We start from the raw sequence: 70,292 nt of genomic DNA, 5'->3' as shown, positions 1-70,292 counted from the left end.
GAATCAGAGGCGGGGAATCAGAGGCGTGGAATCAGAGACGGGGAATCAGAGGCGGGGAATCAGAAGTGGGGAATCAGAGGTGGGAAATCAGAGGCTGGGAATCAGAGGCGGGGAATCAGAGGCGGGGAATCAGAGGCAGGGTATCAGAGGCGGGCAATCAGATGCAGGGAATCAGAGGCAGGGAATCAGAGGCAGGGAATCAGAGGCAGGGAACCTGAGGCAGGGAATCTGTGGCAGGGAATCTGATGCGGGTTATCAGAAGGGGGAAATGAGATGTGGGAAACGAGATGCAGAGAAAGAGGCACGGAAATAGAGGCAGGGAAAGACAGGCAGGGAATCAGAGGCTGGGAATCAGAGGCGGGGAATCAGAGGCGGGACATCAGAGGCGGCGAATCTGAGGCGTGGAATCAGAGGTGGGGAAAGAGATGTGGGGAAACGTAGGCCAGGAAAGTTGCGCGGAAAGGGAGGCGGTGAATCAGAGGCGGGGAATCAGAGGCGGGGAATCAGAGGCGGGGAATCAGAGGCGTGGAATCAGAGGTGGGGAAAGAGATGTGGGGAATCAGGCGGGTAAACAGAAGCGGGTAAACATAGCTGCATAAATAGAGGCAGCGAAAGAGATGGGCGAAACATAGTGGTTGGAACGTGTGTTGAAAATTAGGTACACAGAACAGATCAAACAGAGTTGTTGAAATTGAGGGAGGGAAAGAGAGGCACAGAAAGAGTGGAGGGGAAAGATTGCAGGCAAAATAGAGGCGTAGAGACAGAGGTGGCGAATCAGTGGCGGGGAATCAGAGGCGGGGAATCAGAGGCAGGGAATCAGATGAAGGGAATCTGATGCAGGGAATCTGAGGCAGGGAATCTGAGGCAGGGAATCGGAGGCAGGGAATCTGATGCGGGTTATCAGAAGGGGGAAATGAGATGTTGGAAACGAGATGCAGAGAAAGAGGCACGGAAATAGAGGCAGGGAAAGAGAGGCAGGGTATCAGAGGCAGGTAATCAGAGGCGTGGAATCAGAGGTGGGGAATCAGAGGCGGTGAATCAGAGGTGGGGAATCAGAGGCGGGGAATCAGAGGCGGGGAATCAGAAGTGGGGAATCAGAGGTGGGGAATCAGAGGCGGGGAATCAGAGGCGGGGAATCAGAGGCGGGCAATCAGATGCAGGGAATCAGAGGCAGGGAATCAGACGCAGGGAATCAAATGAAGGGAATCTGATGCAGGGAATCTGAGGCAGGGAATCTGAGGCAGGGAATCTGTGGTGGGGAATCAGAGGCGGGAAAACAGGCGGGTAAACAGAGGCGGGTAAACATAGGCGGGGAATCAGAGGCGTGGAATCAGAGGCGGGAAATCAGAGGCGGGGAAAGATATGTGGGGAAAAGTAGGCCAGGAGTGTTGAGCGGAAAGGGAGGCAGTGAATCAGAGGTGGGGAATCAGAGGCGGGGAATCAGAGGCGGGGAATCAGAGGCGGGGAATCAGAGGCGGGGAATCAGAAGTGGGGAATCAGAGGTGGGGAATCAGAGGCGGGGAATCAGAGGCGGAGAATCAGAGGCGGGGAATCTGAGGCAGGGAATCTGAGGTGGGGAATCAGAGGCGGGGAAACAGGTGGGTAAACAGAGGTGGGTAAACATAGGCGGGGAATCAGAGGCGCGGAATCAGAGGCGGGGAGTCAGAGGCGGGGAATCAGATGCGGGGAATCAGAGGCGGGGTATCAGAGGAGGGGAATCAGAGGCGTGGAATCAGAGGCGGGGAATCAGAGGCGGGGAATCAGAGGCGGCGAATCAGAGGCGGGGAATCAGAGGCGGGGAATCAGAGGCGGAGAATCAGAGGCGGGCAATCAGATGCAGGAAATCAGAGGCAGGGAATCAGAGGCAGGGAATCAGAGGCAGGGAATCTGAGGCAGGGAATCAGAGGTGGGGAATCAGAGGCGGGGAATCAGAGGCAGGGAATCAGATGAAGGGAATCTGATGCAGGGAATCTGAGGCAGGGAATCTGAGGCAGGGAATCTGTGGCAGGGAATCTGATGCGGGTTATCAGAAGGGGGAAATGAGATGTGGGAAACGAGATGCAGAGAAAGAGGCACGGAAATAGAGGCAGGGAAAGACAGGCAGGGAATCAGAGGCGGGGAATCAGAGGTGGGGAATCAGAGGCTGGGAATCAGAGGCGGGGAATCAGAGGGGGGAATCAGAGGTGGGGAATCAGAGGCAGGGAATCAGAGGCAGGGAATCAGAGGCGGGAAATCAGAGGCGGCGAATCTGAGGCGTGGAATCAGAGGTGGGGAAAGAGATGTGGGGAAACGTAGGCCAGGAAAGTTGCGCGGAAAGGGAGGCGGTGAATCAGAGGCGGGGAATCAGAGGCGGGGAATCAGAGGCGGGGAATCAGAGGCGTGGAATCAGAGGTGGGGAAAGAGATGTGGGGAATCAGGTGGGTAAACAGAAGCGGATAAACATAGCTGCATAAATAGAGGCAGCGAAAGAGATGGGCAAAACATAGTGGTTGGAACTTGTGTGTTGAAAATTAGGTACACAGAACAGATCAAACAGAGTTGTTGAAATTGAGGGAGGGAAAGAGAGGCACAGAAAGAGTGGAGGGGAAAGAGTGCAGGCAAAATAGAGGCGTAGAGACAGAGGTGGCGAATCAGTGGCGGGGAATCAGAGGCGGGGAATCAGAGGCAGGGAATCAGATGAAGGGAAACTGATGCAGGGAATCTGAGGCAGGGAATCTGAGGCAGGGAATCGGAGGCAGGGAATCTGATGCGGGTTATCAGAAGGGGGAAATGAGATGTTGGAAACGAGATGCAGAGAAAGAGGCACGGAAATAGAGGCAGGGAAAGAGAGGCAGGGTATCAGAGGCAGGTAATCAGAGGCGTGGAATCAGAGGTGGGGAATCAGAGGCGGTAAATCAGAGGCGGGGAATCAGAGGCGGGGAATCAGAGGCGGGGAATCAGAAGTGGGGAATCAGAGGTGGGGAATCAGAGGCGGGGAATCAGAGGCGGGGAATCAGAGGCGGGCAATCAGATGCAGGGAATCAGAGGCAGGGAATCAGACGCAGGGAATCAAATGAAGGGAATCTGATGCAGGGAATCTGAGGCAGGGAATCTGAGGCAGGGAATCTGTGGTGGGGAATCAGAGGAGGGAAAACAGGCGGGTAAACAGAGGCGGGTAAACATAGGTGGGGAATCAGAGGCGTGGAATCAGAGGCGGGAAATCAGAGGCGGGGAAAGATATGTGGGGAAAAGTAGGCCAGGAAAGTTGAGCGAAAGGGAGGCAATGCATCTGAGGCAGCGAATCTGAGGCAGGGAATCTGTGGCAGGGAATCTGATGCGGGGAATCTGAGGCGGGGAATCAGAAGTGGGGAATCAGAGGTGGGGAATCAGAGGCGGGGATTCAGAGGCAGAGAATCAGAGGCGGGGAATCTGAGGCAGGGAATCTGAGGTGCGGAATCAGAGGCGGGGAAACAGGTGGGTAAACAGAGGTGGGTAAACATAGGCTGGGAATCAGAGGCGCGGAATCAGAGGCGCGGAATCAGAGGCAGGGAATCAGAGGCGGGGAATCAGAGGCGGGGAATCAGATGCGGGGAATCAGAGGTGGGGAATCAGAGGCGGGGTATCAGAGGAGGGGAATCAGAGGCGGGGAATCAGAGGCGGGGAATCAGAGGCGGGGAATCAGAGGCGTGGAATCAGAGGCGGGGAATCAGAGGCGGGGAATCAGAAGTGGGGAATCAGAGGTGGGGAATCAGAGGCGGGGAATCAGAATCAGCGAATCAGAGGCGGGGCAATCAGAGGTGGGGAATCAGAGGCGGGGAATCAGAGGCGGGGAATCAGAGGCGGTGAATCAGAGGCGGGGAATCAGACGCGGGGAATCAGAGGCGGGGAATCAGAAGTGGGGAATCAGAGGTGGGGAATCAGAGGCGGGGAATCAGAGGCAGGTAATCGGAGGCGGGCAATCAGATGCAGGGAATCAGAGGCAGGGAATCAGAGGCACGGAATCTGAGGCAGGGAATCTGAGGCAGGGAATCTGAGGTGGGCAATCAGAGGCGGGAAAACAGGCGGGTAAACAGAGGCGGGTAAACATAGGCGGGGAATCAGAGGTGGGGAATCAGAGGCGAGGAATCAGAGGCGGGGAATCAGAGGCGGGGAATCAGAGTCGGGGAATCAGAGGCGGGAAATCTGAGGCAGGGAATCAGATGCAGGGAATCAGAGGCGGGGAATCAGAGGCGGGGTATCAGAGGCGGGGAATCAGAGGCGCTGAATCAGAGGCGGGGAATCAGAGGCGTGGAATCAGAGACGGGGAATCAGAGGTGGGGAATCAGAAGTGGGGAATCAGAGGTGGGAAATCAGAGGCGGGGAATCAGAAGCGGGGAATCAGAAGCGGGATATCAGAGGCAGGGTATCAGAGGCGGGCAATCAGATGCAGGGAATCAGAGGCAGGGAATCAGAGGCAGGGAATCAGAGGCAGGGAACCTGAGGTGGCGAATATGAGGTGGTGAATCAGAGGCGGGGAAACAGGCGGGTAAACAGAGGCGGGGAATCAGATGCAGGGAATCAGCTGCGGGGAATCAGAGGCAGGGAATCAGATGAAGGGAATCTCATGCAGGGAATCTGAGGCAGGGTATCTGAGGCAGGGAATCTGTGGCAGGGAATCTGATGCGGGTTATCAGGAGGGGGAAATGAGATGTGGGAAACGAGATGCAGAGAAAGAGGCACGGATATAGAGGCAGGGAAAGAGAGGCAGGGTATCAGAGGCGGGTAATCAGAGGCGTGGAATCAGAGGCGGGTAATCAGAGACACAGAAAGAGAGGCGTGGAATCAGAGGTGCGGAATCAGAGCCGGTGAATCTGAGCCGGGAAATCAGAAGCAGAGCAACAGAGGTGGTGAAACATGGGTGCGCAATCGGACACGGGGAATCAGAGGTGGGGATTCAGAGGCCGGGAATCAGAGGCAGGGAATCAGAGGCAGGTTATCAGAGGCAGGGAATCAGAGGTGGGGAATCAGAGGCGGGGAATCAAGAGGCGGGGAATCAGAGGCGGGGAATCAGAGGCGGGGAATCAGAGGCGGAGAATCAGAGGCAGGCAATCAGATGCAGGAAATCAGAGGCAGGGAATCAGAGGCAGGGAATCAGAGGCAGGGAATCTGAGGCAGGGAATCAGAGGTGGGGAATCAGAGGCGTGGAATCAGAGGCAGGGAATCATATGAAGGGAATCTGATGCAGGGAATCTGAGGCAGGGAATCTGATGCGGGTTATCAGAAGGGGGAAATGAGATGTGGGAAACGAGATGCAGAGAAAGAGGCACGGAAATAGAGGTAGGGAAAGAGAGGCAGGGAATCAGAGGCGGGGAATCAGAGGTGGGGAATCAGAGGCTGGGAATCAGAGGCGGGGAATCAGAGGGGGGAATCAGAGGTGGGGAATCAGAGGCAGGGAATCAGAGGCAGGGAATCAGAGGCAGGAAATCAGAGGTGGCAAATCTGAGGCGTGGAATCAGAGGTGGGGAAAGAGATGTGGGGAAACGTAGGCCAGGAAAGTTGCGCGGAAAGGGAGGCGGTGAATCAGAGGCGGGGAATCAGAGGCGGGGAATCAGAGGCGGGGAATCAGAGGCGGGGAATCAGAGGCGTGGAATCAGAGGTGGGGAAAGAGATGTGGGGAAACAGGCGGGTAAACAGAAGCGGGTAAACATAGCTGCATAAATAGAGGCAGCGAAAGAGATGGGCGAAACATAGTGGTTGGAACTTGTGTGTTGAAAATTAGGTACACAGAACAGATCAAACAGAGTTGTTGAAATTGAGGGAGGGAAAGAGAGGCACAGAAAGAGTGGAGGGGAAAGAGTGCAGGCAAAATAGAGGCGTAGAGACAGAGGTGGGGAATCAGAGGCGGGGAATCAGAGGCGGGGAATCAGAGGCAGGGAATCAGATGAAGGGAATCTGATGCAGGGAATCTGAGGCAGGGAATCTGAGGCAGGGAATCGGAGGCAGGGAATCTGAGGCAGGGAATCAGTAAAAAGTTATCAGAGGCAGGGTATCAGAGGCGGAGAATCAGAGGTGGGGAATCAGAAGTGGGGAATCAGAGGTGGGGAATCAGAGGCGTGGAATCAGAGGCGGGATATCAGAGGTGGGGAATCAGAAGTGGGGAATCAGAGGTGGGGAATCAGAGGCGGGGAATCAGAGGCGTGGAATCAGAGGCGGGCAATCAGAAGTGGGGAATCAGAGGCGGGGAATCAGAGGCGGGGAATCAGAGGCGGGGAATCAGAAGTGGGGAATCAGAGGTGGGGAATCAGAGGCGGGTAATCAGAGGCGGGGAATCTGAGGCGGGCAATCAGATGCAGGGAATCAGAGGCAGGGAATCAGACGCAGGGAATCAAATGAAGGGAATCTGATGCAGGGAATCTGAGGCAGGGAATCTGAGGCAGGGAATCTGTGGTGGGGAATCAGAGGCGGGAAAACAGGCGGGTAAACAGAGGCGGGTAAACATAGGCGGGGAATCAGAGGCGTGGAATCAGAGGCGGGAAATCAGAGGCGGGGAAAGATATGTGGGGAAAAGTAGGCCAGGAAAGTTTAGCGGAAAGGGAGGCAGTGAATCAGAGGTGGGGAATCAGAGGCGGGGAATCAGAGGCGGGGAATCAGAGGAGGGGAATCAGAGGCGGGGAATCAGAAGTGGGGAATCAGAGGTGGGGAATCAGAGGCGGGGAATCAGAGGCGGAGAATCAGAGGCGGGGAATCTGAGGCAGGGAATCTGAGGTGGGGAATCAGAGGCGGGGAAACAGGTGGGTAAACACAGGTGGGTAAACATAGGCGGGGAATCAAAGGCGCGGAATCAGAGGCGGGGAATCAGAGGCAGGGAATCAGAGGCGGGGAATCAGAGGCGGGGAATCAGATGCGGGGAATCAGAGGTGGGGAATCAGAGGCGGGGTATCAGAGGAAGGGAATCATATGAAGGGAATCTGATGCAGGGAATCTGAGGCAGGGAATCTGAGGCAGGGAATCTGTGGCAGGGAATCTGATGCGGGTTATCAGAAGGGGGAAATGAGATGTGGGAAACGAGATGCAGAGAAAGAGGCACGGAAATAGAGGTAGGGAAAGAGAGGCAGGGAATCAGAGGCGGGGAATCAGAGGTGGGGAATCAGAGGCTGGGAATCAGAGGCGGGGAATCAGAGGGGGGAATCAGAGGTGGGGAATCAGAGGCAGGGAATCAGAGGCTGGGAATCAGAGGCAGGAAATCAGAGGCGGCAAATCTGAGGCGTGGAATCAGAGGTGGGGAAAGAGATGTGGGGAAACGTAGGCCAGGAAAGTTGCGCGGAAAGGGAGGCGGTGAATCAGAGGCGGGGAATCAGAGGCGGGGAATCAGAGGCGGGGAATCAGAGGCGTGGAATCAGAGGTGGGGAAAGAGATGTGGGGAAACAGGCGGGTAAACAGAAGCGGGTAAACATAGCTGCATAAATAGAGGCAGCGAAAGAGATGGGCGAAACATAGTGGTTGGAACTTGTGTGTTGAAAATTAGGTATACAGAACAGATCAAACAGAGTTGTTGAAATTGAGGGAGGGAAAGAGAGGCACAGAAAGAGTGGAGGGGAAAGAGTGCAGGCAAAATAGAGGCGTAGAGACAGAGGTGGGGAATCAGAGGCGGGGAATCAGAGGCGGGGAATCAGAGGCAGGGAATCAGATGAAGGGAATCTGATGCAGGGAATCTGAGGCAGGGAATCTGAGGCAGGGAATCGGAGGCAGGGAATCTGAGGCAGGGAATCAGTAAAAAGTTATCAGAGGCAGGGTATCAGAGGCGGAGAATCAGAGGTGGGGAATCAGAAGTGGGGAATCAGAGGTGGGGAATCAGAGGCGTGGAATCAGAGGCGGGGAATCAGAGGTGGGGAATCAGAAGTGGGGAATCAGAGGTGGGGAATCAGAGGCGGGGAATCAGAGGCGTGGAATCAGAGGCGGGCAATCAGAAGTGGGGAATCAGAGGCGGGGAATCAGAGGCGGGGAATCAGAGGCGGGGAATCAGAAGTGGGGAATCAGAGGTGGGGAATCAGAGGCGGGTAATCAGAGGCGGGGAATCTGAGGCGGGCAATCAGATGCAGGGAATCAGAGGCAGGGAATCAGACGCAGGGAATCAAATGAAGGGAATCTGATGCAGGGAATCTGAGGCAGGGAATCTGAGGCAGGGAATCTGTGGTGGGGAATCAGAGGCGGGAAAACAGGCGGGTAAACAGAGGCGGGTAAACATAGGCGGGGAATCAGAGGCGTGGAATCAGAGGCGGGAAATCAGAGGCGGGGAAAGATATGTGGGGAAAAGTAGGCCAGGAAAGTTGAGCGGAAAGGGAGGCAGTGAATCAGAGGTGGGGAATCAGAGGCGGGGAATCAGAGGCGGGGAATCAGAGGAGGGGAATCAGAGGCGGGGAATCAGAAGTGGGGAATCAGAGGTGGGGAATCAGAGGCGGGGAATCAGAGGCGGAGAATCAGAGGCGGGGAATCTGAGGCAGGGAATCTGAGGTGGGGAATCAGAGGCGGGGAAACAGGTGGGTAAACAGAGGTGGGTAAACATAGGCGGGGAATCAAAGGCGCGGAATCAGAGGCGGGGAATCAGAGGCAGGGAATCAGAGGCGGGGAATCAGAGGCGGGGAATCAGATGCGGGGAATCAGAAGTGGGGAATCAGAGGCGGGGTATCAGAGGAGGGGAATCAGAGGCGTGGAATCAGAGGCGGGGAATCAGAGGAGGGGAATCAGAGGCGTGGAATCAGAGGCGGGGAATCAGAGGCGGGGAATCAGAAGTGGGGAATCAGAGGTGGGGAATCAGAGGCGGGGAATCAGAATCAGCGAATCAGAGGCGGGGCAATCAGAGGTGGGGAATCAGAGGCGGGGAATCAGAGGCGGGGAATCAGAGGCGGTGAATCAGAGGCGGGGAATCAGACGCGGGGAATCAGAGCCGGGGAATCAGAAGTGGGGAATCAGAGGTGGGGAATCAGAGGCGGGGAATCAGTGGCAGGTAATCAGTGGCGGGCAATCAGATGCAGGGAATCAGAGGCAGGGAATCAGAGGCAGGGAATCTGAGGCAGGGAATCTGAGGCAGGGAATCTGAGGTGGGCAATCAGAGGCGGGAAAACAGGCGGGTAAACGGAGGCTGGTAAACATAGGCGGGGAATCAGAGGCGGGGAATCAGAGGCGGGGAATCAGAGGCGGGGAATCAGAGGCGGGGAATCAGAGTCGGGGAATCAGAGGCGGGGAATCTGAGGCGGGGAATCAGATGCAGGGAATCAGAGGCGGGGAATCAGAGGCGGGGTATCAGAGGCGGGGAATCAGAGGCGCAGAATCAGAGGCGGGGAATCAGAGGCGTGGAATCACAGACGGGGAATCAGAGGCGGGGAATCAGAAGTGGGGAATCAGAGGTGGGAAATCAGAGGCGGGGAATCAGAGGCGGGGAATCAGAGGCGGGGAATCAGAGGCAGGGTATCAGAGGCGGGCAATCATCTGCAGGGAATCAGAGGCAGGGAATCAGAGGCAGGGAATCAGAGGCAGGGAACCTGAGGTGGCGAATATGAGGTGGTGAATCAGAGGCGGGGAAACAGGCGGGTAAACAGAGGCTGGGAATCAGATGCAGGGAATCAGAGGCGGGGAATCAGAGGCAGGGAATCAGATGAAGGGAATCTGATGCAGGGAATCTGAGGCAGGGAATCTGAGGCAGGGAATCTGTGGCAGGGAATCTGATGCGGGTTATCAGAAGGGGGAAATGAGATGTGGGAAACGAGATGCAGAGAAAGAGGCACGGAAATAGAGGCAGGGAAAGAGAGGCAGGGTATCAGAGGCGGGTAATCAGAGGCGTGGAATCAGAGGCGGGGAATCAGAGGCGGGAAATCAGAGAGGGGAATCAGAGGTGGGGAATCAGAGGCGGGGAATCAGAGGCAGGGAATCAGAGGCAGGAAATCAGAGGCGGCGAATCTGAGGCGTGGAATCAGAGGTGGGGAAAGAGATGTGGGGAAACGTAGGCCAGGAAAGTTGCTCGGAAAGGGAGGCGGTGAATCAGAGGCGGGGAATCAGAGGCGGGGAATCAGAGGCGGGGAATCAGAGGCGTGGAATCAGAGGTGGGGAAAGAGATGTGGGGAAACAGGCGGGTAAACAGAAGCGGGTAAACATAGCTGCATCAATAGATGCAGCGAAAGAGATGGGCGAAACATAGTGGTTGGAACTTTTGTGTTGAAAATTAGTTACACAGAACAGATCAAACAGAGTTTTTGAAATTGAGGGAGGGAAAGAGAGGCACGGAAAGAGTGGAGGGGAAAGAGTGCAGGCAAAATAGAGGCGTAGAGACAGAGGTGGGGAATCAGATGCGGGGAATCAGAGGCGGGGAATCAGAGGCAGGGAATCAGATGAAGGGAATCTAATGCAGGGAAACTGAGGCAGGGAATCTGAGGCAGGGAATCGGAGGCAGGGAATCTGAGGCAGGGAATCAGTAAAAAGTTATCAGAGGCAGGGTATCAGAGGCGGAGAATCAGAGGTGGGGAATCAGAAGTGGGGAATCAGAGGTGGGGAATCAGAGGCGTGGAATCAGGCGGGGAATCAGAGGTGGGGAATCAGAAGTGGGGAATCAGAGGTGGGGAATCAGAGGCGGGGAATCAGAGGCGTGGAATCAGAGGCGGGCAATCAGAAGTGGGGAATCAGAGGCGGGGAATCAGAGGCGGGGAATCAGAGGCGGTGAATCAGAGGCGGGGAATCAGAGGCGGGGAATCAGAGGCGGGGAATCAGAAGTGGGGAATCAGAGGTGGAAAATCAGAGGCGTGGAATCAGAGGCGGGCAATCAGATGCAGGGAATCAGAGGCAGGGAATCAGAGGCAGGGAACCAGACGCAGGGAATCAAATGAAGGGAATCTGATGCAGGGAATCTGAGGCAGGGAATCTGAGGCAGGGAATCTGTGGTGGGGAATCAGAGGCGGGAAAACAGGCGGTTAAACAGAGGCGGGTAAACATAGGCGGGGATTCAGAGGCGTGGAATCAGAGGCGGGAAATCAGAGGCGGGGAAATATATGTGGGGAAAAGTAGGCCAGGAAAGTTGAGCGGAAAGGGAGGCATTGAATCAGAGGTGGGGAATCAGAGGCGGGGAATCAGAGGCGGGGAATCAGAGGCGGGGAATCAGAGGCAGGGAATTAGAAGCGGGGAATCAGAGGTTGGGAATCAGAGGCGGGCAATCAGATGCAGGGAATCAGAGGCAGGGAATCAGAGGCAGGGAATCAGAGGCAGGGAATCTGAGGCAGGGAATCTGAGGTGGGGAATCAGAGGCGGGGAAACAGGTGGGTAAACAGAGGCGGGTAAACATAGGCGGGGAATCAGAGGCGCGGAATCAGAGGTGGGGAATCAGAGGCAGGGAATCAGAGGCGGGGAATCAGAGGCGGGGAATCAGATGCGGGGAATCAGAGGTGGGGAATCAGAGGCGGGGTATCAGAGGAGGGGAATCAGAGGCGGGGAATCAGAGGCGGGGAATCAGAGGCGGGGAATCAGAGGCGTGCAATCAGAGGCGGGGAATCAGAGGTGGGGAATCAGAAGTGGGGAATCAGAGGTGGGGAATCAGAGCCGGGGAATCAGAATCAGCGAATCAGAGGTGGGGCAATCAGAGGTGGGGAATCAGAGGCGGGGAATCAGAGGCGGGGAATCAGAGGAGGTGAATCAGAGGCGGGGAATCAGACGCGGGGAATCAGAGGCGGGGAATCAGAAGTGGGGAATCAGAGGTGGGGAATCAGAGGCGGGGAATCAGAGGCAGGTAATCAGAGGCGGGCAATCAGATGCAGGGAATCAGAGGCAGGGAATCAGAGGCAGGGAATCTGAGGCAGGGAATCTGAGGCAGGGAATCTGAGGTAGGCCATCAGAGGCGGGAAAACAGGCGGGTAAACAGAGGCAGGTAAACATAGGCGGGGAATCAGAGGCGGGGAATCAGAGGCGGGGAATCAGAGGCGGGGAATCAGAGTCGGGGAATCAGAGGCGGGGAATCTGAGGCGGGGAATCAGATGCAGGGAATCAGAGGCGGGGAATCAGAGGCGGGGTATCAGAGGTGGGGAATCAGAGGCGCGGAATCAGAGGCGGGGAATCAGAGGCGTGGAATCAGAGACGGGGAATCAGAGGCGGGGAATCAGAAGTGGGGAATCAGAGGTGGGAAATCAGAGGCTGGGAATCAGAGGCGGGGAATCAGAGGCGGGGAATCAGAGGCAGGGTATCAGAGGCGGGCAATCAGATGCAGGGAATCAGAGGCAGGGAATCAGAGGCAGGGAATCAGAGGCAGGGAACCTGAGATGGCGAATATAAGGTGGTGAATCAGAGGCGGGGAAACAGTCGGGTAAACAGAGGCGGGGAATCAGAGGCAGGGAATCAGCCGCGGGGAATCAGAGGCAGGGAATCAGATGAAGGGAATCTGATGCAGGGAATCTGAGGCAGGGTATCTGAGGCAGGGAATCTGTGGCAGGGAATCTGATGCGGGTTATCAGAAGGGGGAAATGAGATGTGGAAACGAGATGCAGAGAAAGAGGCACGGAAATAGAGGCAGGGAAAGAGAGGCAGGGTATCAGAGGCGGGTAATCAGAGGCGTGGAATCAGAGGCGGGGAATCAGAGACACAGAAAGAGAGGCGTGGAATCAGAGGTGCGGAATCAGAGCCGGTGAATCTGAGCCGGGAAATCAGAAGCAGAGCAACAGAGGTGGTGAAACATGGGTGCGGAATCGGACACGGGGAATCAGAGGTTGGGACTCAGAGGCCGGGAATCAGAGGCAGGGAATCAGAGGCAGGTTATCAGAGGCAGGGAATCAGAGGTGGGAAATCAGAGGCGGGGAATCAGAGGCGGCGAATCAGAGGCGGGGAATCAGAGGCGGCGAATCAGAGGCGGAGATTCAGAGGCGGGCAATCAGATGCAGGAAATCAGAGGCAGGGAATCAGAGGCAGGGAATCAGAGGTGGGGAATCAAAGGCGGGGAATCAGAGGCAGGGAATCAGATGAAGGGAATCTGATGCAGGGAATCTGAGGCAGGGAATCTGAGGCAGGGAATCTGTGGCAGGGAATCTGATGCGGGTTATCAGAAGGGGGAAATGAGATGTGGTAAACGAGATGCAGAGAAAGAAGCACGGAAATAGAGGCAGGGAAAGACAGGCAGGGAATCAGAGGCGGGGAATCAGAGGTGGGGAATCAGAGGCTGGGAATCAGAGGCGGGGAATCAGAGGGGGGAATCAGAGGTGGGGAATCAGAGGCAGGGAATCAGAGGCAGGGAATCAGAGGTGGGAAATCAGAGGCGGCGAATCTGAGGCGTGGAATCAGAGGTGGGGAAAGAGATGTGGGGAAACGTAGGCCAGGAAAGTTGCGCGGAAAGGGAGGCGGTGAATCAGAGGTGGGGAATCAGAGGCGGGGAATCAGAGGCGGGGAATCAGAGGCGTGGAATCAGAGGTGGGTAAAGAGATGTGGGGAATCAGGCGGGTAAACAGAAGCGGGTAAACATAGCTGCATAAATAGAGGCAGCGAAAGAGATGGGCGAAACATAGTCGTTGGAACGTGTGTTGAAAATTAGGTACACAGAACAGATCAAACAGAGTTGTTGAAATTGAGGGAGGGAAAGAGAGGCACAGAAAGAGTGGAGGGGAAAGAGTGCAGGCAAAATAGAGGCGTAGAGACAGAGGTGGCGAATCAGTGGCGGGGAATCAGAGGCGGGGAATCAGAGGCAGGGAATCAGATGAAGGGAATCTGATGCAGGGAATCTGAGGCAGGGAATCTGAGGCAGGGAATCGGAGGCAGGGAATCTGATGCGGGTTATCAGAAGGGGGAAATGAGATGTTGGAAACGAGATGCAGAGAAAGAGGCACGGAAATAGAGGCAGGGAAAGAGAGGCAGGGTATCAGAGGCAGGTAATCAGAGGCGTGGAATCAGAGGTGGGGAATCAGAGGCGGTGAATCAGAGGTGGGGAATCAGAGGCGGGGAATCAGAGGCGGGGAATCAGAAGTGGGGAATCAGAGGTGGGGAATCAGAGGCGGGGAATCAGAGGCAGGGAATCAGAGGCGGGCAATCAGATGCAGGGAATCAGAGGCAGGGAATCAGACGCAGGGAATCAAATGAAGGGAATCTGATGCAGGGAATCTGAGGCAGGGAATCTGAGGCAGGGAATCTGTGGTGGGGAATCAGAGGCGGGAAAACAGGCGGGTAAACAGAGGCGGGTAAACATAGGCGGGGAATCGGAGGCGTGGAATCAGAGGCGGGAAATCAGAGGCGGGGAAAGATATGTGGGGAAATGTAGGCCAGGAGTGTTGAGCGGAAAGGGAGGCAGTGAATCAGAGGTGGGGAATCAGAGGCGGGGAATCAGAGGCGGGGAATCAGAGGCGGGGAATCAGAGGCGGGGAATCAGAAGTGGGGAATCAGAGGTGGGGAATCAGAGGCGGGGAATCAGAGGCGGAGAATCAGAGGCGGGGAATCTGAGGCAGGGAATCTGAGGTGGGGAATCAGAGGCGGGGAAACAGGTGGGTAAACAGAGGTGGGTAAACATAGGCGGGGAATCAGAGGCGCGGAATCAGAGGCGGGGAGTCAGAGGCAGGGAATCAGAGGCGGGGAATCAGAGGCGGGGAATCAGATGCGGGGAATCGGAGGTGGGGAATTAGAGGCGGGGTATCAGAGGAGGGGAATCAGAGGCGTGGAATCAGAGGCGGGGAATCAGAGGTGGGGAATCAGAGGTGGCGAATCAGAGGCGGGGAATCAGAGGCGGGGAATCAGAGGCGGAGAATCAGAGGCGGGCAATCAGATGCAGGAAATCAGAGGCAGGGAATCAGAGGCAGGGAATCAGAGGCAGGGAATCTGAGGCAGGGAATCAGAGGTGGGGAATCAGAGGCGGGGAATCAGAGGCAGGGAATCAGATGAAGGGAATCTGATGCAGGGAATCTGAGGCAGGGAATCTGAGGCAGGGAATCTGTGGCAGGGAATCTGATGCGGGTTATCAGAAGGGGGAAATGAGATGTGGGAAACGAGATGCAGAGAAAGAGGCACGGAAATAGAGGCAGGGAAAGACAGGCAGGGAATCAGAGGCGGGGAATCAGAGGTGGGGAATCAGAGGCTGGGAATCAGAGGCGGGGAATCAGAGGGTGGAATCAGAGGTGGGGAATCAGAGGCAGGGAATCAGAGGCAGGGAATCAGAGGCGGGAAATCAGAGGCGGCGAATCTGAGGCGTGGAATCAGAGGTGGGGAAAGAGATGTGGGGAAACGTAGGCCAGGAAAGTTGCGCGGAAAGGGAGGCGGTGAATCAGAGGCGGGGAATCAGAGGCGGGGAATCAGAGGCGGGGAATCAGAGGCGTGGAATCAGAGGTGGGGAAAGAGATGTGGGAAATCAGGTGGGTAAACAGAAGCGGATAAACATAGCTGCATAAATAGAGGCAGCGAAAGAGATGGGCAAAACATAGTGGTTGGAACTTGTGTGTTGAAAATTAGGTACACAGAACAGATCAAACAGAGTTGTTGAAATTGAGGGAGGGAAAGAGAGGCACAGAAAGAGTGGAGGGGAAAGAGTGCAGGCAAAATAGAGGCGTAGAGACAGAGGTGGCGAATCAGTGGCGGGGAATCAGAGGCGGGGAATCAGAGGCAGGGAATCAGATGAAGGGAATCTGATGCAGGGAATCTGAGGCAGGGAATCTGAGGCAGGGAATCGGAGGCAGGGAATCTGATGCGGGTTATCAGAAGGGGGAAATGAGATGTTGGAAACGAGATGCAGAGAAAGAGGCACGGAAATAGAGGCAGGGAAAGAGAGGCAGGGTATCAGAGGCAGGTAATCAGAGGCGTGGAATCAGAGGTGGGGAATCAGAGGCGGTAAATCAGAGGCGGGGAATCAGAGGCGGGGAATCAGAGGCGGGGAATCAGAAGTGGGGAATCAGAGGTGGGGAATCAGAGGCGGGGAATCAGAGGCGGGGAATCAGAGGCGGGCAATCAGATGCAGGGAATCAGAGGCAGGGAATCAGACGCAGGGAATCAAATGAAGGGAATCTGATGCAGGGAATCTGAGGCAGGGAATCTGAGGCAGGGAATCTGTGGTGGGGAATCAGAGGAGGGAAAACAGGCGGGTAAACAGAGGCGGGTAAACATAGGCGGGGAATCAGAGGCGTGGAATCAGAGGCGGGAAATCAGAGGCGGGGAAAGATATGTGGGGAAAAGTAGGCCAGGAAAGTTGAGCGGAAAGGGAGGCAATGAATCTGAGGCAGGGAATCTGAGGCAGGGAATCTGTGGCAGGGAATCTGATGCGGGGAATCAGAGGCGGGGAATCAGAAGTGGGGAATCAGAGGTGGGGAATCAGAGGCGGGGATTCAGAGGCAGAGAATCAGAGGCGGGGAATCTGAGGCAGGGAATCTGAGGTGCGGAATCAGAGGCGGGGAAACAGGTGGGTAAACAGAGGTGGGTAAACATAGGCTGGGAATCAGAGGCGCGGAATCAGAGGCGCGGAATCAGAGGCAGGGAATCAGAGGCGGGGAATCAGAGGCGGGGAATCAGATGCGGGGAATCAGAGGTGGGGAATCAGAGGCGGGGTATCAGAGGAGGGGAATCAGAGGCGGGGAATCAGAGGCGGGGAATCAGAGGCGGGGAATCAGAGGCGTGGAATCAGAGGCGGGGAATCAGAGGCGGGGAATCAGAAGTGGGGAATCAGAGGTGGGGAATCAGAGGCGGGGAATCAGAATCAGCGAATCAGAGGCGGGGCAATCAGAGGTGGGGAATCAGAGGCGGGGAATCAGAGGCGGGGAATCAGAGGCGGTGAATCAGAGGCGGGGAATCAGACGCGGGGTATCAGAGGCGGGGAATCAGAAGTGGGGAATCAGAGGTGGGGAATCAGAGGCGGGGAATCAGAGGCAGGTAATCGGAGGCGGGCAATCAGATGCAGGGAATCAGAGGCAGGGAATCAGAGGCACGGAATCTGAGGCAGGGAATCTGAGGCAGGGAATCTGAGGTGGGCAATCAGAGGCGGGAAAACAGGCGGGTAAACAGAGGCGGGTAAACATAGGCGGGGAATCAGAGGCGGGGAATCAGAGGCGAGGAATCAGAGGCGGGGAATCAGAGGCGGGGAATCAGAGTCGGGGAATCAGAGGCGGGAAATCTGAGGCGGGGAATCAGATGCAGGGAATCAGAGGCGGGGAATCAGAGGCGGGGTATCAGAGGCGGGGAATCAGAGGCGCTGAATCAGAGGCGGGGAATCAGAGGCGTGGAATCAGAGACGGGGAATCAGAGGTGGGGAATCAGAAGTGGGGAATCAGAGGTGGGAAATCAGAGGCGGGGAATCAGAGGCGGGGAATCAGAGGCGGGGAATCAGAGGCAGGGTATCAGAGGCGGGCAATCAGATGCAGGGAATCAGAGGCAGGGAATCAGAGGCAGGGAATCAGAGGCAGGGAACCTGAGGTGGCGAATATGAGGTGGTGAATCAGAGGCGGGGAAACAGGCGGGTAAACAGAGGCGGGGAATCAGATGCAGGGAATCAGCCGCGGGGAATCAGAGGCAGGGAATCAGATGAAGGGAATCTCATGCAGGGAATCTGAGGCAGGGTATCTGAGGCAGGGAATCTGTGGCAGGGAATCTGATGCGGGTTATCAGGAGGGGGAAATGAGATGTGGGAAACGAGATGCAGAGAAAGAGGCACGGATATAGAGGCAGGGAAAGAGAGGCAGGGTATCAGAGGCGGGTAATCAGAGGCGTGGAATCAGAGGCGGGTAATCAGAGACACAGAAAGAGAGGCGTGGAATCAGAGGTGCGGAATCAGAGCCGGTGAATCTGAGCCGGGAAATCAGAAGCAGAGCAACAGAGGTGGTGAAACATGGGTGCGGAATCGGACACGGGGAATCAGAGGTGGGGATTCAGAGGCCGGGAATCAGAGGCAGGGAATCAGAGGCAGGTTATCAGAGGCAGGGAATCAGAGGTGGGGAATCAGAGGCGGGGAATCAAGAGGCGGGGAATCAGAGGCAGGGAATCAGAGGCGGGGAATCAGAGGCGGAGAATCAGAGGCGGGCAATCAGATGCAGGAAATCAGAGGCAGGGAATCAGAGGCAGGGAATCAGAGGCAGGGAATCTGAGGCAGGGAATCAGAGGTGGGGAATCAGAGGCGTGGAATCAGAGGCAGGGAATCATATGAAGGGAATCTGATGCAGGGAATCTGAGGCAGGGAATCTGAGGCAGGGAATCTGTGGCAGGGAATCTGATGCGGGTTATCAGAAGGGGGAAATGAGATGTGGGAAACGAGATGCAGAGAAAGAGGCACGGAAATAGAGGTAGGGAAAGAGAGGCAGGGAATCAGTGGCGGGGAATCAGAGGTGGGGAATCAGAGGCTGGGAATCAGAGGCGGGGAATCAGAGGGGGGAATCAGAGGTGGGGAATCAGAGGCAGGGAATCAGAGGCAGGGAATCAGAGGCAGGAAATCAGAGGCGGCAAATCTGAGGCGTGGAATCAGAGGTGGGGAAAGAGATGTGGGTAAACGTAGGCCAGGAAAGTTGCGCGGAAAGGGAGGCGGTGAACCAGAAGCGGGGAATCAGAGGCGGGGAATCAGAGGCGGGGAATCAGAGGCGGGGAATCAGAGGCGTGGAATCAGAGGTGGGGAAAGAGATGTGGGGAAACAGGCGGGTAAACAGAAGCGGGTAAACATAGCTGCATAAATAGAGGCAGCGAAAGAGATGGGCGAAACATAGTGGTTGGAACTTGTGTGTTGAAAATTAGGTACACAGAACAGATCAAACAGAGTTGTTGAAATTGAGGGAGGGAAAGAGAGGCACAGAAAGAGTGGAGGGGAAAGAGTGCAGGCAAAATAGAGGCGTAGAGACCGAGGTGGGGAATCAGAGGCGGGGAATCAGAGGCGGGGAATCAGAGGCAGGGAATCAGATGAAGGGAATCTGATGCAGGGAATCTGAGGCAGGGAATCTGAGGCAGTGAATCGGAGGCAGGGAATCTGAGGCAGGGAATCAGTAAAAAGTTATCAGAGGCAGGGTATCAGAGGCGGAGAATCAGAGGTGGGGAATCAGAAGTGGGGAATCAGAGGTGGGGAATCAGAGGCGTGGAATCAGAGGCGGGGAATCAGAGGTGGGGAATCAGAAGTGGGGAATCAGAGGTGGGGAATCAGAGGCGGGGAATCAGAGGTGTGGAATCAGAGGCGGGCAATCAGAAGTGGGGAATCAGAGGCGGGGAATCAGAGGCGGGGAATCAGAGGCGGGGAATCAGAAGTGGGGAATCAGAGGTGGGGAATCAGAGGCGGGTAATCAGAGGCGGGGAATCTGAGGCGGGCAATCAGATGCAGGGAAACAGAGGCAGGGAATCAGACGCAGGGAATCAAATGAAGGGAATCTGATGCAGGGAATCTGAGGCAGGGAATCTGAGGCAGGGAATCTGTGGTGGGGAATCAGAGGCGGGAAAACAGGCGGGTAAACAGAGGCGGGTAAACATAGGCGGGGAATCAGAGGCGTGGAATCAGAGGCGGGAAATCAGAGGCGGGGAAAGATATGTGGGGAAAAGTAGGCCAGGAAAGTTGAGCGGAAAGGGAGGCAGTGAATCAGAGGTGGGGAATCAGAGGCGGGGAATCAGAGGCGGGGAATCAGAGGAGGGGAATCAGAGGCGGGGAATCAGAAGTGGGGAATCAGAGGTGGGGAATCAGAGGCGGGGAATCAGAGGCGGAGAAACAGAGGCGGGGAATCTGAGGCAGGGAATCTGAGGTGGGGAATCAGAGGCGGGGAAACAGGTGGGTAAACACAGGTGGGTAAACATAGGCGGGGAATCAAAGGCGCGGAATCAGAGGCGGGGAATCAGAGGCAGGGAATCAGAGGCGGGGAATCAGAGGCGGGGAATCAGATGCGGGGAATCAGAGGTGGGGAATCAGAGGCGGGGTATCAGAGGAGGGGAATCAGAGGCGTGGAATCAGAGGCGGGGAATCAGAGGCGGAGAATCAGAGGCAGGCAATCAGATGCAGGAAATCAGAGGCAGGGAATCAGAGGCAGGGAATCAGAGGCAGGGAATCTGAGGCAGGGAATCAGAGGTGGGGAATCAGAGGCGGGGAATCAGAGGCAGGGAATCAGATGAAGGGAATCTGATGCAGGGAATCTGAGGCAGGGAATCTGAGGCAGGGAATCTGTGGCAGGGAATCTGATGCGGGTTATCAGAAGGGGGAAATGAGATGTGGGAAACGAGATGCAGAGAAAGAGGCACGGAAATAGAGGCAGGGAAAGACAGTCAGGGAATCAGAGGCGGGGAATCAGAGGTGGGGAATCAGAGGCTGGGAATCAGAGGCGGGGAATCAGAGGGGGGAATCAGAGGTGGGGAATCAGAGGCAGGGAATCAGAGGCAGGGAATCAGAGGCGGGAAATCAGAGGCGGCGAATCTGAGGCGTGGAATCAGAGGTGGGGAAAGAGATGTGGGGAAACGTAGGCCAGGAAAGTTGCGCGGAAAGGGAGGCGGTGAATCAGAGGCGGGGAATCAGAGGCGGGGAATCAGAGGCGGGGAATCAGAGGCGTGGAATCAGAGGTGGGGAAAGAGATGTGGGGAATCAGGTGGGTAAACAGAAGCGGATAAACATAGCTGCATAAATAGAGGCAGCGAAAGAGATGGGCAAAACATAGTGGTTGGAACTTGTGTGTTGAAAATTAGGTACACAGAACAGATCAAACAGAGTTGTTGAAATTGAGGGAGGGAAAGAGAGGCACAGAAAGAGTGGAGGGGAAAGAGTGCAGGCAAAATAGAGGCGTAGAGACAGAGGTGGCGAATCAGTGGCGGGGAATCAGAGGCGGGGAATCAGAGGCAGGGAATCAGATGAAGGGAATCTGATGCAGGGAATCTGAGGCAGGGAATCTGAGGCAGGGAATCGGAGGCAGGGAATCTGATGCGGGTTATCAGAAGGGGGAAATGAGATGTTGGAAACGAGATGCAGAGAAAGAGGCACGGAAATAGAGGCAGGGAAAGAGAGGCAGGGTATCAGAGGCAGGTAATCAGAGGCGTGGAATCAGAGGTGGGGAATCAGAGGCGGTAAATCAGAGGCGGGGAATCAGAGGCGGGGAATCAGAGGCGGGGAATCAGAAGTGGGGAATCAGAGGTGGGGAATCAGAGGCGGGGAATCAGAGGCGGGGAATCAGAGGCGGGCAATCAGATGCAGGGAATCAGAGGCAGGGAATCAGACGCAGGGAATCAAATGAAGGGAATCTGATGCAGGGAATCTGAGGCAGGGAATCTGAGGCAGTGAATCGGAGGCAGGGAATCTGAGGCAGGGAATCAGTAAAAAGTTATCAGAGGCAGGGTATCAGAGGCGGAGAATCAGAGGTGGGGAATCAGAAGTGGGGAATCAGAGGTGGGGAATCAGAGGCGTGGAATCAGAGGCGGGGAATCAGAGGTGGGGAATCAGAAGTGGGGAATCAGAGGTGGGGAATCAGAGGCGGGGAATCAGAGGTGTGGAATCAGAGGCGGGCAATCAGAAGTGGGGAATCAGAGGCGGGGAATCAGAGGCGGGGAATCAGAGGCGGGGAATCAGAAGTGGGGAATCAGAGGTGGGGAATCAGAGGCGGGTAATCAGAGGCGGGGAATCTGAGGCGGGCAATCAGATGCAGGGAATCAGAGGCAGGGAATCAGACGCAGGGAATCAAATGAAGGGAATCTGATGCAGGGAATCTGAGGCAGGGAATCTGAGGCAGGGAATCTGTGGTGGGGAATCAGAGGCGGGAAAACAGGCGGGTAAACAGAGGCGGGTAAACATAGGCGGGGAATCAGAGGCATGGAATCAGAGGCGGGAAATCAGAGGCGGGGAAAGATATGTGGGGAAAAGTAGGCCAGGAAAGTTGAGCGGAAAGGGAGGCAGTGAATCAGAGGTGGGGAATCAGAGGCGGGGAATCAGAGGCGGGGAATCAGAGGAGGGGAATCAGAGGCGGGGAATCAGAAGTGGGGAATCAGAGGTGGGGAATCAGAGGCGGGGAATCATAGGCGGAGAAACAGAGGCGGGGAATCTGAGGCAGGGAATCTGAGGTGGGGAATCAGAGGCGGGGAAACAGGTGGGTAAACACAGGTGGGTAAACATAGGCGGGGAATCAAAGGCGCGGAATCAGAGGCGGGGAATCAGAGGCAGGGAATCAGAGGCGGGGAATCAGAGGCGGGGAATCAGATGCGGGGAATCAGAGGTGGGGAATCAGAGGCGGGGTATCAGAGGAGGGGAATCAGAGGCGTGGAATCAGAGGCGGGGAATCAGAGGCGGAGAATCAGAGGCGGGCAATCAGATGCAGGAAATCAGAGGCAGGGAATCAGAGGCAGGGAATCAGAGGCAGGGAATCTGAGGCAGGGAATCAGAGGTGGGGAATCAGAGGCGGGGAATCAGAGGCAGGGAATCAGATGAAGGGAATCTGATGCAGGGAATCTGAGGCAGGGAATCTGAGGCAGGGAATCTGTGGCAGGGAATCTGATGCGGTTTATCAGAAGGGGGAAATGAGATGTGGGAAACGAGATGCAGAGAAAGAGGCACGGAAATAGAGGCAGGGAAAGACAGTCAGGGAATCAGAGGCGGGGAATCAGAGGTGGGGAATCAGAGGCTGGGAATCAGAGGCGGGGAATCAGAGGGGGGAATCAGAGGTGGGGAATCAGAGGCAGGGAATCAGAGGCAGGGAATCAGAGGCGGGAAATCAGAGGCGGCGAATCTGAGGCGTGGAATCAGAGGTGGGGAAAGAGATGTGGGGAAACGTAGGCCAGGAAAGTTGCGCGGAAAGGGAGGCGGTGAATCAGAGGCGGGGAATCAGAGGCGGGGAATCAGAGGCGGGGAATCAGAGGCGTGGAATCAGAGGTGGGGAAAGAGATGTGGGGAATCAGGTGGGTAAACAGAAGCGGATAAACATAGCTGCATAAATAGAGGCAGCGAAAGAGATGGGCAAAACATAGTGGTTGGAACTTGTGTGTTGAAAATTAGGTACACAGAACAGATCAAACAGAGTTGTTGAAATTGAGGGAGGGAAAGAGAGGCACAGAAAGAGTGGAGGGGAAAGAGTGCAGGCAAAATAGAGGCGTAGAGACAGAGGTGGCGAATCAGTGGCGGGGAATCAGAGGCGGGGAATCAGAGGCAGGGAATCAGATGAAGGGAATCTGATGCAGGGAATCTGAGGCAGGGAATCTGAGGCAGGGAATCGGAGGCAGGGAATCTGATGCGGGTTATCAGAAGGGGGAAATGAGATGTTGGAAACGAGATGCAGAGAAAGAGGCACGGAAATAGAGGCAGGGAAAGAGAGGCAGGGTATCAGAGGCAGGTAATCAGAGGCGTGGAATCAGAGGTGGGGAATCAGAGGCGGTAAATCAGAGGCGGGGAATCAGAGGCGGGGAATCAGAGGCGGGGAATCAGAAGTGGGGAATCAGAGGTGGGGAATCAGAGGCGGGGAATCAGAGGCGGGGAATCAGAGGCGGGCAATCAGATGCAGGGAATCAGAGGCAGGGAATCAGACGCAGGGAATCAAATGAAGGGAATCTGATGCAGGGAATCTGAGGCAGGGAATCTGAGGCAGGGAATCTGTGGTGGGGAATCAGAGGAGGGAAAACAGGCGGGTAAACAGAGGCGGGTAAACATAGGCGGGGAATCAGAGGCGTGGAATCAGAGGCGGGAAATCAGAGGCGGGGAAAGATATGTGGGGAAAAGTAGGCCAGGAAAGTTGAGCGGAAAGGGAGGCAATGAATCTGAGGCAGGGAATCTGAGGCAGGGAATCTGTGGCAGGGAATCTGATGCGGGGAATCAGAGGCGGGGAATCAGAAGTGGGGAATCAGAGGTGGGGAATCAGAGGCGGGGATTCAGAGGCAGAGAATCAGAGGCGGGGAATCTGAAGCAGGGAATCTGAGGTGCGGAATCAGAGGCGGGGAAACAGGTGGGTAAACAGAGGTGGGTAAACATAGGCTGGGAATCAGAGGCGCGGAATCAGAGGCGCGGAATCAGAGGCAGGGAATCAGAGGCGGGGAATCAGAGGCGGGGAATCAGATGCGGGGAATCAGAGGTGGGGAATCAGAGGCGGGGTATCAGAGGAGGGGAATCAGAGGCGGGGAATCAGAGGCGGGGAATCAGAGGCGGGGAATCAGAGGCGTGGAATCAGAGGCGGGGAATCAGAGGCAGGGAATCAGAAGTGGGGAATCAGAGGTGGGGAATCAGAGGCGGGGAATCAGAATCAGCGAATCAGAGGCGGGGCAATCAGAGGTGGGGAATCAGAGGCGGGGAATCAGAGGCGGGGAATCAGAGGCGGTGAATCAGAGGCGGGGAATCAGACGCGCGGAATCAGAGGCGGGGAATCAGAAGTGGGGAATCAGAGGTGGGGAATCAGAGGCGGGGAATCAGAGGCAGGTAATCGGAGGCGGGCAATCAGATGCAGGGAATCAGAGGCAGGGAATCAGAGGCACGGAATCTGAGGCAGGGAATCTGAGGCAGGGAATCTGAGGTGGGCAATCAGAGGCGGGAAAACAGGCGGGTAAACAGAGGCGGGTAAACATAGGCGGGGAATCAGAGGCGGGGAATCAGAGGCGAGGAATCAGAGGCGGGGAATCAGAGGCGGGAAATCTGAGGCGGGGAATCAGATGCAGGGAATCAGAGGCGGGGAATCAGAGGCGGGGTATCAGAGGCGGGGAATCAGAGGCGCTGAATCAGAGGCGGGGAATCAGAGGCGTGGAATCAGAGACGGGGAATCAGAGGTGGGGAATCAGAAGTGGGGAATCAGAGGTGGGAAATCAGAGGCGGGGAATCAGAGGCGGGGAATCAGAGGTGGGGAATCAGAGGCAGGGTATCAGAGGCGGGCAATCAGATGCAGGGAATCAGAGGCAGGGAATCAGAGGCAGGGAATCAGAGGCAGGGAACCTGAGGTGGCGAATATGAGGTGGTGAATCAGAGGCGGGGAAACAGGCGGGTAAACAGAGGCGGGGAATCAGATGCAGGGAATCAGCCGCGGGGAATCAGAGGCAGGGAATCAGATGAAGGGAATCTCATGCAGGGAATCTGAGGCAGGGTATCTGAGGCAGGGAATCTGTGGCAGGGAATCTGATGCGGGTTATCAGGAGGGGGAAATGAGATGTGGGAAACGAGATGCAGAGAAAGAGGCACGGATATAGAGGCAGGGAAAGAGAGGCAGGGTATCAGAGGTGGGTAATCAGAGGCGTGGAATCAGAGGCGGGTAATCAGAGACACAGAAAGAGAGGCGTGGAATCAGAGGTGCGGAATCAGAGCCGGTGAATCTGAGCCGGGAAATCAGAAGCAGAGCAACAGAGGTGGTGAAACATGGGTGCGGAATCGGACACGGGGAATCAGAGGTGGGGATTCAGAGGCCGGGAATCAGAGGCAGGGAATCAGAGGCAGGTTATCAGAGGCAGGGAATCAGAGGTGGGGAATCAGAGGCGGGGAATCAAGAGGCGGGGAATCAGAGGCGGGGAATCAGAGGCGGGGAATCAGAGGCGGAGAATCAGAGGCGGGCAATCAGATGCAGGAAATCAGAGGCAGGGAATCAGAGGCAGGGAATCAGAGGCAGGGAATCTGAGGCAGGGAATCTGAGGCAGGGAATCTGTGGCAGGGAATCTGATGCGGTTTATCAGAAGGGGGAAATGAGATGTGGGAAACGAGATGCAGAGAAAGAGGCACGGAAATAGAGGCAGGGAAAGACAGTCAGGGAATCAGAGGCGGGGAATCAGAGGTGGGGAATCAGAGGCTGGGAATCAGAGGCGGGGAATCAGAGGGGGGAATCAGAGGTGGGGAATCAGAGGCAGGGAATCAGAGGCAGGGAATCAGAGGCGGGAAATCAGAGGCGGCGAATCTGAGGCGTGGAATCAGAGGTGGGGAAAGAGATGTGGGGAAACGTAGGCCAGGAAAGTTGCGCGGAAAGGGAGGCGGTGAATCAGAGGCGGGGAATCAGAGGCGGGGAATCAGAGGCGGGGAATCAGAGGCGTGGAATCAGAGGTGGGGAAAGAGATGTGGGGAATCAGGTGGGTAAACAGAAGCGGATAAACATAGCTGCATAAATAGAGGCAGCGAAAGAGATGGGCAAAACATAGTGGTTGGAACTTGTGTGTTGAAAATTAGGTACACAGAACAGATCAAACAGAGTTGTTGAAATTGAGGGAGGGAAAGAGAGGCACAGAAAGAGTGGAGGGGAAAGAGTGCAGGCAAAATAGAGGCGTAGAGACAGAGGTGGCGAATCAGTGGCGGGGAATCAGAGGCGGGGAATCAGAGGCAGGGAATCAGATGAAGGGAATCTGATGCAGGGAATCTGAGGCAGGGAATCTGAGGCAGGGAATCGGAGGCAGGGAATCTGATGCGGGTTATCAGAAGGGGGAAATGAGATGTTGGAAACGAGATGCAGAGAAAGAGGCACGGAAATAGAGGCAGGGAAAGAGAGGCAGGGTATCAGAGGCAGGTAATCAGAGGCGTGGAATCAGAGGTGGGGAATCAGAGGCGGTAAATCAGAGGCGGGGAATCAGAGGCGGGGAATCAGAGGCGGGGAATCAGAAGTGGGGAATCAGAGGTGGGGAATCAGAGGCGGGGAATCAGAGGCGGGGAATCAGAGGCGGGCAATCAGATGCAGGGAATCAGAGGCAGGGAATCAGACGCAGGGAATCAAATGAAGGGAATCTGATGCAGGGAATCTGAGGCAGGGAATCTGAGGCAGGGAATCTGTGGTGGGGAATCAGAGGAGGGAAAACAGGCGGGTAAACAGAGGCGGGTAAACATAGGCGGGGAATCAGAGGCGTGGAATCAGAGGCGGGAAATCAGAGGCGGGGAAAGATATGTGGGGAAATGTAGGCCAGGAAAGTTGAGCGGAAAGGGAGGCAATGAATCTGAGGCAGGGAATCTGAGGCAGGGAATCTGTGGCAGGGAATCTGATGCGGGGAATCAGAGGCGGGGAATCAGAAGTGGGGAATCAGAGGTGGGGAATCAGAGGCGGGGATTCAGAGGCAGAGAATCAGAGGCGGGGAATCTGAAGCAGGGAATCTGAGGTGCGGAATCAGAGGCGGGGAAACAGGTGGGTAAACAGAGGTGGGTAAACATAGGCTGGGAATCAGAGGCGCGGAATCAGAGGCGCGGAATCAGAGGCAGGGAATCAGAGGCGGGGAATCAGAGGCGGGGAATCAGATGCGGGGAATCAGAGGTGGGGAATCAGAGGCGGGGTATCAGAGGAGGGGAATCAGAGGCGGGGAATCAGAGGCGGGGAATCAGAGGCGGGGAATCAGAGGCGTGGAATCAGAGGCGGGGAATCAGAGGCAGGGAATCAGAAGTGGGGAATCAGAGGTGGGGAATCAGAGGCGGGGAATCAGAATCAGCGAATCAGAGGCGGGGCAATCAGAGGTGGGGAATCAGAGGCGGGGAATCAGAGGCGGGGAATCAGAGGCGGTGAATCAGAGGCGGGGAATCAGACGCGCGGAATCAGAGGCGGGGAATCAGAAGTGGGGAATCAGAGGTGGGGAATCAGAGGCGGGGAATCAGAGGCAGGTAATCGGAGGCGGGCAATCAGATGCAGGGAATCAGAGGCAGGGAATCAGAGGCACGGAATCTGAGGCAGGGAATCTGAGGCAGGGAATCTGAGGTGGGCAATCAGAGGCGGGAAAACAGGCGGGTAAACAGAGGCGGGTAAACATAGGCGGGGAATCAGAGGCGGGGAATCAGAGGCGAGGAATCAGAGGCGGGGAATCAGAGGCGGGAAATCTGAGGCGGGGAATCAGATGCAGGGAATCAGAGGCGGGGAATCAGAGGCGGGGTATCAGAGGCGGGGAATCAGAGGCGCTGAATCAGAGGCGGGGAATCAGAGGCGTGGAATCAGAGACGGGGAATCAGAGGTGGGGAATCAGAAGTGGGGAATCAGAGGTGGGAAATCAGAGGCGGGGAATCAGAGGCGGGGAATCAGAGGTGGGGAATCAGAGGCAGGGTATCAGAGGCGGGCAATCAGATGCAGGGAATCAGAGGCAGGGAATCAGAGGCAGGGAATCAGAGGCAGGGAACCTGAGGTGGCGAATATGAGGTGGTGAATCAGAGGCGGGGAAACAGGCGGGTAAACAGAGGCGGGGAATCAGATGCAGGGAATCAGCCGCGGGGAATCAGAGGCAGGGAATCAGATGAAGGGAATCTCATGCAGGGAATCTGAGGCAGGGTATCTGAGGCAGGGAATCTGTGGCAGGGAATCTGATGCGGGTTATCAGGAGGGGGAAATGAGATGTGGGAAACGAGATGCAGAGAAAGAGGCACGGATATAGAGGCAGGGAAAGAGAGGCAGGGTATCAGAGGTGGGTAATCAGAGGCGTGGAATCAGAGGCGGGTAATCAGAGACACAGAAAGAGAGGCGTGGAATCAGAGGTGCGGAATCAGAGCCGGTGAATCTGAGCCGGGAAATCAGAAGCAGAGCAACAGAGGTGGTGAAACATGGGTGCGGAATCGGACACGGGGAATCAGAGGTGGGGATTCAGAGGCCGGGAATCAGAGGCAGGGAATCAGAGGCAGGTTATCAGAGGCAGGGAATCAGAGGTGGGGAATCAGAGGCGGGGAATCAAGAGGCGGGGAATCAGAGGCGGGGAATCAGAGGCGGGGAATCAGAGGCGGAGAATCAGAGGCGGGCAATCAGATGCAGGAAATCAGAGGCAGGGAATCAGAGGCAGGGAATCAGAGGCAGGGAATCTGAGGCAGGGAATCAGAGGTTGGGAATCAGAGGCGTGGAATCAGAGGCAGGGAATCATATGAAGGGAATCTGATGCAGGGAATCTGAGGCAGGGAATCTGAGGCAGGGAATCTGTGGCAGGGAATCTGATGCGGGTTATCAGAAGGGGGAAATGAGATGTGGGAAACGAGATGCAGAGAAAGAGGCACGGAAATAGAGGTAGGGAAAGAGAGGCAGGGAATCAGAGGCGGGGAATCAGAGGTGGGGAATCAGAGGCTGGGAATCAGAGGCGGGGAATCAGAGGGGGGAATCAGAGGTGGGGAATCAGAGGCAGGGAATCAGAGGCAGGGAATCAGAGGCAGGAAATCAGAGGCGGCAAATCTGAGGCGTGGAATCAGAGGTGGGGAAAGAGATGTGGGGAAACGTAGGCCAGGAAAGTTGCGCGGAAAGGGAGGCGGTGAACCAGAGGCGGGGAATCAGAGGCGGGGAATCAGAGGCGGGGAATCAGAGGCGGGGAATCAGAGGCGTGGAATCAGAGGTGGGGAAAGAGATGTGGGGAAACAGGCGGGTAAACAGAAGCGGGTAAACATAGCTGCATAAATAGAGGCAGCGAAAGAGATGGGCGAAACATAGTGGTTGGAACTTGTGTGTTGAAAATTAGGTACACAGAACAGATCAAACAGAGTTGTTGAAATTGAGGGAGGGAAAGAGAGGCACTGAAAGAGTGGAGGGGAAAGAGTGCAGGCAAAATAGAGGCGTAGAGACCGAGGTGGGGAATCAGAGGCGGGGAATCAGAGGCGGGGAATCAGAGGCAGGGAATCAGATGAAGGGAATCTGATGCAGGGAATCTGAGGCAGGGAATCTGAGGCAGGGAATCGGAGGCAGGGAATCTGAGGCAGGGAATCAGTAAAAAGTTATCAGAGGCAGGGTATCAGAGGCGGAGAATCAGAGGTGGGGAATCAGAAGTGGGGAATCAGAGGTGGGGAATCAGAGGCGTGGAATCAGAGGCGGGGAATCAGAGGTGGGGAATCAGAAGTGGGGAATCAGAGGTGGGGAATCAGAGGCGGGGAATCAGAGGCGTGGAATCAGAGGCGGGCAATCAGAAGTGGTGAATCAGAGGCGGGGAATCTGAGGTGGGGAATCAGAGGCGGGGAATCAGAAGTGGGGAATCAGAGGTGGGGAATCAGAGGCGGGTAATCAGAGGCGGGGAATCTGAGGCGGGCAATCAGATGCAGGGAATCAGAGGCAGGGAATCAGACGCAGGGAATCAAATGAAGGGAATCTGATGCAGGGAATCTGAGGCAGGGAATCTGAGGCAGGGAATCTGTGGTGGGGAATCAGAGGCGGGAAAACAGGCGGGTAAACAGAGGCGGGTAAACATAGGCGGGGAATCAGAGGCGTGGAATCAGAGGCGGGAAATCAGAGGCGGGGAAAGATATGTGGGGAAAAGTAGGCCAGGAAAGTTGAGCGGAAAGGGAGGCAGTGAATCAGAGGTGGGGAATCAGAGGCGGGGAATCAGAGGCGGGGAATCAGAGGAGGGGAATCAGAGGCGGGGAATCAGAAGTGGGGAATCAGAGGTGGGGAATCAGAGGCGGGGAATCAGAGGCGGAGAAACAGAGGCGGGGAATCTGAGGCAGGGAATCTGAGGTGGGGAATCAGAGGCGGGGAAACAGGTGGGTAAACACAGGTGGGTAAACATAGGCGGGGAATCAAAGGCGCGGAATCAGAGGCGGGGAATCAGAGGCAGGGAATCAGAGGCGGGGAATCAGAGGCGGGGAATCAGATGCGGGGAATCAGTGGTGGGGAATCAGAGGCGGGGTATCAGAGGAGGGGAATCAGAGGCGTGGAATCAGAGGCGGGGAATCAGAGGCGGGGAATCAGAGGCGTGGAATCAGAGGCGGGGAATCAGAGGCGGGGAATCAGAAGTGGGGAATCAGAGGTGGGGAATCAGAGGCGGGGAATCAGAATCAGCGAATCAGAGGCGGGGCAACCAGAGGTGGGGAATCAGAGGCGGGGAATCAGAGGCGGGGAATCAGAGGCGGTGAATCAGAGGCGGGGAATCAGACGCGGGGAATCAGAGGCGGGGAATCAGAGGCGGAGAATCAGAGGCGGGCAATCAGATGCAGGAAATCAGAGGCAGGGAATCAGAGGCAGGGAATCAGAGGCAGGGAATCTGAGGCAGGGAATCAGAGGTGGGGAATCAGAGGCGTGGAATCAGAGGCAGGGAATCATATGAAGGGAATCTGATGCAGGGAATCTGAGGCAGGGAATCTGAGGCAGGGAATCTGTGGCAGGGAATCTGATGCGGGTTATCAGAAGGGGGAAATGAGATGTGGGAAACGAGATGCAGAGAAAGAGGCACGGAAATAGAGGTAGGGAAAGAGAGGCAGGGAATCAGAGGCTGGGAATCAGAGGTGGGGAATCAGAGGCTGGGAATCAGAGGCGGGGAATCAGAGGGGGGAATCAGAGGTGGGGAATCAGAGGCAGGGAATCAGAGGCTGGGAATCAGAGGCAGTAAATCAGAGGCGGCAAATCTGAGGCGTGGAATCAGAGGTGGGGAAAGAGATGTGGGGAAACGTAGGCCAGGAAAGTTGCGCGGAAAGGGAGGCGGTGAATCAGAGGCGGGGAATCAGAGGCGGGGAATCAGAGGCGGGGAATCAGAGGCGTGGAATCAGAGGTGGGGAAAGAGATGTGGGGAAACAGGCGGGTAAACAGAAGCGGGTAAACATAGCTGCATAAATAGAGGCAGCGAAAGAGATGGGCGAAACATAGTGGTTGGAACTTGTGTGTTGAAAATTAGGTACACAGAACAGATCAAACAGAGTTGTTGAAATTGAGGGAGGGAAAGAGAGGCACAGAAAGAGTGGAGGGGAAAGAGTGCAGGCAAAATAGAGGCGTAGAGACCGAGGTGGGGAATCAGAGGCGGGGAATCAGAGGCGGGGAATCAGAGGCAGGGAATCAGATGAAGGGAATCTGATGCAGGGAATCTGAGGCAGGGAATCTGAGGCAGTGAATCGGAGGCAGGGAATCTGAGGCAGGGAATCAGTAAAAAGTTATCAGAGGCAGGGTATCAGAGGCGGAGAATCAGAGGTGGGGAATCAGAAGTGGGGAATCAGAGGTGGGGAATCAGAGGCGTGGAATCAGAGGCGGGGAATCAGAGGTGGGGAATCAGAAGTGGGGAATCAGAGGTGGGGAATCAGAGGCGGGGAATCAGAGGTGTGGAATCAGAGGCGGGCAATCAGAAGTGGGGAATCAGAGGCGGGGAATCAGAGGCGGGGAATCAGAGGCGGGGAATCAGAAGTGGGGAATCAGAGGTGGGGAATCAGAGGCGGGTAATCAGAGGCGGGGAATCTGAGGCGGGCAATCAGATGCAGGGAAACAGAGGCAGGGAATCAGACGCAGGGAATCAAATGAAGGGAATCTGATGCAGGGAATCTGAGGCAGGGAATCTGAGGCAGGGAATCTGTGGTGGGGAATCAGAGGCGGGAAAACAGGCGGGTAAACAGAGGCGGGTAAACATAGGCGGGGAATCAGAGGCGTGGAATCAGAGGCGGGAAATCAGAGGCGGGGAAAGATATGTGGGGAAAAGTAGGCCAGGAAAGTTGAGCGGAAAGGGAGGCAGTGAATCAGAGGTGGGGAATCAGAGGCGGGGAATCAGAGGCGGGGAATCAGAGGAGGGGAATCAGAGGCGGGGAATCAGAAGTGGGGAATCAGAGGTGGGGAATCAGAGGCGGGGAATCAGAGGCGGAGAAACAGAGGCGGGGAATCTGAGGCAGGGAATCTGAGGTGGGGAATCAGAGGCGGGGAAACAGGTGGGTAAACACAGGTGGGTAAACATAGGCGGGGAATCAAAGGCGCGGAATCAGAGGCGGGGAATCAGAGGCAGGGAATCAGAGGCGGGGAATCAGAGGCGGGGAATCAGATGCGGGGAATCAGAGGTGGGGAATCAGAGGCGGGGTATCAGAGGAGGGGAATCAGAGGCGTGGAATCAGAGGCGGGGAATCAGAGGCGGAGAATCAGAGGCGGGCAATCAGATGCAGGAAATCAGAGGCAGGGAATCAGAGGCAGGGAATCAGAGGCAGGGAATCTGAGGCAGGGAATCAGAGGTGGGGAATCAGAGGCGGGGAATCAGAGGCAGGGAATCAGATGAAGGGAATCTGATGCAGGGAATCTGAGGCAGGGAATCTGAGGCAGGGAATCTGTGGCAGGGAATCTGATGCGGGTTATCAGAAGGGGGAAATGAGATGTGGGAAACGAGATGCAGAGAAAGAGGCACGGAAATAGAGGCAGGGAAAGACAGTCAGGGAATCAGAGGCGGGGAATCAGAGGTGGGGAATCAGAGGCTGGGAATCAGAGGCGGGGAATCAGAGGGGGGAATCAGAGGTGGGGAATCAGAGGCAGGGAATCAGAGGCAGGGAATCAGAGGCGGGAAATCAGAGGCGGCGAATCTGAGGCGTGGAATCAGAGGTGGGGAAAGAGATGTGGGGAAACGTAGGCCAGGAAAGTTGCGCGGAAAGGGAGGCGGTGAATCAGAGGCGGGGAATCAGAGGCGGGGAATCAGAGGCGGGGAATCAGAGGCGTGGAATCAGAGGTGGGGAAAGAGATGTGGGGAATCAGGTGGGTAAACAGAAGCGGATAAACATAGCTGCATAAATAGAGGCAGCGAAAGAGATGGGCAAAACATAGTGGTTGGAACTTGTGTGTTGAAAATTAGGTACACAGAACAGATCAAACAGAGTTGTTGAAATTGAGGGAGGGAAAGAGAGGCACAGAAAGAGTGGAGGGGAAAGAGTGCAGGCAAAATAGAGGCGTAGAGACAGAGGTGGCGAATCAGTGGCGGGGAATCAGAGGCGGGGAATCAGAGGCAGGGAATCAGATGAAGGGAATCTGATGCAGGGAATCTGAGGCAGGGAATCTGAGGCAGGGAATCGGAGGCAGGGAATCTGATGCGGGTTATCAGAAGGGGGAAATGAGATGTTGGAAACGAGATGCAGAGAAAGAGGCACGGAAATAGAGGCAGGGAAAGAGAGGCAGGGTATCAGAGGCAGGTAATCAGAGGCGTGGAATCAGAGGTGGGGAATCAGAGGCGGTAAATCAGAGGCGGGGAATCAGAGGCGGGGAATCAGAGGCGGGGAATCAGAAGTGGGGAATCAGAGGTGGGGAATCAGAGGCGGGGAATCAGAGGCGGGGAATCAGAGGCGGGCAATCAGATGCAGGGAATCAGAGGCAGGGAATCAGACGCAGGGAATCAAATGAAGGGAATCTGATGCAGGGAATCTGAGGCAGGGAATCTGAGGCAGTGAATCGGAGGCAGGGAATCTGAGGCAGGGAATCAGTAAAAAGTTATCAGAGGCAGGGTATCAGAGGCGGAGAATCAGAGGTGGGGAATCAGAAGTGGGGAATCAGAGGTGGGGAATCAGAGGCGTGGAATCAGAGGCGGGGAATCAGAGGTGGGGAATCAGAAGTGGGGAATCAGAGGTGGGGAATCAGAGGCGGGGAATCAGAGGTGTGGAATCAGAGGCGGGCAATCAGAAGTGGGGAATCAGAGGCGGGGAATCAGAGGCGGGGAATCAGAGGCGGGGAATCAGAAGTGGGGAATCAGAGGTGGGGAATCAGAGGCGGGTAATCAGAGGCGGGGAATCTGAGGCGGGCAATCAGATGCAGGGAATCAGAGGCAGGGAATCAGACGCAGGGAATCAAATGAAGGGAATCTGATGCAGGGAATCTGAGGCAGGGAATCTGAGGCAGGGAATCTGTGGTGGGGAATCAGAGGCGGGAAAACAGGCGGGTAAACAGAGGCGGGTAAACATAGGCGGGGAATCAGAGGCATGGAATCAGAGGCGGGAAATCAGAGGCGGGGAAAGATATGTGGGGAAAAGTAGGCCAGGAAAGTTGAGCGGAAAGGGAGGCAGTGAATCAGAGGTGGGGAATCAGAGGCGGGGAATCAGAGGCGGGGAATCAGAGGAGGGGAATCAGAGGCGGGGAATCAGAAGTGGGGAATCAGAGGTGGGGAATCAGAGGCGGGGAATCAGAGGCGGAGAAACAGAGGCGGGGAATCTGAGGCAGGGAATCTGAGGTGGGGAATCAGAGGCGGGGAAACAGGTGGGTAAACACAGGTGGGTAAACATAGGCGGGGAATCAAAGGCGCGGAATCAGAGGCGGGGAATCAGAGGCAGGGAATCAGAGGCGGGGAATCAGAGGCGGGGAATCAGATGCGGGGAATCAGAGGTGGGGAATCAGAGGCGGGGTATCAGAGGAGGGGAATCAGAGGCGTGGAATCAGAGGCGGGGAATCAGAGGCGGAGAATCAGAGGCGGGCAATCAGATGCAGGAAATCAGAGGCAGGGAATCAGAGGCAGGGAATCAGAGGCAGGGAATCTGAGGCAGGGAATCAGAGGTGGGGAATCAGAGGCGGGGAATCAGAGGCAGGGAATCAGATGAAGGGAATCTGATGCAGGGAATCTGAGGCAGGGAATCTGAGGCAGGGAATCTGTGGCAGGGAATCTGATGCGGGTTATCAGAAGGGGGAAATGAGATGTGGGAAACGAGATGCAGAGAAAGAGGCACGGAAATAGAGGCAGGGAAAGACAGTCAGGGAATCAGAGGCGGGGAATCAGAGGTGGGGAATCAGAGGCTGGGAATCAGAGGCGGGGAATCAGAGGGGGGAATCAGAGGTGGGGAATCAGAGGCAGGGAATCAGAGGCAGGGAATCAGAGGCGGGAAATCAGAGGCGGCGAATCTGAGGCGTGGAATCAGAGGTGGGGAAAGAGATGTGGGGAAACGTAGGCCAGGAAAGTTGCGCGGAAAGGGAGGCGGTGAATCAGAGGCGGGGAATCAGAGGCGGGGAATCAGAGGCGGGGAATCAGAGGCGTGGAATCAGAGGTGGGGAAAGAGATGTGGGGAATCAGGTGGGTAAACAGAAGCGGATAAACATAGCTGCATAAATAGAGGCAGCGAAAGAGATGGGCAAAACATAGTGGTTGGAACTTGTGTGTTGAAAATTAGGTACACAGAACAGATCAAACAGAGTTGTTGAAATTGAGGGAGGGAAAGAGAGGCACAGAAAGAGTGGAGGGGAAAGAGTGCAGGCAAAATAGAGGCGTAGAGACAGAGGTGGCGAATCAGTGGCGGGGAATCAGAGGCGGGGAATCAGAGGCAGGGAATCAGATGAAGGGAATCTGATGCAGGGAATCTGAGGCAGGGAATCTGAGGCAGGGAATCGGAGGCAGGGAATCTGATGCGGGTTATCAGAAGGGGGAAATGAGATGTTGGAAACGAGATGCAGAGAAAGAGGCACGGAAATAGAGGCAGGGAAAGAGAGGCAGGGTATCAGAGGCAGGTAATCAGAGGCGTGGAATCAGAGGTGGGGAATCAGAGGCGGTAAATCAGAGGCGGGGAATCAGAGGCGGGGAATCAGAGGCGGGGAATCAGAAGTGGGGAATCAGAGGTGGGGAATCAGAGGCGGGGAATCAGAGGCGGGGAATCAGAGGCGGGCAATCAGATGCAGGGAATCAGAGGCAGGGAATCAGACGCAGGGAATCAAATGAAGGGAATCTGATGCAGGGAATCTGAGGCAGGGAATCTGAGGCAGGGAATCTGTGGTGGGGAATCAGAGGAGGGAAAACAGGCGGGTAAACAGAGGCGGGTAAACATAGGCGGGGAATCAGAGGCGTGGAATCAGAGGCGGGAAATCAGAGGCGGGGAAAGATATGTGGGGAAAAGTAGGCCAGGAAAGTTGAGCGGAAAGGGAGGCAATGAATCTGAGGCAGGGAATCTGAGGCAGGGAATCTGTGGCAGGGAATCTGATGCGGGGAATCAGAGGCGGGGAATCAGAAGTGGGGAATCAGAGGTGGGGAATCAGAGGCGGGGATTCAGAGGCAGAGAATCAGAGGCGGGGAATCTGAAGCAGGGAATCTGAGGTGCGGAATCAGAGGCGGGGAAACAGGTGGGTAAACAGAGGTGGGTAAACATAGGCTGGGAATCAGAGGCGCGGAATCAGAGGCGCGGAATCAGAGGCAGGGAATCAGAGGCGGGGAATCAGAGGCGGGGAATCAGATGCGGGGAATCAGAGGTGGGGAATCAGAGGCGGGGTATCAGAGGAGGGGAATCAGAGGCGGGGAATCAGAGGCGGGGAATCAGAGGCGGGGAATCAGAGGCGTGGAATCAGAGGCGGGGAATCAGAGGCAGGGAATCAGAAGTGGGGAATCAGAGGTGGGGAATCAGAGGCGGGGAATCAGAATCAGCGAATCAGAGGCGGGGCAATCAGAGGTGGGGAATCAGAGGCGGGGAATCAGAGGCGGGGAATCAGAGGCGGTGAATCAGAGGCGGGGAATCAGACGCGCGGAATCAGAGGCGGGGAATCAGAAGTGGGGAATCAGAGGTGGGGAATCAGAGGCGGGGAATCAGAGGCAGGTAATCGGAGGCGGGCAATCAGATGCAGGGAATCAGAGGCAGGGAATCAGAGGCACGGAATCTGAGGCAGGGAATCTGAGGCAGGGAATCTGAGGTGGGCAATCAGAGGCGGGAAAACAGGCGGGTAAACAGAGGCGGGTAAACATAGGCGGGGAATCAGAGGCGGGGAATCAGAGGCGAGGAATCAGAGGCGGGGAATCAGAGGCGGGAAATCTGAGGCGGGGAATCAGATGCAGGGAATCAGAGGCGGGGAATCAGAGGCGGGGTATCAGAGGCGGGGAATCAGAGGCGCTGAATCAGAGGCGGGGAATCAGAGGCGTGGAATCAGAGACGGGGAATCAGAGGTGGGGAATCAGAAGTGGGGAATCAGAGGTGGGAAATCAGAGGCGGGGAATCAGAGGCGGGGAATCAGAGGTGGGGAATCAGAGGCAGGGTATCAGAGGCGGGCAATCAGATGCAGGGAATCAGAGGCAGGGAATCAGAGGCAGGGAATCAGAGGCAGGGAACCTGAGGTGGCGAATATGAGGTGGTGAATCAGAGGCGGGGAAACAGGCGGGTAAACAGAGGCGGGGAATCAGATGCAGGGAATCAGCCGCGGGGAATCAGAGGCAGGGAATCAGATGAAGGGAATCTCATGCAGGGAATCTGAGGCAGGGTATCTGAGGCAGGGAATCTGTGGCAGGGAATCTGATGCGGGTTATCAGGAGGGGGAAATGAGATGTGGGAAACGAGATGCAGAGAAAGAGGCACGGATATAGAGGCAGGGAAAGAGAGGCAGGGTATCAGAGGTGGGTAATCAGAGGCGTGGAATCAGAGGCGGGTAATCAGAGACACAGAAAGAGAGGCGTGGAATCAGAGGTGCGGAATCAGAGCCGGTGAATCTGAGCCGGGAAATCAGAAGCAGAGCAACAGAGGTGGTGAAACATGGGTGCGGAATCGGACACGGGGAATCAGAGGTGGGGATTCAGAGGCCGGGAATCAGAGGCAGGGAATCAGAGGCAGGTTATCAGAGGCAGGGAATCAGAGGTGGGGAATCAGAGGCGGGGAATCAAGAGGCGGGGAATCAGAGGCGGGGAATCAGAGGCGGGGAATCAGAGGCGGAGAATCAGAGGCGGGCAATCAGATGCAGGAAATCAGAGGCAGGGAATCAGAGGCAGGGAATCAGAGGCAGGGAATCTGAGGCAGGGAATCAGAGGTTGGGAATCAGAGGCGTGGAATCAGAGGCAGGGAATCATATGAAGGGAATCTGATGCAGGGAATCTGAGGCAGGGAATCTGAGGCAGGGAATCTGAGGCAGGGAATCTGATGCGGGTTATCAGAAGGGGGAAATGAGATGTGGGAAACGAGATGCAGAGAAAGAGGCACGGAAATAGAGGTAGGGAAAGAGAGGCAGGGAATCAGAGGCGGGGAATCAGAGGTGGGGAATCAGAGGCTGGGAATCAGAGGCGGGGAATCAGAGGGGGGAATCAGAGGTGGGGAATCAGAGGCAGGGAATCAGAGGCAGGGAATCAGAGGCAGGAAATCAGAGGCGGCAAATCTGAGGCGTGGAATCAGAGGTGGGGAAAGAGATGTGGGGAAACGTAGGCCAGGAAAGTTGCGCGGAAAGGGAGGCGGTGAACCAGAGGCGGGGAATCAGAGGCGGGGAATCAGAGGCGGGGAATCAGAGGCGGGGAATCAGAGGCGTGGAATCAGAGGTGGGGAAAGAGATGTGGGGAAACAGGCGGGTAAACAGAAGCGGGTAAACATAGCTGCATAAATAGAGGCAGCGAAAGAGATGGGCGAAACATAGTGGTTGGAACTTGTGTGTTGAAAATTAGGTACACAGAACAGATCAAACAGAGTTGTTGAAATTGAGGGAGGGAAAGAGAGGCACTGAAAGAGTGGAGGGGAAAGAGTGCAGGCAAAATAGAGGCGTAGAGACCGAGGTGGGGAATCAGAGGCGGGGAATCAGAGGCGGGGAATCAGAGGCAGGGAATCAGATGAAGGGAATCTGATGCAGGGAATCTGAGGCAGGGAATCTGAGGCAGGGAATCGGAGGCAGGGAATCTGAGGCAGGGAATCAGTAAAAAGTTATCAGAGGCAGGGTATCAGAGGCGGAGAATCAGAGGTGGGGAATCAGAAGTGGGGAATCAGAGGTGGGGAATCAGAGGCGTGGAATCAGAGGCGGGGAATCAGAGGTGGGGAATCAGAAGTGGGGAATCAGAGGTGGGGAATCAGAGGCGGGGAATCAGAGGCGTGGAATCAGAGGCGGGCAATCAGAAGTGGTGAATCAGAGGCGGGGAATCTGAGGTGGGGAATCAGAGGCGGGGAATCAGAAGTGGGGAATCAGAGGTGGGGAATCAGAGGCGGGTAATCAGAGGCGGGGAATCTGAGGCGGGCAATCAGATGCAGGGAATCAGAGGCAGGGAATCAGACGCAGGGAATCAAATTAAGGGAATCTGATGCAGGGAATCTGAGGCAGGGAATCTGAGGCAGGGAATCTGTGGTGGGGAATCAGAGGCGGGAAAACAGGCGGGTAAACAGAGGCGGGTAAACATAGGCGGGGAATCAGAGGCGTGGAATCAGAGGCGGGAAATCAGAGGCGGGGAAAGATATGTGGGGAAAAGTAGGCCAGGAAAGTTGAGCGGAAAGGGAGGCAGTGAATCAGAGGTGGGGAATCAGAGGCGGGGAATCAGAGGAGGGGAATCAGAGGAGGGGAATCAGAGGCGGGGAATCAGAAGTGGGGAATCAGAGGTGGGGAATCAGAGGCGGGGAATCAGAGGCGGAGAAACAGAGGCGGGGAATCTGAGGCAGGGAATCTGAGGTGGGGAATCAGAGGCGGGGAAACAGGTGGGTAAACACAGGTGGGTAAACATAGGCGGGGAATCAAAGGCGCGGAATCAGAGGCGGGGAATCAGAGGCAGGGAATCAGAGGCGGGGAATCAGAGGCGGGGAATCAGATGCGGGGAATCAGTGGTGGGGAATCAGAGGCGGGGTATCAGAGGAGGGGAATCAGAGGCGTGGAATCAGAGGCGGGGAATCAGAGGCGGGGAATCAGAGGCGTGGAATCAGAGGCGGGGAATCAGAGGCGGGGAATCAGAAGTGGGGAATCAGAGGTGGGGAATCAGAGGCGGGGAATCAGAATCAGCGAATCAGAGGCGGGGCAACCAGAGGTGGGGAATCAGAGGCGGGGAATCAGAGGCGGGGAATCAGAGGCGGTGAATCAGAGGCGGGGAATCAGACGCGGGGAATCAGAGGCGGGGAATCAGAGGCGGAGAATCAGAGGCGGGCAATCAGATGCAGGAAATCAGAGGCAGGGAATCAGAGGCAGGGAATCAGAGGCAGGGAATCTGAGGCAGGGAATCAGAGGTGGGGAATCAGAGGCGTGGAATCAGAGGCAGGGAATCATATGAAGGGAATCTGATGCAGGGAATCTGAGGCAGGGAATCTGAGGCAGGGAATCTGTGGCAGGGAATCTGATGCGGGTTATCAGAAGGGGGAAATGAGATGTGGGAAACGAGATGCAGAGAAAGAGGCACGGAAATAGAGGTAGGGAAAGAGAGGCAGGGAATCAGAGGCTGGGAATCAGAGGTGGGGAATCAGAGGCTGGGAATCAGAGGCGGGGAATCAGAGGGGGGAATCAGAGGTGGGGAATCAGAGGCAGGGAATCAGAGGCTGGGAATCAGAGGCAGTAAATCAGAGGCGGCAAATCTGAGGCGTGGAATCAGAGGTGGGGAAAGAGATGTGGGGAAACGTAGGCCAGGAAAGTTGCGCGGAAAGGGAGGCTGTGAATCAGAGGCGGGGAATCAGAGGCGGGGAATCAGAGGCGGGGAATCAGAGGCGTGGAATCAGAGGTGGGGAAAGAGATGTGGGGAAACAGGCGGGTAAACAGAAGCGGGTAAACATAGCTGCATAAATAGAGGCAGCGAAAGAGATGGGCGAAACATAGTGGTTGGAACTTGTGTGTTGAAAATTAGGTACACAGAACAGATCAAACAGAGTTGTTGAAATTGAGGGAGGGAAAGAGAGGCACAGAAAGAGTGGAGGGGAAAGAGTGCAGGCAAAATAGAGGCGTAGAGACAGAGGTGGGGAATCAGAGGCGGGGAATCAGAGGCGGGGAATCAGAGGCAGGGAATCAGATGAAGGGAATCTGATGCAGGGAATCTGAGGCAGGGAATCTGAGGCAGGGAATCGGAGGCAGGGAATCTGAGGCAGGGAATCAGTAAAAAGTTATCAGAGGCAGGGTATCAGAGGCGGAGAATCAGAGGTGGGGAATCAGAAGTGGGGAATCAGAGGTGGGGAATCAGAGGCGTGGAATCAGAGGCGGGGAATCAGAGGTGGGGAATCAGAAGTGCGGAATCAGAGGTGGGGAATCAGAGGCGGGGAATCAGAGGCGTGGAATCAGAGGCGGGCAATCAGAAGTGGGGAATCAGAGGCGGGGAATCAGAGGCGGGGAATCAGAGGCGGGGAATCAGAAGTGGGGAATCAGAGGTGGGGAATCAGAGGCGGGTAATCAGAGGCGGGGAATCTGAGGCGGGCAATCAGATGCAGGGAATCAGAGGCAGGGAATCAGACGCAGGGAATCAAATGAAGGGAATCTGATGCAGGGAATCTGAGGCAGGGAATCTGAGGCAGGGAATCTGTGGTGGGGAATCAGAGGCGGGAAAACAGGCGGGTAAACAGAGGCGGGTAAACATAGGCGGGGAATCAGAGGCGTGGAATCAGAGGCGGGAAATCAGAGGCGGGGAAAGATATGTGGGGAAAAGTAGGCCAGGAAAGTTGAGCGGAAAGGGAGGCAGTGAATCAGAGGTGGGGAATCAGAGGCGGGGAATCAGAGGCAGGGAATCAGACGCAGGGAATCAAATGAAGGGAATCTGATGCAGGGAATCTGAGGCAGGGAATCTGAGGCAGGGAATCTGAGGTGGGGAATCAGAGGCGGGGAAACAGGTGGGTAAACAGAGGTGGGTAAACATAGGCGGTGAATCAAAGGCGCGGAATCAGAGGCGGGGAATCAGAGGCAGGGAATCAGAGGCGGGGAATCAGAGGCGGGGAATCAGATGCGGGGAATCAGAGGTGGGGAATCAGAGGCGGGGTATCAGAGGAGGGGAATCAGAGGCGTGGAATCAGAGGCGGGGAATCAGAGGAGGGGAATCAGAGGCGTGGAATCAGAGGCGGGGAATCAGAGGCGGGGAATCAGAAGTGGGGAATCAGAGGTGGGGAATCAGAGGCGGGGAATCAGAATCAGCGAATCAGAGGCGGGGCAATCAGAGGTGGGGAATCAGAGGCGGGGAATCAGAGGCGGGGAATCAGAGGCGGTGAATCAGAGGCGGGGAATCAGACGCGGGGAATCAGAGCCGGGGAATCAGAAGTGGGGAATCAGAGGTGGGGAATCAGAGGCGGGGAATCTGAGGCAGGGAATCTGAGGCAGGGAATCTGAGGTGGGCAATCAGAGGCGGGAAAACAGGCGGGTAAACGGAGGCGGGTAAACATAGGCGGGGAATCAGAGGCGGGGAATCAGAGGCGGGGAATCAGAGTCGGGGAATCAGAGGCGGGGAATCAGAGTCGGGGAATCAGAGGCGGGGAATCAGAGGCGGGGAATCAGAGTCGGGGAATCAGAGGCGGGGAATCAGAGTCGGGGAATCAGAGGCGGGGAATCTGAGGCGGGGAATCAGATGCAGGGAATCAGAGGCGGGGAATCAGAGGCGGGGTATCAGAGGCGGGGAATCAGAGGCGCGGAATCAGAGGCGGGGAATCAGAGGCGTGGAATCACAGACGGGGAATCAGAGGCGGGGAATCAGAAGTGGGGAATCAGAGGTGGGAAATCAGAGGCGGGGAATCAGAGGCGGGGAATCAGAGACGGGGAATCAGAGGCAGGGTATCAGAGGCGGGCAATCAGATGCAGGGAATCAGAGGCAGGGAATCAGAGGCAGGGAATCAGAGGCAGGGAACCTGAGGTGGCGAATATGAGGTGGTGAATCAGAGGCGGGGAAACAGGCGGGTAAACAGTGGCTGGGAATCAGATGCAGGGAATCAGAGGCGGGGAATCAGAGGCAGGGAATCAGATGAAGGGAATCTGATGCAGGGAATCTGAGGCAGGGAATCTGAGGCAGGGAATCTGTGGCAGGGAATCTGATGCGGGTTATCAGAAGGGGGAAATGAGATGTGGGAAACGAGATGCAGAGAAAGAGGCACGGAAATAGAGGCAGGGAAAGAGAGGCAGGGTATCAGAGGCGGGTAATCAGAGGCGTGGAATCAGAGGCGGGGAATAAGAGGCGGGAAATCAGAGAGGGGAATCAGAGGTGGGGAATCAGAGGCGGGGAATCAGAGGCAGGGAATCAGAGGCAGGAAATCAGAGGCGGCGAATCTGAGGCGTGGAATCAGAGGTGGGGAAAGAGATGTGGGGAAACGTAGGCCAGGAAAGTTGCTCGGAAAGGGAGGCGGTGAATCAGAGGCGGGGAATCAGAGGCGGGGAATCAGAGGCGGGGAATCAGAGGCGTGGAATCAGAGGTGGGGAAAGAGATGTGGGGAAACAGGCGGGTAAACAGAAGCGGGTAAACATAGCTGCATCAATAGATGCAGCGAAAGAGATGGGCGAAACATAGTGGTTGGAACTTTTGTGTTGAAAATTAGTTACACAGAACAGATCAAACAGAGTTGTTGAAATTGAGGGAGGGAAAGAGAGGCACGGAAAGAGTGGAGGGGAAAGAGTGCAGGCAAAATAGAGGCGTAGAGACAGAGGTGGGGAATCAGATGCGGGGAATCAGAGGCGGGGAATCAGAGGCAGGGAATCAGATGAAGGGAATCTAATGCAGGGAAACTGAGGCAGGGAATCTGAGGCAGGGAATCGGAGGCAGGGAATCTGAGGCAGGGAATCAGTAAAAAGTTATCAGAGGCAGGGTATCAGAGGCGGAGAATCAGAGGTGGGGAATCAGAAGTGGGGAATCAGAGGTGGGGAATCAGAGGCGCGGAATCAGGCGGGGAATCAGAGGTGGGGAATCAGAAGTGGGGAATCAGAGGCGGGGAATCAGAGGCGGGGAATCAGAGGCGGTGAATCAGAGGCGGGGAATCAGAGGCGGGGAATCAGAGGCGGGGAATCAGAAGTGGGGAATCAGAGGTGGGGAATCAGAGGCGGGGAATCAGAGGCGGGCAATCAGATGCAGGGAATCAGAGGCAGGGAATCAGAGGCAGGGAACCAGACGCAGGGAATCAAATGAAGGGAATCTGATGCAGGGAATCTGAGGCAGGGAATCTGAGGCAGGGAATCTGTGGTGGGGAATCAGAGGCGGGAAAACAGGCGGTTAAACAGAGGCGGGTAAACATAGGCGGGGATTCAGAGGCGTGGAATCAGAGGCGGGAAATCAGAGGCGGGGAAAGATATGTGGGGAAAAGTAGGCCAGGAAAGTTGAGCGGAAAGGGAGGCATTGAATCAGAGGTGGGGAATCAGAGGCGGGGAATCAGAGGCGGGGAATCAGAGGCGGGGAATCAGAGGCAGGGAATTAGAAGCGGGGAATCAGAGGTTGGGAATCAGAGGCGGGCAATCAGATGCAGGGAATCAGAGGCAGGGAATCAGAGGCAGGGAATCAGAGGCAGGGAATCTGAGGCAGGGAATCTGAGGTGGGGAATCAGAGGCGGGGAAACAGGTGGGTAAACAGAGGCGGGTAAACATAGGCGGGGAATCAGAGGCGCGGAATCAGAGGTGGGGAATCAGAGGCAGGGAATCAGAGGCGGGGAATCAGAGGCGGGGAATCAGATGCGGGTAATCAGAGGTGGGGAATCAGAGGCGGGGTATCAGAGGAGGGGAATCAGAGGCGGGGAATCAGAGGCGGGGAATCAGAGGCGGGGAATCAGAGGCGTGCAATCAGAGGCGGGGAATCGGAGGTGGGGAATCAGAAGTGGGGAATCAGAGGTGGGGAATCAGAGCCGGGGAATCAGAATCAGCGAATCAGAGGTGGGGCATTCAGAGGTGGGGAATCAGAGGCGGGGAATCAGAGGCGGGGTATCAGAGGAGGTGAATCAGAGGCGGGGAATCAGACGCGGGGAATCAGAGGCGGGGAATCAGAAGTGGGGAATCAGAGGTGGGGAATCAGAGGCGGGGAATCAGAGGCAGGTAATCAGAGGTGGGCAATCAGATGCAGGGAATCAGAGGCAGGGAATCAGAGGCAGGGAATCTGAGGCAGGGAATCTGAGGCAGGGAATCTGAGGTGGGCAATCAGAGGCGGGAAAACAGGCGGGTAAACAGAGGCAGGTAAACATAGGCGGGGAATCAGAGGCGGGGAATCAGAGGCGGGGAATCAGAGGCGGGGAATCAGAGTCGGGGAATCAGAGGCGGGGAATCTGAGGCTGGGAATCAGATGCAGGGAATCAGAGGCGGGGAATCAGAGGCGGGGTATCAGAGGCGGGGAATCAGAGGCGCGGAATCAGAGGCGGGGAATCAGAGGCGTGGAATCAGAGACGGGGAATCAGAGGCGGGGAATCAGAAGTGGGGAATCAGAGGTGGGAAATCAGAGGCTGGGAATCAGAGGCGGTGAATCAGAGGCGGGGAATCAGAGGCAGGGTATCAGAGGCGGGCAATCAGATGCAGGGAATCAGAGGCAGGGAATCAGAGGCAGGGAATCAGAGGCAGGGAACCTGAGATGGCGAATATGAGGTGGTGAATCAGAGGCGGGGAAACAGTCGGGTAAACAGAGGCGGGGAATCAGAGGCAGGGAATCAGCCGCGGGGAATCAGAGGCAGGGAATCAGATGAAGGGAATCTGATGCAGGGAATCTGAGGCAGGGTATCTGAGGCAGGGAATCTGTGGCAGGGAATCTGATGCGGGTTATCAGAAGGGGGAAATGAGATGTGGGAAACGAGATGCAGAGAAAGAGGCACGGAAATAGAGGCAGGGAAAGAGAGGCAGGGTATCAGAGGCGGGTAATCAGAGGCGTGGAATCAGATGCGGGGAATCAGAGACACAGAAAGAGAGGCGTGGAATCAGAGGTGCGGAATCAGAGCCGGTGAATCTGAGCCGGGAAATCAGAAGCAGAGCAACAGAGGTGGTGAAACATGGGTGCGGAATCGGACACGGGGAATCAGAGGTGGGGACTCAGAGGCCGGGAATCAGAGGCAGGGAATCAGAGGCAGGTTATCAGAGGCAGGGAATCAGAGGTGGGAAATCAGAGGCGGGGAATCAGAGGCGGCGAATCAGAGGCGGGGAATCAGAGGCGGGGAATCAGAGGCGGAGAATCAGAGGCGGGCAATCAGATGCAGGAAATCAGAGGCAGGGAATCAGAGGCAGGGAATCAGAGGCAGGGAATCTGATGCAGGGAATCAGAGGTGGGGAATCAAAGGCGGGGAATCAGAGGCAGGGAATCAGATGAAGGGAATCTGATGCAGGGAATCTGAGGCAGGGAATCTGAGGCAGGGAATCTGTGGCAGGGAATCTGATGCGGGTTATCAGAAGGGGGAAATAAGATGTGGGAAACGAGATGCAGAGAAAGAGGCACGGAAATAGAGGCAGGGAAAGACAGGCAGGGAATCAGAGGCGGGGAATCAGAGGTGGGGAATCAGAGGCTGGGAATCAGAGGCGGGGAATCAGAGGGGGGAATCAGAGGTGGGGAATCAGAGGCAGGGAATCAGAGGCAGGGAATCAGAGGCGGGAAATCAGAGGCGGCGAATCTGAGGCGTGGAATCAGAGGTGGGGAAAGAGATGTGGGGAAACGTAGGCCAGGAAAGTTGCGCGGAAAGGGAGGCGGTGAATCAGAGGTGGGGAATCAGAGGCGGGGAATCAGAGGCGGGGAATCAGAGGCGTGGAATCAGAGGTGGGGAAAGAGATGTGGGGAATCAGGCGGGTAAACAGAAGCGGGTAAACATAGCTGCATAAATAGAGGCAGCGAAAGAGATGGGCGAAACATAGTGGTTGGAACTTGTGTTGAAAATTAGGTACACAGAACAGATCAAACAGAGTTGTTGAAATTGAGGGAGGGAAAGAGAGGCACAGAAAGAGTGGAGGGGAAAGAGTGCAGGCAAAATAGAGGCGTAGAGACAGAGGTGGCGAATCAGTGGCGGGGAATCAGAGGCGGGGAATCAGAGGCAGGGAATCAGATGAAGGGAATCTGATGCAGGGAATCTGAGGCAGGGAATCTGAGGCAGGGAATCGGAGGCGGGGAATCAGAGACACAGAAAGAGAGGCGTGGAATCAGAGGGGCGGAATCAGAGCCGGTGAATCTGAGCCGGGAAATCAGAAGCAGAGCAACAGAGGTGGTGAAACATGGGTGCGGAATCGGACACGGGGAATCAGAGGTGGGGACTCAGAGGCCGGGAATCAGAGGCAGGGAATCAGAGGCAGGTAATCAGAGGCAGGGAATCAGAGGTGGGAAATCAGAGGCGGGGAATCAGAGGCGGCGAATCAGAGGCGGGGAATCAGAGGCGGGGAATCAGAGGCGGAGAATCAGAGGCGGGCAATCAGATGCAGGAAATCAGAGGCAGGGAATCAGAGGCAGGGAATCAGAGGCAGGGAATCTGAGGCAGGGAATCAGAGGTGGGGAATCAAAGGCGGGGAATCAGAGGCAGGGAATCAGATGAAGGGAATCTGATGCAGGGAATCTGAGGCAGGGAATCTGAGGCAGGGAATCTGTGGCAGGGAATCTGATGCGGGTTATCAGAAGGGGGAAATGAGATGTGGGAAACGAGATGCAGAGAAAGAGGCACGGAAATAGAGGCAGGGAAAGACAGGCAGGGAATCAGAGGCGGGGAATCAGAGGTGGGGAATCAGAGGCTGGGAATCAGAGGCGGGGAATCAGAGGGGGGAATCAGAGGTGGGGAATCAGAGGCAGGGAATCAGAGGCAGGGAATCAGAGGCGGGAAATCAGAGGCGGCGAATCTGAGGCGTGGAATCAGAGGTGGGGAAAGAGATGTGGGGAAACGTAGGCCAGGAAAGTTGCGCGGAAAGGGAGGCGGTGAATCAGAGGTGGGGAATCAGAGGCGGGGAATCAGAGGCGGGGAATCAGAGGCGTGGAATCAGAGGTGGGGAAAGAGATGTGGGGAATCAGGCGGGTAAACAGAAGCGGGTAAACATAGCTGCATAAATAGAGGCAGCGAAAGAGATGGGCGAAACATAGTGGTTGGAACTTGTGTGTTGAAAATTAGGTACACAGAACAGATCAAACAGAGTTGTTGAAATTGAGGGAGGGAAAGAGAGGCACAGAAAGAGTGGAGGGGAAAGAGTGCAGGCAAAATAGAGGCGTAGAGACAGAGGTGGCGAATCAGTGGCGGGGAATCAGAGGCGGGGAATCAGAGGCAGGGAATCAGATGAAGGGAATCTGATGCAGGGAATCTGAGGCAGGGAATCTGAGGCAGGGAATCGGAGGAAGGGAATCTGATGCGGGTTATCAGAAGGGGGAAATGAGATGTTGGAAACGAGATGCAGAGAAAGAGGCACGGAAATAGAGGCAGGGAAAGAGAGGCAGGGTATGAGAGGCAGGTAATCAGAGGCGTGGAATCAGAGGTGGGGAATCAGAGGCGGTGAATCAGAGGTGGGGAATCAGAGGCGGGGAATCAGAAGTGGGGAATCAGAGGTGGGGAATCAGAGGCGGGGAATCAGAGGCGGGGAATCAGAGGCGGGCAATCAGATGCAGGGAATCAGAGGCAGGGAATCAGACGCAGGGAATCAAATGAAGGGAATCTGATGCAGGGAATCTGAGGCAGGGAATCTGAGGCAGGGAATCTGTGGTGGGGAATCAGAGGCGGGAAAACAGGCGGGTAAACAGAGGCGGGTAAACATAGGCGGGGAATCAGAGGCGTGGAATCAGAGGCGGGAAATCAGAGGCGGGCAAAGATATGTGGGGAAAAGTAGGCCAGGAGTGTTGAGCGGAAAGGGAGGCAGTGAATCAGAGGTGGGGAATCAGAGGCGGGGAATCAGAGGCGGGAATCAGAGGCGGGGAATCAGAGGCGGGGAATCAGAAGCGGGGAATCATAGGTGGGGAATCAGAGGCGGGGAATCAGAGGCGGAGAATCAGAGGCGGGGAATCTGAGGCAGGGAATCTGAGGTGGGGAATCAGAGGCGGGGAAACAGGTGGGTAAACAGAGGTGGGTAAACATAGGCGGGGAATCAGAGGCGCGGAATCAGAGGCGGGGAGTCAGAGGCAGGGAATCAGAGGCGGGGAATCAGAGGCGGGGAATCAGATGCGGGGAATCGGAGGTGGGGAATCAGAGGCGGGGTATCAGAGGAGGGGAATCAGAGGCGTGGAATCAGAGGCGGGGAATCAGAGGCGGGGAATCAGAGGCGGCGAATCAGAGGCGGGGAATCAGAGGCGGGGAATCAGAGGCGGAGAATCAGAGGCGGGCAATCAGATGCAGGAAATCAGAGGCAGGGAATCAGAGGCAGGGAATCAGAGGCAGGGAATCTGAGGCAGGGAATCAGAGGTGGGGAATCAGAGGCGGGGAATCAGAGGCAGGGAATCAGATGAAGGGAATCTGATGCAGGGAATCTGAGGCAGGGAATCTGAGGCAGGGAATCTGTGGCAGGGAATCTGATGCGGGTTATCAGAAGGGGGAAATGAGATGTGGGAAACGAGATGCAGAGAAAGAGGCACGGAAATAGAGGCAGGGAAAGACAGGCAGGGAATCAGAGGCGGGGAATCAGAGGTGGGGAATCAGAGGCTGGGAATCAGAGGCGGGGAATCAGAGGGGGGAATCAGAGGTGGGGAATCAGAGGAAGGGAATCAGAGGCAGGGAATCAGAGGCGGGAAATCAGAGGCGGCGAATCTGAGGCGTGGAATCAGAGGTGGGGAAAGAGATGTGGGGAAACGTAGGCCAGGAAAGTTGCGCGGAAAGGGAGGCGGTGAATCAGAGGTGGGGAATCAGAGGCGGGGAATCAGAATCAGCGAATCAGAGGCGGGGCAATCAGATGTGGGGAATCAGAGGCGGGGAATCAGAGATGGGGAATCAGAGGCGGTGAATCAGAGGCGGGGAATCAGACGCGGGGAATCAGAGGTGGGGAATAAGAAGTGGGGAATCAGAGGTGGGGAATCAGAGGCGGGGAATCAGAGGCAGGTAATCAGAGGCGGGCAATCAGATGCAGGGAATCAGAGGCAGGGAATCAGAGGCAGGGAATCTGAGGCAGGGAATCTGAGGCAGGGAATCTGAGGCAGGGAATCTGAGGTGGGCAATCAGAGGCGGGAAAACAGGCGGGTAAACAGAGGCAGGTAAACATAGGCGGGGAATCAGAGGCGGGGAATCAGAGGCGGGGAATCGGAGGCGGGGAATCAGAGTCGGGGAATCAGAGGCAGGGAATCTGAGGCGGGGAATCAGATGCAGGGAATCAGAGGCGGGGAATCAGAGGCGGGGTATCAGAGGCGGGGAATCAGAGGCGCGGAATCAGAGGCGGGGAATCAGAGGCGTGGAATCAGAGACGGGGAATCAGAGGCGGGAAATCAGAAGTGGGGAATCAGAGGTGGGAAATCAGAGGCTGGGAATCAGAGGCGGGGAATCAGAGGCGGGGAATCAGAGGCAGGGTATCAGAGGCAGGGAATCAGAGGCAGGGAATCAGAGGCAGGGAACCTGAGATGGCGAATATGAGGTGGTGAATCAGAGGCGGGGAAACAGTCGGGTAAACAGAGGCGGGGAATCAGAGGCAGGGAATCAGCCGCGGCGAATCAGAGGCAGGGAATCAGATGAAGGGAATCTGATGCAGGGAATCTGAGGCAGGGTATCTGAGGCAGGGAATCTGTGGCAGGGAATCTGATGCGGGTTATCAGAAGGGGGAAATGAGATGTGGGAAACGAGATGCAGAGAAAGAGGCACGGAAATAGAGGCAGGGAAAGACAGGCAGGGAATCAGAGGCGGGGAATCAGAAGTGGGGAATCAGAGGTGGGGAATCAGAGGCGGGGAATCAGAGGCGGGCAATCAGATGCAGGGAATCAGAGGCAGGGAATCAGAGGCAGGGAACCAGACGCAGGGAATCAAATGAAGGGAATCTGATGCAGGGAATCTGAGGCAGGGAATCTGAGGCAGGGAATCTGTGGTGGGGAATCAGAGGCGGGAAAACAGGCGGTTAAACAGAGGCGGGTAAACATAGGCGGGGATTCAGAGGCGTGGAATCAGAGGCGGGAAATCAGAGGCGGGGAAAGATATGTGGGGAAAAGTAGGCCAGGAAAGTTGAGCGGAAAGGGAGGCATTGAATCAGAGGTGGGGAATCAGAGGCGGGGAATCAGAGGCGGGGAATCAGAGGCGGGGAATCAGAGGCAGGGAATTAGAAGCGGGGAATCAGAGGTTGGGAATCAGAGGCGGGCAATCAGATGCAGGGAATCAGAGGCAGGGAATCAGAGGCAGGGAATCAGAGGCAGGGAATCTGAGGCAGGGAATCTGAGGTGGGGAATCAGAGGCGGGGAAACAGGTGGGTAAACTGAGGCGGGTAAACATAGGCGGGGAATCATAGGCGCGGAATCAGAGGTGGGGAATCAGAGGCAGGGAATCAGAGGCGGGGAATCAGAGGCGGGGAATCAGATGCGGGGAATCAGAGGTGGGGAATCAGAGGCGGGGTATCAGAGGAGGGGAATCAGAGGCGGGGAATCAGAGGCGGGGAATCAGAGGCGGGGAATCAGAGGCGTGCAATCAGAGGCGGGGAATCAGAGGTGGGGAATCAGAAGTGGGGAATCAGAGGTGGGGAATCAGAGCCGGGGAATCAGAATCAGCGAATCAGAGGTGGGGCATTCAGAGGTGGGGAATCAGAGGCGGGGAATCAGAGGCGGGGAATCAGAGGAGGTGAATCAGAGGCGGGGAATCAGACGCGGGGAATCAGAGGCGGGGAATCAGAAGTGGGGAATCAGAGGTGGGGAATCAGAGGCGGGGAATCAGAGGCAGGTAATCAGAGGTGGGCAATCAGATTCAGGGAATCAGAGTCAGGGAATCAGAGGCAGGGAATCTGAGGCAGGGAATCTGAGGCATGGAATCTGAGGTGGGCAATCAGAGGCGGGAAAACAGGCGGGTAAACAGAGGCAGGTAAACATAGGCGGGGAATCAGAGGCGGGGAATCAGAGGCGGGGAATCAGAGGCGGGGAATCAGAGTCGGGGAATCAGAGGCGGGGAATCTGCGGGGAATCAGATGCAGGGAATCAGAGGCGGGGAATCAGAGGCGGGGTATCAGAGGCGGGGAATCAGAGGCGCGGAATCAGAGGCGGGGAATCAGAGGCGTGGAATCAGAGACGGGGAATCAGAGGCGGGGAATCAGAAGTGGGGAATCAGAGGTGGGAAATCAGAGGCTGGGAATCAGAGGCGGGGAATCAGAGGCGGGGAATCAGAGGCAGGGTATCAGAGGCGGGCAATCAGATGCAGGGAATCAGAGGCAGGGAATCAGAGGCAGGGAATCAGAGGCAGGGAACCTGAGATGGCGAATATGAGGTGGTGAATCAGAGGCGGGGAAACAGTCGGGTAAACAGAGGCGGGGAATCAGAGGCAGGGAATCAGCCGCGGGGAATCAGAGGCAGGGAATCAGATGAAGGGAATCTGATGCAGGGAATCTGAGGCAGGGTATCTGAGGCAGGGAATCTGTGGCAGGGAATCTGATGCGGGTTATCAGAAGGGGGAAATGAGATGTGGGAAACGAGATGCAGAGAAAGAGGCACGGAAATAGAGGCAGGGAAAGAGAGGCAGGGTATCAGAGGCGGGTAATCAGAGGCGTGGAATCAGAGGCGGGGAATCAGAGACACAGAAAGAGAGGCGTGGAATCAGAGGTGCGGAATCAGAGCCGGTGAATCTGAGCCGGGAAATCAGAAGCAGAGCAACAGAGGTGGTGAAACATGGGTGCGGAATCGGACACGGGGAATCAGAGGTGGGGACTCAGAGGCCGGGAATCAGAGGCAGGGAATCAGAGGCAGGTTATCAGAGGCAGGGAATCAGAGGTGGGAAATCAGAGGCGGGGAATCAGAGGCGGCGAATCAGAGGCGGGGAATCAGAGGCGGGGAATCAGAGGCGGAGAATCAGAGGCGGGCAATCAGATGCAGGAAATCAGAGGCAGGGAATCAGAGGCAGGGAATCAGAGGCAGGGAATCTGAGGCAGGGAATCAGAGGTGGGGAATCAAAGGCGGGGAATCAGAGGCAGGGAATCAGATGAAGGGAATCTGATGCAGGGAATCTGAGGCAGGGAATCTGAGGCAGGGAATCTGTGGCAGGGAATCTGATGCGGGTTATCAGAAGGGGGAAATAAGATGTGGGAAACGAGATGCAGAGAAAGAGGCACGGAAATAGAGGCAGGGAAAGACAGGCAGGGAATCAGAGGCGGGGAATCAGAGGTGGGGAATCAGAGGCTGGGAATCAGAGGCGGGGAATCAGAGGGGGGAATCAGAGGTGGGGAATCAGAGGCAGGGAATCAGAGGCAGGGAATCAGAGGCGGGAAATCAGAGGCGGCGAATCTGAGGCGTGGAATCAGAGGTGGGGAAAGAGATGTGGGGAAACGTAGGCCAGGAAAGTTGCGCGGAAAGGGAGGCGGTGAATCAGAGGTGGGGAATCAGAGGCGGGGAATCAGAGGCGGGGAATCAGATGCGTGGAATCAGAGGTGGGGAAAGAGATGTGGGGAATCAGGCGGGTAAACAGAAGCGGGTAAACATAGCTGCATAAATAGAGGCAGCGAAAGAGATGGGCGAAACATAGTGGTTGGAACGTGTGTTGAAAATTAGGTACACAGAACAGATCAAACAGAGTTGTTGAAATTGAGGGAGGGAAAGAGAGGCACAGAAAGAGTGGAGGGGAAAGAGTGCAGGCAAAATAGAGGCGTAGAGACAGAGGTGGCGAATCAGTGGCGGGGAATCAGAGGCAGGGAATCAGAGGCAGGGAATCAGATGAAGGGAATCTGATGCAGGGAATCTGAGGCAGGGAATCTGAGGCAGGGAATCGGAGGCGGGGAATCAGAGACACAGAAAGAGAGGCGTGGAATCAGAGGGGCGGAATCAGAGCCGGTGAATCTGAGCCGGGAAATCAGAAGCAGAGCAACAGAGGTGGTGAAACATGGGTGCGGAATCGGACACGGGGAATCAGAGGTGGGGACTCAGAGGCCGGGAATCAGAGGCAGGGAATCAGAGGCAGGTTATCAGAGGCAGGGAATCAGAGGTGGGAAATCAGAGGCGGGGAATCAGAGGCGGCGAATCAGAGGCGGGGAATCAGAGGCGGGGAATCAGAGGCGGAGAATCAGAGGCGGGCAATCAGATGCAGGAAATCAGAGGAAGGGAATCAGAGGCAGGGAATCAGAGGCAGGGAATCTGAGGCAGGGAATCAGAGGTGGGGAATCAAAGGCGGGGAATCAGAGGCAGGGAATCAGATGAAGGGAATCTGATGCAGGGAATCTGAGGCAGGGAAGCTGAGGCAGGGAATCTGTGGCAGGGAATCTGATGCGGGTTATCAGAAGGGGGAAATGAGATGTTGGAAACGAGATGCAGAGAAAGAGGCACGGAAATAGAGGCAGGGAAAGACAGGCAGGGAATCAGAGGCGGGGAATCAGAGGTGGGGAATCAGAGGCTGGGAATCAGAGGCGGGGAATCAGAGGGGGGAATCAGAGGTGGGGAATCAGAGGCAGGGAATCAGAGGCAGGGAATCAGAGGCGGGAAATCAGAGGCGGCGAATCTGAGGCGTGGAATCAGAGGTGGGGATAGAGATGTGGGGAAACGTAGGCCAGGAAAGTTGCGCGGAAAGGGAGGCGGTGAATCAGAGGTGGGGAATCAGAGGCGGGGAATCAGAGGCGGGGAATCAGAGGCGTGGAATCAGAGGTGGGGAAAGAGATGTGGGGAATCAGGCGGGTAAACAGAAGCGGGTAAACATAGCTGCATAAATAGAGGCAGCGAAAGAGATGTGCGAAACATAGTGGTTGGAACTTGTGTGTTGAAAATTAGGTACACAGAACAGATCAAACAGAGTTGTTGAAATTGAGGGAGGGAAAGAGAGGCACAGAAAGAGTGGAGGGGAAAGAGTGCAGGCAAAATAGAGGCGTAGAGACAGAGGTGGCGAATCAGTGGCGGGGAATCAGAGGCGGGGCATCAGAGGCAGGGAATCAGAAGAAGGGAATCTGATGCAGGGAATCTGAGGCAGGGAATCTGAGGCAGGGAATCGGAGGCAGGGAATCTGATGCGGGTTATCAGAAGGGGGAAATGAGATGTTGGAAACGAGATGCAGAGAAAGAGGCACGGAAATAGAGGCAGGGAAAGAGAGGCAGGGTATCAGAGGCAGGTAATCAGAGGCGTGGAATCAGAGGTGGGGAATCAGAGGCGGTGAATCAGAGGTGGGGAATCAGAGGCGGGGAATCAGAAGTGGGGAATCAGAGGTGGGGAATCAGAGGCGGGGAATCAGAGGCGGGGAATCAGAGGCGGGCAATCAGATGCAGGGAATCAGAGGCAGGGAATCAGACGCAGGGAATCAAATGAAGGGAATCTGATGCAGGGAATCTGAGGCAGGGAATCTGAGGCAGGGAATCTGTGGTGGGGAATCAGAGGCGGGAAAACAGGCGGGTAAACAGAGGCGGGTAAACATAGGCGGGGAATCAGAGGCGTGGAATCAGAGGCGGGAAATCAGAGGCGGGGAAAGATATGTGGGGAAAAGTAGGCCAGGAGTGTTGAGCGGAAAGTGAGGCAGTGAATCAGAGGTGGGGAATCAGAGGCGGGGAATCAGAGGCGGGGAATCAGAGGCGGGGAATCAGAAGTGGGGAATCAGAGGTGGGGAATCAGAGGCGGGGAATCAGAGGCGGAGAATCAGAGGTGGGGAATCTGAGGCAGGGAATCTGAGGTGGGGAATCAGAGGCGGGGAAACAGGTGGGTAAACAGAGGTGGGTAAACATAGGCGGGGAATCAGAGGCGCGGAATCAGAGGCGGGGAGTCAGAGGCAGGGAATCAGAGGCGGGGAATCAGAGGCGGGGAATCAGATGCGGGGAATCGGAGGTGGGGAATCAGAGGCGGGGTATCAGAGGAGGGGAATCAGAGGCGTGGAATCAGAGGCGGGGAATCAGAGGCGGGGAATCAGAGGCGGCGAATCAGAGGCGGGGAATCAGAGGCGGGGAATCAGAGGCGGAGAATCAGAGGCGGGCAATCAGATGCAGGAAATCAGAGGCAGGGAATCAGAGGCGGGGAATCAGAGGCTGGGAATCAGAGGCGGGGAATCAGAGGGGGGAATCAGAGGTGGGGAATCAGAGGCAGGGAATCAGAGGCAGGGAATCAGAGGCGGGAAATCAGAGGCGGCGAATCTGAGGCGTGGAATCAGAGGTGGGGAAAGAGATGTGGGGAAACGTAGGCCAGGAAAGTTGCGCGGAAAGGGAGGCGGTGAATCAGAGGCGGGGAATCAGAGGCGGGGAATCAGAGGCGGGGAATCAGAGGCGTGGAATCAGAGGTGGGGAAAGAGATGTGGGGAATCAGGCGGGTAAACAGAAGCGGATAAACATAGCTGCATAAATAGAGGCAGCGAAAGAGATGGGCAAAACATAGTGGTTGGAACTTGTGTGTTGAAAATTAGGTACACAGAACAGATCAAACAGAGTTGTTGAAATTGAGGGAGGGAAAGAGAGGCACAGAAAGAGTGGAGGGGAAAGAGTGCAGGCAAAATAGAGGCGTAGAGACAGAGGTGTCGAATCGGTGGCGGGGAATCAGAGGCGGGGAATCAGAGGCAGGGAATCAGATGAAGGGAATCTGATGCAGGGAATCTGAGGCAGGGAATCTGAGGCAGGGAATCGGAGGCAGGGAATCTGATGCGGGTTATCAGAAGGGGGAAATGAGATGTTGGAAACGAGATGCAGAGAAAGAGGCACGGAAATAGAGGCAGGGAAAGAGAGGCAGGGTATCAGAGGCAGGTAATCAGAGGCGTGGAATCAGAGGTGGGGAATCAGAGGCGGTGAATCAGAGGCGGGGAATCAGAGGCGGGGAATCAGAGGCGGGGAATCAGAAGTGGGGAATCAGAGGTGGGGAATCAGAGGCGGGGAATCAGAGGCGGGGAATCAGAGGCGGGCAATCAGATGCAGGGAATCAGAGGCAGGGAATCAGACGCAGGGAATCAAATGAAGGGAATCTGATGCAGGGAATCTGAGGCAGGGAATCTGAGGCAGGGAATCTGTGGTGGGGAATCAGAGGCGGGAAAACAGGCGGGTAAACAGAGGCGGGTAAACATAGGCGGGGAATCAGAGGCGTGGAATCAGAGGCGGGAAATCAGAGGCGGGGAAAGATATGTGGGGAAAAGTAGGCCAGGAAAGTTGAGCGGAAAGGGAGGCAGTGAATCAGAGGTGGGGAATCAGAGGCGGGGAATCAGAGGCGGGGAATCAGAGGCGGGGAATCAGAGGCGGGGAATCAGAAGCGGGGAATCAGAGGTGGGGAATCAGAGGCGGGGAATCAGAGGCGGAGAATCAGAGGCGGGGAATCTGAGGCAGGGAATCTGAGGTGGGGAATCAGAGGCGGGGAAACAGGTGGGTAAACAGAGGTGGGTAAACATAGGCGGGGAATCAGAGGCGCGGAATCAGAGGTGGGGAATCAGAGGCAGGGAATCAGAGGCGGGGAATCAGAGGCGGGGAATCAGATGCGGGGAATCAGAGGTGGGGAATCAGAGGCGGGGTATCAGAGGAGGGGAATCAGAGGCGTGGAATCAGAGGCGGGGAATCAGAGGCGGGGAATCAGAGGCGTGGAATCAGAGGCGGGGAATCAGAGGCGGGGAATCAGAAGTGGGGAATCAGAGGTGGGGAATCAGAGGCGGGGAATCAGAATCAGCGAATCAGAGGCGGGGCAATCAGATGTGGGGAATCAGAGGCGGGGAATCAGAGACGGGGAATCAGAGGCGGTGAATCAGAGGCGGGGAATCAGACGCGGGGAATCAGAGGCGGGGAATAAGAAGTGGGGAATCAGAGGTGGGGAATCAGAGGCGGGGAATCAGAGGCAGGTAATCAGAGGCGGGCAATCAGATGCAGGGAATCAGAGGCAGGGAATCAGAGGCAGGGAATCTGAGGCAGGGAATCTGAGGCAGGGAATCTGAGGCAGGGAATCTGAGGTGGGCAATCAGAGGCGGGAAAACAGGCGGGTAAACAGAGGCAGGTAAACATAGGCGGGGAATCAGAGGCGGGGAATCAGAGGCGGGGAATCGGAGGCGGGGAATCAGAGTCGGGGAATCAGAGGCAGGGAATCTGAGGCGGGGAATCAGATGCAGGGAATCAGAGGCGGGGAATCAGAGGCGGGGTATCAGAGGCGGGGAATCAGAGGCGCGGAATCAGAGGCGGGGAATCAGAGGCGTGGAATCAGAGACGGGGAATCAGAGGCGGGGAATCAGAAGTGGGGAATCAGAGGTGGGAAATCAGAGGCTGGGAATCAGAGGCGGGGAATCAGAGGCGGGGAATCAGAGGCAGGGTATCAGAGGCAGGGAATCAGAGGCAGGGAATCAGAGGCAGGGAACCTGAGATGGCGAATATGAGGTGGTGAATCAGAGGCGGGGAAACAGTCGGGTAAACAGAGGCGGGGAATCAGAGGCAGGGAATCAGCCGCGGGGAATCAGAGGCAGGGAATCAGATGAAGGGAATCTGATGCAGGGAATCTGAGGCAGGGTATCTGAGGCAGGGAATCTGTGGCAGGGAATCTGATGCGGGTTATCAGAAGGGGGAAATGAGATGTGGGAAACGAGATGCAGAGAAAGAGGCACGGAAATAGAGGCAGGGAAAGACAGGCAGGGAATCAGAGGCGGGGAATCAGAAGTGGGGAATCAGAGGTGGGGAATCAGAGGCGGGGAATCAGAGGCGGGCAATCAGATGCAGGGAATCAGAGGCAGGGAATCAGAGGCAGCGAACCAGACGCAGGGAATCAAATGAAGGGAATCTGATGCAGGGAATCTGAGGCAGGGAATCTGAGGCAGGGAATCTGTGGTGGGGAATCAGAGGCGGGAAAACAGGCGGTTAAACAGAGGCGGGTAAACATAGGCGGGGATTCAGAGGCGTGGAATCAGAGGCGGGAAATCAGAGGCGGGGAAAGATATGTGGGGAAAAGTAGGCCAGGAAAGTTGAGCGGAAAGGGAGGCATTGAATCAGAGGTGGGGAATCAGAGGCGGGGAATCAGAGGCGGGGAATCAGAGGCGGGGAATCAGAGGCAGGGAATTAGAAGCGGGGAATCAGAGGTTGGGAATCAGAGGCGGGCAATCAGATTCAGGGAATCAGAGGCAGGGAATCAGAGGCAGGGAATCAGAGGCAGGGAATCTGAGGCAGGGAATCTGAGGTGGGGAATCAGAGGCGGGGAAACAGGTGGGTAAACAGAGGCGGGTAAACATAGGCGGGGAATCAGAGGCGCGGAATCAGAGGTGGGGAATCAGAGGCAGGGAATCAGAGGCGGGGAATCAGAGGCGGGGAATCAGATGCGGGGAATCAGAGGTGGGGAATCAGAGGCGGGGTATCAGAGGAGGGGAATCAGAGGCGGGGAATCAGAGGCGGGGAATCAGAGGCGGGGAATCAGAGGCGTGCAATCAGAGGCGGGGAATCAGAGGTGGGGAATCAGAAGTGGGGAATCAGAGGTGGGGAATCAGAGCCGGGGAATCAGAATCAGCGAATCAGAGGTGGGGCATTCAGAGGTGGGGAATCAGAGGCGGGGAATCAGAGGCGGGGAATCAGAGGAGGTGAATCAGAGGCGGGGAATCAGACGCGGGGAATCAGAGGCGGGGAATCAGAAGTGGGGAATCAGAGGTGGGGAATCAGAGGCGGGGAATCAGAGGCAGGTAATCAGAGGTGGGCAATCAGATTCAGGGAATCAGAGGCAGGGAATCAGAGGCAGGGAATCTGAGGCAGGGAATCTGAGGCATGGATCTGAGGTGGGCAATCAGAGGTGGGAAAACAGGCGGGTAAACAGAGGCAGGTAAACATAGGCGGGGAATCAGAGGCGGGGAATCAGAGGCGGGGAATCAGAGGCGGGGAATCAGAGTCGGGGAATCAGAGGCGGGGAATCTGCGGGGAATCAGATGCAGGGAATCAGAGGCGGGGAATCAGAGGCGGGGTATCAGAGGCGGGGAATCAGAGGCGCGGAATCAGAGGCGGGGAATCAGATGCGTGGAATCAGAGACGGGGAATCAGAGGCGGGGAATCAGAAGTGGGGAATCAGAGGTGGGAAATCAGAGGCTGGGAATCAGAGGCGGGGAATCAGAGGCGGGGAATCAGAGGCAGGGTATCAGAGGCGGGCAATCAGATGCAGGGAATCAGAGGCAGGGAATCAGAGGCAGGGAATCAGAGGCAGGGAACCTGAGATGGCGAATATGAGGTGGTGAATCAGAGGCGGGGAAACAGTCGGGTAAACAGAGGCGGGGAATCAGAGGCAGGGAATCAGCCGCGGGGAATCAGAGGCAGGGAATCTGATGAAGGGAATCTGATGCAGGGAATCTGAGGCAGGGTATCTGAGGCAGGGAATCTGTGGCAGGGAATCTGATGCGGGTTATCAGAAGGGGGAAATGAGATGTGGGAAACGAGATGCAGAGAAAGAGGCACGGAAATAGAGGCAGGGAAAGAGAGGCAGGGTATCAGAGGCGGGTAATCAGAGGCGTGGAATCAGAGGCGGGGAATCAGAGACACAGAAAGAGAGGCGTGGAATCAGAGGTGCGGAATCAGAGCCGGTGAATCTGAGCCGGGAAATCAGAAGCAGAGCAACAGAGGTGGTGAAACATGGGTGCGGAATCGGACACGGGGAATCAGAGGTGGGGACTCAGAGGCCGGGAATCAGAGGCAGGGAATCAGAGGCAGGTTATCAGAGGCAGGGAATCAGAGGTGGGAAATCAGAGGCGGGGAATCAGAGGCGGCGAATCAGAGGCGGGGAATCAGAGGCGGGGAATCAGAGGCGGAGAATCAGAGGCGGGCAATCAGATGCAGGAAATCAGAGGCAGGGAATCAGAGGCAGGGAATCAGAGGCAGGGAATCTGAGGCAGGGAATCAGAGGTGGGGAATCAAAGGCGGGGAATCAGAGGCAGGGAATCAGATGAAGGGAATCTGATGCAGGGAATCTGAGGCAAGGAATCTGAGGCAGGGAATCTGTGGCAGGGAATCTGATGCGGGTTATCAGAAGGGGGAAATAAGATGTGGGAAACGAGATGCAGAGAAAGAGGCACGGAAATAGAGGCAGGGAAAGACAGGCAGGGAATCAGAGGCGGGGAATCAGAGGTGGGGAATCAGAGGCTGGGAATCAGAGGCGGGGAATCAGAGGGGGGAATCAGAGGTGGGGAATCAGAGGCAGGGAATCAGAGGCAGGGAATCAGAGGCGGGAAATCAGAGGCGGCGAATCTGAGGCGTGGAATCAGAGGTGGGGAAAGAGATGTGGGGAAACGTAGGCCAGGAAAGTTGCGCGGAAAGGGAGGCGGTGAATCAGAGGTGGGGAATCAGAGGCGGGGAATCAGAGGCGGGGAATCAGATGCGTGGAATCAGAGGTGGGGAAAGAGATGTGGGGAATCAGGCGGGTAAACAGAAGCGGGTAAACATAGCTGCATAAATAGAGGCAGCGAAAGAGATGGGCGAAACATAGTGGTTGGAACGTGTGTTGAAAATTAGGTACACAGAACAGATCAAACAGAGTTGTTGAAATTGAGGGAGGGAAAGAGAGGCACAGAAAGAGTGGAGGGGAAAGAGTGCAGGCAAAATAGAGGCGTAGAGACAGAGGTGGCGAATCAGTGGCGGGGAATCAGAGGCGGGGAATCAGAGGCAGGGAATCAGATGAAGGGAATCTGATGCAGGGAATCTGAGGCAGGGAATCTGAGGCAGGGAATCGGAGGCGGGGAATCAGAGACACAGAAAGAGAGGCGTGGAATCAGAGGGGCGGAATCAGAGCCGGTGAATCTGAGCCGGGAAATCAGAAGCAGAGCAACAGAGGTGGTGAAACATGGGTGCGGAATCGGACACGGGGAATCAGAGGTGGGGACTCAGAGGCCGGGAATCAGAGGCAGGGAATCAGAGGCAGGTTATCAGAGGCAGGGAATCAGAGGTGGGAAATCAGAGGCGGGGAATCAGAGGCGGCGAATCAGAGGCGGGGAATCAGAGGCGGGGAATCAGAGGCGGAGAATCAGAGGCGGGCAATCAGATGCAGGAAATCAGAGGCAGGGAATCAGAGGCAGGGAATCAGAGGCAGGGAATCTGAGGCAGGGAATCAGAGGTGGGGAATCAAAGGCGGGGAATCAGAGGCAGGGAATCAGATGAAGGGAATCTGATGCAGGGAATCTGAGGCAGGGAATCTGAGGCAGGGAATCTGTGGCAGGGAATCTGATGCGGGTTATCAGAAGGGGGAAATGAGATGTGGGAAACGAGATGCAGAGAAAGAGGCACGGAAATAGAGGCAGGGAAAGACAGGCAGGGAATCAGAGGCGGGGAATCAGAGGTGGGGAATCAGAGGCTGGGAATCAGAGGCGGGGAATCAGAGGGGGGAATCAGAGGTGGGGAATCAGAGGCAGGGAATCAGAGGCAGGGAATCAGAGGCGGGAAATCAGAGGCGGCGAATCTGAGGCGTGGAATCAGAGGTGGGGAAAGAGATGTGGGGAAACGTAGGCCAGGAAAGTTGCGCGGAAAGGGAGGCGGTGAATCAGAGGTGGGGAATCAGAGGCGGGGAATCAGAGGCGTGGAATCAGAGGTGGGGAAAGAGATGTGGGGAATCAGGCGGGTAAACAGAAGCGGGTAAACATAGCTGCATAAATAGAGGCAGCGAAAGAGATGGGCGAAACATAGTGGTTGGAACTTGTGTGTTGAAAATTAGGTACACAGAACAGATCAAACAGAGTTGTTGAAATTGAGGGAGGGAAAGAGAGGCACAGAAAGAGTGGAGGGGAAAGAGTGCAGGCAAAATAGAGGCGTAGAGACAGAGGTGGCGAATCAGTGGCGGGGAATCAGAGGCGGGGCATCAGAGGCAGGGAATCAGAAGAAGGGAATCTGATGCAGGGAATCTGAGGCAGGGAATCTGAGGCAGGGAATCGGAGGCAGGGAATCTGATGCGGGTTATCAGAAGGGGGAAATGAGATGTTGGAAACGAGATGCAGAGATAGAGGCACGGAAATAGAGGCAGGGAAAGAGAGGCAGGGTATCAGAGGCAGGTAATCAGAGGCGTGGAATCAGAGGTGGGGAATCAGAGGCGGTGAATCAGAGGTGGGGAATCAGAGGCGGGGAATCAGAAGTGGGGAATCAGAGGTGGGGAATCAGAGGCGGGGAATCAGAGGCGGGGAATCAGAGGCGGGCAATCAGATGCAGGGAATCAGAGGCAGGGAATCAGACGCAGGGAATCAAATGAAGGGAATCTGATGCAGGGAATCTGAGGCAGGGAATCTGAGGCAGGGAATCTGTGGTGGGGAATCAGAGGCGGGAAAACAGGCGGGTAAACAGAGGCGGGTAAACATAGGCGGGGAATCAGAGGCGTGGAATCAGAGGCGGGAAATCAGAGGCGGGGAAAGATATGTGGGGAAAAGTAGGCCAGGAGTGTTGAGCGGAAAGGGAGGCAGTGAATCAGAGGTGGGGAATCAGAGGCGGGGAATCAGAGGCGGGGAATCAGAGGCGGGGAATCAGAGGCGGGGAATCAGAAGTGGGGAATCAGAGGTGGGGAATCAGAGGCGGGGAATCAGAGGCGGAGAATCAGAGGCGGGGAATCTGAGGCAGGGAATCTGAGGTGGGGAATCAGAGGCGGGGAAACAGGTGGGTAAACAGAGGTGGGTAAACATAGGTGGGGAATCAGAGGCGCGGAATCAGAGGCGGGGAGTCAGAGGCAGGGAATCAGAGGCGGGGAATCAGAGGCGGGGAATCAGATGCGGGGAATCGGAGGTGGGGAATCAGAGGCGGGGTATCAGAGGAGGGGAATCAGAGGCGTGGAATCAGAGGCGGGGAATCAGAGGCGGGGAATCAGAGGCGGCGAATCAGAGGCGGGGAATCAGAGGCGGGGAATCAGAGGCGGAGAATCAGAGGCGGGCAATCAGATGCAGGAAATCAGAGGCAGGGAATCAGAGGTAGGGAATCAGAGGCAGGGAATCTGAGGCAGGGAATCAGAGGTGGGGAATCAGAGGCGGGGAATCAGAGGCAGGGAATCAGATGAAGGGAATCTGATGCAGGGAATCTGAGGCAGGGAATCTGAGGCAGGGAATCTGTGGCAGGGAATCTGATGCGGGTTATCAGAAGGGGGAAATGAGATGTGGGAAACGAGATGCAGAGAAAGAGGCACGGAAATAGAGGCAGGGAAAGACAGGCAGGGAATCAGAGGCGGGGAATCAGAGGTGGGGAATCAGAGGCTGGGAATCAGAGGCGGGGAATCAGAGGGGGGAATCAGAGGCGGGAAATCAGAGGCGGCGAATCTGAGGCGTGGAATCAGAGGTGGGGAAAGAGATGTGGGGAAACGTAGGCCAGGAAAGTTGCGCGGAAAGGGAGGCGGTGAATCAGAGGCAGGGAATCAGAGGCGGGGAATCAGAGGCGGGGAATCAGAGGCGTGGAATCAGAGGTGGGGAAAGAGATGTGGGGAATCAGGCGGGTAAACAGAAGCGGATAAACATAGCTGCATAAATAGAGGCAGCGAAAGAGATGGGCAAAACATAGTGGTTGGAACTTGTGTGTTGAAAATTAGGTACACAGAACAGATCAAACAGAGTTGTTGAAATTGAGGGAGGGAAAGAGAGGCACAGAAAGAGTGGAGGGGAAAGAGTGCAGGCAAAATAGAGGCGTAGAGACAGAGGTGGCGAATCAGTGGCGGGGAATCAGAGGCGGGGAATCAGAGGCAGGGAATCAGATGAAGGGAATCTGATGCAGGGAATGTGAGGCAGGGAATCTGAGGCAGGGAATCGGAGGCAGGGAATCTGATGCGGGTTATCAGAAGGGGGAAATGAGATGTTGGAAACGAGATGCAGAGAAAGAGGCACGGAAATAGAGGCAGGGAACGAGAGGCAGGGTATCAGAGGCAGGTAATCAGAGGCGTGGAATCAGAGGTGGGGAATCAGAGGCGGTGAATCAGAGGCGGGGAATCAGAGGCGGGGAATCAGAGGTGGGGAATCAGAAGTGGGGAATCAGAGGTGGGGAATCAGAGGCGGGGAATCAGAGGCGGGGAATCAGAGGCGGGCAATCAGATGCAGGGAATCAGAGGCAGGGAATCAGACGCAGGGAATCAAATGAAGGGAATCTGATGCAGGGAATCTGAGGCAGGGAATCTGAGGCAGGGAATCTGTGGTGGGGAATCAGAGGCGGGAAAACAGGCGGGTAAACAGAGGCGGGTAAACATAGGCGGGGAATCAGAGGCGTGGAATCAGAGGCGGGAAATCAGAGGCGGGGAAAGATATGTGGGGAAAAGTAGGCCAGGAAAGTTGAGCGGAAAGGGAGGCAGTGAATCAGAGGTGGGGAATCAGAGGCGGGGAATCAGAGGCGGGGAATCAGAGGCGGGGAATCAGAGGCGGGGAATCAGATGCGGGGAATCAGAGGTGGGGAATCAGAGGCGGGGTATCAGAGGAGGGGAATCAGAGGCGTGGAATCAGAGGCGGGGAATCAGAGGCGGGGAATCAGAGGCGTGGAATCAGAGGCGGGGAATCAGAGGCGGGGAATCAGAAGAGGGGAATCAGAGGTGGGGAATCAGAGGCGGGGAATCAGAATCAGCGAATCAGAGGCGGGGCAATCAGATGTGGGGAATCAGAGGCGGGGAATCAGAGACGGGGAATCAGAGGCGGTGAATCAGAGGCGGGGAATCAGACGCGGGGAATCAGAGGCGGGGAATCAGAAGTGGGGAATCAGAGGTGGGGAATCAGAGGCGGGGAATCAGAGGCAGGTAATCAGAGGCGGGCAATCAGATGCAGGGAATCAGAGGCAGGGAATCAGACGCAGGGAATCTGAGGCAGGGAATCTGAGGCAGGGAATCTGAGGCAGGGAATCTGAGGTGGGCAATCAGAGGCGGGAAAACAGGCGGGTAAACAGAGGCAGGTAAACATAGGCGGGGAATCAGAGGCGGGGAATCAGAGGCGGGGAATCGGAGGCGGGGAATCAGAGTCGGGGAATCAGAGGCAGGGAATCTGAGGCGGGGAATCAGATGCAGGGAATCAGAGGCGGGGAATCAGAGGCGGGGTATCAGAGGCGGGGAATCAGAGGCGCGGAATCAGAGGCGGGGAATCAGAGGCGTGGAATCAGAGACGGGGAATCAGAGGCGGGGAATCAGAAGTGGGGAATCAGAGGTGGGAAATCAGAGGCTGGGAATCAGAGGCGGGGAATCAGAGGCGGGGAATCAGAGGCAGGGTATCAGAGGCAGGGAATCAGAGGCAGGGAATCAGAGGCAGGGAACCTGAGATGGCGAATATGTGGTGGTGAATCAGAGGCGGGGAAACAGTCGGGTAAACAGAGGCGGGGAATCAGAGGCAGGGAATCAGCCGCGGGGAATCAGAGGCAGGGAATCAGATGAAGGGAATCTGATGCAGGGAATCTGAGGCAGGGTATCTGAGGCAGGGAATCTGTGGCAGGGAATCTGATGCGGGTTATCAGAAGGGGGAAATGAGATGTTGGAAACGAGATGCAGAGAAAGAGGCACGGAAATAGAGGCAGGGAAAGAGAGGCAGGGTATCAGAGGCGGGTAATCAGAGGCGTGGAATCAGAGGCGGGGAATCAGAGACACAGAAAGAGAGGCGTGGAATCAGAGGTGCGGAATCAGAGCCGGTGAATCTGAGCCGGGAAATCAGAAGCAGAGCAACAGAGGTGGTGAAACATGGGTGCGGAATCGGACACGGGGAATCAGAGGTGGGGACTCAGAGGCCGGGAATCAGAGGCAGGGAATCAGAGGCAGGTTATCAGAGGCAGGGAATCAGAGGTGGGAAATCAGAGGCGGGGAATCAGAGGCGGCGAATCAGAGGCGGGGAATCAGAGGCGGGGAATCAGAGGCGGAGAATCAGAGGCGGGCAATCAGATGCAGGAAATCAGAGGCAGGGAATCAGAGGCAGGGAATCAGAGGCAGGGAATCTGAGGCAGGGAATCAGAGGTGGGGAATCAAAGGCGGGGAATCAGAGGCAGGGAATCAGATGAAGGGAATCTGATGCAGGGAATCTGAGGCAGGGAATCTGAGGCAGGGAATCTGTGGCAGGGAATCTGATGCGGGTTATCAGAAGGGGGAAATGAGATGTGGGAAACGAGATGCAGAGAAAGAGGCACGGAAATAGAGGCAGGGAAAGACAGGCAGGGAATCAGAGGCGGGGAATCAGAGGTGGGGAATCAGAGGCTGTGAATCAGAGGCGGGGAATCAGAGGGGGGAATCAGAGGTGGGGAATCAGAGGCAGGGAATCAGAGGCAGGGAATCAGAGGCGGGAAATCAGAGGCGGCGAATCTGAGGCGTGGAATCAGAGGTGGGGAAAGAGATGTGGGGAAACGTAGGCCAGGAAAGTTGCGCGGAAAGGGAGGCGGTGAATCAGAGGTGGGGAATCAGAGTCGGGGAATCAGAGGCGGGGAATCAGAGGCGTGGAATCAGAGGTGGGGAAAGAGATGTGGGGAATCAGGCGGGTAAACAGAAGCGGGTAAACATAGCTGCATAAACAGAGGCAGCGAAAGAGATGGGCGAAACATAGTGGTTGGAACGTGTGTTGAAAATTAGGTACACAGAACAGATCAAACAGAGTTGTTGAAATTGAGGGAGGGAAAGAGAGGCACAGAAAGAGTGGAGGGGAAAGAGTGCAGGCAAAATAGAGGCGTAGAGACAGAGGTGGCGAATCAGTGGCGGGGAATCAGAGGCGGGGAATCAGAGGCAGGGAATCAGATGAAGGGAATCTGATGCAGGGAATCTGAGGCAGGGAATCTGAGGCAGGGAATCGGAGGCGGGGAATCAGAGGCGGGGAATCAGAGGCGGGGAATCAGAAGTGGGGAATCAGAGGTGGGGAATCAGAGGCGGGGAATCAGAGGCGGAGAATCAGAGGCGGGGAATCTGAGGCAGGGAATCTGAGGTGGGGAATCAGAGGCGGGGAAACAGGTGGGTAAACAGAGGTGGGTAAACATAGGCGGGGAATCAGAGGCGCGGAATCAGAGGCGGGGAGTCAGAGGCAGGGAATCAGAGGCGGGGAATCAGAGGCGGGGAATCAGATGCGGGGAATCGGAGGTGGGGAATCAGAGGCGGGGTATCAGAGGAGGGGAATCAGAGGCGTGGAATCAGAGGCGGGGAATCAGAGGCGGGGAATCAGAGGCGGCGAATCAGAGGCGGGGAATCAGAGGCGGGGAATCAGAGGCGGAGAATCAGAGGCGGGCAATCAGATGCAGGAAATCAGAGGCAGGGAATCAGAGGCAGGGTATCTGAGGCAGGGAATCTGTGGCAGGGAATCTGATGCGGGTTATCAGAAGGGGGAAATGAGATGTTGGAAACGAGATGCAGAGAAAGAGGCACGGAAATAAAGGCAGGGAAAGAGAGGCAGGGTATCAGAGGCGGGTAATCAGAGGCGTGGAATCAGAGGCGGGGAATCAGAGACACAGAAAGAGAGGCGTGGAATCAGAGGTGCGGAATCAGAGCCGGTGAATCTGAGCCGGGAAATCAGAAGCAGAGCAACAGAGGTGGTGAAACATGGGTGCGGAATCGGACACGGGGAATCAGAGGTGGGGACTCAGAGGCCGGGAATCAGAGGCAGGGAATCAGAGGCAGGTTATCAGAGGCAGGGAATCAGAGGTGGGAAATCAGAGGCGGGGAATCAGAGGCGGCGAATCAGAGGCGGGGAATCAGAGGCGGGGAATCAGAGGCGGAGAATCAGAGGCGGGCAATCAGATGCAGGAAATCAGAGGCAGGGAATCAGAGGCAGGGAATCAGAGGCAGGGAATCTGAGGCAGGGAATCAGAGGTGGGGAATCAAAGGCGGGGAATCAGAGGCAGGGAATCAGATGAAGGGAATCTGATGCAGGGAATCTGAGGCAGGGAATCTGAGGCAGGGAATCTGTGGCAGGGAATCTGATGCGGGTTATCAGAAGGGGGAAATGAGATGTGGGAAACGAGATGCAGAGAAAGAGGCACGGAAATAGAGGCAGGGAAAGACAGGCAGGGAATCAGAGGCGGGGAATCAGAGGTGGGGAATCAGAGGCTGTGAATCAGAGGCGGGGAATCAGAGGGGGGAATCAGAGGTGGGGAATCAGAGGCAGGGAATCAGAGGCAGGGAATCAGAGGCGGGAAATCAGAGGCGGCGAATCTGAGGCGTGGAATCAGAGGTGGGGAAAGAGATGTGGGGAAACGTAGGCCAGGAAAGTTGCGCGGAAAGGGAGGCGGTGAATCAGAGGTGGGGAATCAGAGTCGGGGAATCAGAGGCGGGGAATCAGAGGCGTGGAATCAGAGGTGGGGAAAGAGATGTGGGGAATCAGGCGGGTAAACAGAAGCGGGTAAACATAGCTGCATAAATAGAGGCAGCGAAAGAGATGGGCGAAACATAGTGGTTGGAACGTGTGTTGAAAATTAGGTACACAGAACAGATCAAACAGAGTTGTTGAAATTGAGGGAGGGAAAGAGAGGCACAGAAAGAGTGGAGGGGAAAGAGTGCAGGCAAAATAGAGGCGTAGAGACAGAGGTGGCGAATCAGTGGCGGGGAATCAGAGGCGGGGAATCAGAGGCAGGGAATCAGATGAAGGGAATCTGATGCAGGGAATCTGAGGCAGGGAATCTGAGGCAGGGAATCGGAGGCGGGGAATCAGAGGCGGGGAATCAGAGGCGGGGAATCAGAAGTGGGGAATCAGAGGTGGGGAATCAGAGGCGGGGAATCAGAGGCGGAGAATCAGAGGCGGGGAATCTGAGGCAGGGAATCTGAGGTGGGGAATCAGAGGCGGGGAAACAGGTGGGTAAACAGAGGTGGGTAAACATAGGCGGGGAATCAGAGGCGCGGAATCAGAGGCGGGGAGTCAGAGGCAGGGAATCAGAGGCGGGGAATCAGAGGCGGGGAATCAGATGCGGGGAATCGGAGGTGGGGAATCAGAGGCGGGGTATCAGAGGAGGGGAATCAGAGGCGTGGAATCAGAGGCGGGGAATCAGAGGCGGGGAATCAGAGGCGGCGAATCAGAGGCGGGGAATCAGAGGCGGGGAATCAGAGGCGGAGAATCAGAGGCGGGCAATCAGATGCAGGAAATCAGAGGCAGGGAATCAGAGGCAGGGAATCAGAGGCAGGGAATCTGAGGCAGGGAATCAGAGGTGGGGAATCAGAGGCGGGGAATCAGAGGCAGGGAATCAGATGAAGGGAATCTGATGCAGGGAATCTGAGGCAGGGAATCTGAGGCAGGGAATCTGTGGCAGGGAATCTGATGCGGGTTATCAGAAGGGGGAAATGAGATGTGGGAAACGAGATGCAGAGAAAGAGGCACGGAAATAGAGGCAGGGAAAGACAGGCAGGGAATCAGAGGCGGGGAATCAGAGGTGGGGAATCAGAGGCTGGGAATCAGAGGCGGGGAATCAGAGGGGGGAATCAGAGGTGGGGAATCA

This window comes from Narcine bancroftii, chromosome 8, assembly GCF_036971445.1.
Source record: "Narcine bancroftii isolate sNarBan1 chromosome 8, sNarBan1.hap1, whole genome shotgun sequence".
In the NCBI taxonomy this organism is placed as follows: Eukaryota; Metazoa; Chordata; class Chondrichthyes; order Torpediniformes; family Narcinidae; genus Narcine; species Narcine bancroftii.
This window is presented reverse-complemented; position numbering follows the sequence as displayed.